The sequence below is a fragment of the Mauremys mutica genome, unplaced genomic scaffold (assembly GCF_020497125.1).
Source record: "Mauremys mutica isolate MM-2020 ecotype Southern unplaced genomic scaffold, ASM2049712v1 Super-Scaffold_100099, whole genome shotgun sequence".
NCBI lineage: Eukaryota > Metazoa > Chordata > Testudines > Geoemydidae > Mauremys > Mauremys mutica.
Genome location: NW_025423266.1, coordinates 59,340 through 116,319, shown reverse-complemented (window position 1 = coordinate 116,319; position 56,980 = coordinate 59,340). Strand labels below are relative to the sequence as shown.

At 52.9% G+C, this 56,980-nt stretch overlaps 11 non-coding genes across 11 annotated transcripts; 4 read left to right on the top strand and 7 right to left on the bottom strand.

Moving 5' to 3' along the window:
* Positions 1 to 3,668: 3,668 nt before the first annotated feature.
* Positions 3,669 to 3,855, bottom strand: LOC123358888. Its single transcript, XR_006575792.1, has one exon. It is a non-coding gene; the product is annotated as a U2 spliceosomal RNA (small nuclear RNA).
* A 9,504-nt stretch (positions 3,856 to 13,359) lies between these two features.
* TRNAK-CUU lies at positions 13,360 to 13,432 on the bottom strand. Its single transcript has one exon. It is a non-coding gene; the product is annotated as a tRNA-Lys (tRNA).
* A 2,423-nt stretch (positions 13,433 to 15,855) lies between these two features.
* On the bottom strand, positions 15,856 to 15,937 carry TRNAS-UGA. The gene has a single exon. It is a non-coding gene; the product is annotated as a tRNA-Ser (tRNA).
* A 7,753-nt stretch (positions 15,938 to 23,690) lies between these two features.
* TRNAS-GCU lies at positions 23,691 to 23,772 on the bottom strand. Its single transcript has one exon. It is a non-coding gene; the product is annotated as a tRNA-Ser (tRNA).
* A 5,102-nt stretch (positions 23,773 to 28,874) lies between these two features.
* TRNAQ-CUG lies at positions 28,875 to 28,946 on the top strand. The gene has a single exon. It is a non-coding gene; the product is annotated as a tRNA-Gln (tRNA).
* A 3,694-nt stretch (positions 28,947 to 32,640) lies between these two features.
* Positions 32,641 to 32,780, top strand: LOC123358893. The gene has a single exon (XR_006575796.1). It is a non-coding gene; the product is annotated as a U4 spliceosomal RNA (small nuclear RNA).
* Positions 32,781 to 40,709: 7,929 nt separating this feature from the next.
* Positions 40,710 to 40,783, bottom strand: TRNAN-GUU. The gene has a single exon. It is a non-coding gene; the product is annotated as a tRNA-Asn (tRNA).
* Positions 40,784 to 41,684: 901 nt separating this feature from the next.
* Positions 41,685 to 41,800, top strand: LOC123358905. Its single transcript, XR_006575804.1, has one exon. It is a non-coding gene; the product is annotated as a U5 spliceosomal RNA (small nuclear RNA).
* A 1,802-nt stretch (positions 41,801 to 43,602) lies between these two features.
* On the bottom strand, positions 43,603 to 43,766 carry LOC123358904. Its single transcript, XR_006575803.1, has one exon. It is a non-coding gene; the product is annotated as a U1 spliceosomal RNA (small nuclear RNA).
* A 3,724-nt stretch (positions 43,767 to 47,490) lies between these two features.
* On the top strand, positions 47,491 to 47,606 carry LOC123358899. Its single transcript, XR_006575799.1, has one exon. It is a non-coding gene; the product is annotated as a U5 spliceosomal RNA (small nuclear RNA).
* A 2,133-nt stretch (positions 47,607 to 49,739) lies between these two features.
* LOC123358883 lies at positions 49,740 to 49,901 on the bottom strand. The gene has a single exon (XR_006575788.1). It is a non-coding gene; the product is annotated as a U1 spliceosomal RNA (small nuclear RNA).
* Between the last annotated feature and the right edge of the window lie 7,079 nt (positions 49,902 to 56,980).

The window sequence follows — 56,980 nt, the reverse complement described above, 5'->3', positions numbered from 1 at the left end:
GGGAGGGGCGAAGCGGCGCAGCACGTTCCTGCGCGGGGCAGCGTCACACCTGACTCTCTGGGGGGCGGGGCCGGGCTCTCTGGTGGGCGGGGCGGGATGAGGAGTTGCGCTGGGGCAGGGGAGGTGTCAGGTTGACCCAGGGACCCGCCCTCACCTGGGCTGGAGAGGACGGAGGCGCCCCGGGGCAGGCTGGGAGTTGTAGTTCCTGGCTCGTCTCAGAGCGGAAGTGACGGCGGTTGCTCAGGCAACGCGCCCCCTCCCGGTGCACACTGGGAAGCGTAGTTCTCTCTCTCTCTCTCTCTCGCTCTCTCTCTCACACGGGCAGAAGCAGCGCGGAGTGAAAGGGCTTCACCCCTTCCCCCCCGTGACCCTCCCGCCAGCCCCGCCTCCAGCGTCCCCTCCCCCACCCTGTCCGCTCTGCCCGGCCTTTCCCTTCGCCCCCCCCCGCCACCCTGCCCCCTTCCTCCTCCTCCTCCCTCTCCCCCCTCAGCGCCCCGCCCCTAATTGCCTCCAGCCCATTTCTCCATGGCTGGGCCCCACGTTCCCATCCCCCCACTGCCCCAGTCCATCCCCAGGGTGGGGGGTTCCTCATCTCCAATCTCTGCTGCCCCCCAACCTGCCGGGTTCCCCTTTTCAGCCACTGTGGGGTCCTCCAACCCGCCCCCACCCATCCACTCTGGGCTCTCTAAATCCCACATTCCCACAATGCACCTTGGTAACCCCACCCTCCTCTATCCCTAATCCCCCTAGTCCCTTCCCTTGGGTCCCCCTGGACACCCCAACCCACAGTCCGGCCCCCACATACACCCCAGTCCCTCATTCACACGCTGAGCTAGTCCTTCAGGGGCCCCCACAGCCCGCCAAACTCCTCCATCCATGAGCCCTGTGGGCCTGTGGCCGGGAAGTGGGGGAAGCTCCCACTCTGGCTGGGCTGGGTGTGGGTGTTAATCTTTTCCTGGCTTGTGTGTGCTGAGCTTAGGGTGACCAGATGTCCCGATTTTATAGGGACAGTCCTGATATTTGGGGCTTTTTTTTTATATGGGCTCCTATTACCCCCCAACCCCTGTCGCGATTTTTCACACTTGCTGTCTGGTCACCCTAGCTGAGCTCACAAAGGCTTTTTGCTTCCTCTGTCCTCCCCTTATGCAGCCCAGGTGGGGAAGGTGACCTGGATGCAGGGAGCCCTGATGTCGCTCCTTGCTCACCACTCACAGCCCCCTAGGGGGGCACAGAGGAACATTGGGGGGAGCAGTATCCGCTCATCACCGCTCTCTCCCCCTTCTCTTCTCTTCCCCTCCCTCCCCCCATGTTCCTATGCCGGGAGGGAGCAGGGAGAAATCTGGGCACCACCCCAAGCAGCCCTCCCCTGCCAGCCGGGAGCAGTTTCTGACTTTACACCAGCAGCACACACCTCTCTGCCACCGTACAGCACCGCCCTTGACCACGGTACCCCTGGGCAATTCCCTGGTGGCCCCCACCCCTAAGGCTGGCCCTGGCTATGGGCTTCAGAGGGAGTGACCAGACCAGGCGGCCATGGAGAGCTCCAGCCCCTGTTCTCCCCTCCCAGCTTCTAGCAATCAGAGGCCAGGGACATGCTTCCATGCTGATGACAGGTACTGCTCGATAACGAGCCAAAGTACCTTCATATTCCTCATCTGAGTCAGATGCCACCCACCGAAGATTGATTGTCCTGTCTAGTGGTTCAGGTTCTGCAGTGTCTGCATCAGAGTGTTGCTCTTTGAGGACTTCTGACAACATGTTTCACATCTCATCCCTCTTGGGTTTTGGAAGGCTCTTCAGATTCTTAAACCTTGGCTCGAGCGCTGTAGCTGTCTCTAGAAATCTCACATTATACCTTCTTTGTGTTTTTGGTCAAATTTGCAGTGAAAGTGTTCTTAAAGTGAACAACATGTGCTGGGGCATCACCCAAGACTGCCATAAAACGAAATATATGGCAGAATGCGGATAAAACCATGGAGCAGGGGACATACAGTTCTTCATCAAGGTCTTCAGTCACAAATTAACACATTATTTTCTTAACGAGCGTTATCAGCATGGAAGCATGTCCTCTGGAATGGTGGTTGAAGTATGAAGGCATATGGATGTTAGCATATCTGGCACGTTAATACCTTGCAACGCTGGCTACAAAAGTGCCATGAGAGAGCCTGTTCTCACTTTTAGGTGACGTATACAAGACACGGGCAGCATTATCTCCAGTAAATGTAAAGAAACTTGTTTGTCTCAGCAATTGGCTGAACAAGAAGTAGGACTGACTGGACTCTAAAGTTTTACATTGTTTTCTTTTTGAGTGCACTTATGCAACAACAACAAAAATCTACATATGCAAGTTGTACTTTAATGATAAAGAGATTGCACTACAGTACTTTATATTTTACAGTGTAAATATTTGTAATAAAACTATATATAGTGAGCACTGTACACTTCGTATTCTGTGTTGTAATTGAAATCAATATATTTGAAAATGTAGAAAAAAAAATTAAATTAGTATTCTATTGTTTAACGGTGCGATTAAAACAGATTAATCATGATTTTTTTAAAGTTAATTGTGTAAGTTAACTGCGATTAATTGACAGCCCTAGATTTGAATGTTTCTGTCCCATGCAGGACGAGCTGGAATATCCGTGTGCAGGGAAAGAGCCTGGGGGGAATTGTGCTGGGAAATTATTTCCTGTTCTGACATGTCCCCAGTTGCCCTTTTTGCCCTAACAGGCTGCAGCGCAACATCCATGTTTTGCTCCAGCTCATTTGGTCCTCCCAGGGGCCAGGGAAGGGAAATGGCTGCAGTGGAGCCAGTTGAGGTAGGGATGATCAGGGAGTTGCTGGCGGGTTCCCTTGGCGGGGAGAAAGGGCCGTAAATACATAGAGGGTGGGAACTTCCAGGAAGGTTGGTCTGGGTGGGAGAGGGCAGGAAATCCCCAGGGTAGGGGACAGGGTGTGACAAACCTGCTGGGATTTGTTTACTGTGAGGCTCCAGCATTTCTCAAATGTGGCCACCAGGGGCTTTAATTGTGGCCACAGCGTCCTGGGCTGTAATTGAGGGAGAGTCGGGGGCAGCAAAGCAGCGGCTCTTCCCCCGGGCTGCCTGCAGGGGCTGGTCCCTACCCCCTTCTGGAGTCATAAACACTGCAGGAGCAGGCAACCAGTGGGAGTTCCCCCCTTCCCACGTGCGGTGGGGCTCAGGCTTCAGGCTTCTGCTCTGGGATGGTGGGTGGCAGGCTCAGTCAAGATACATGGAACGTAGGCTGGGTGGAGAGAAGTCTGTGTAACTCATCCAGATATTGATATACATGTGACCTCGAATATTACCAATCTGTGTGTCCACCCCCCCCCACACACACACAACCCCCCCCTCCCAACCAACCATCTCCCAAACAGACCCTCAGTCCGGAAAACATTCATCCCTCGTGTTGTTGAAAAGACTCACAGCAAATAGAAGAATTTCAGTTTTTAAAACAATCCTCTAGCAAGACAAAGAAACTCACAGCTGTAGACTCAGAAAACACTCCCAAGAAATTTTAACAATATGTTGTTATGAAGAAAGTGCTAAAGATACCTGATTTTTCAACTACTTTAAAAAAAATCTTCTCAAATCAGCATCTTTAGAGTGAAACTTTTTCTGCTTTTCTAACCAGACAATTCTCCCCAGAAGGAGAAGCACTGGTCCTGGAGACACTGCAATACCAGGTCAATGCATGGGGTGGACAGAGCAAGCTCCTATTCCAACCCCTTGTTTCAAAAATCAAAAATAATATACAGTCCTCAAATAAAGGACCTATCAGATATTAAACTGATAAGAACAGATTTAAATTTTATTAGAGAATATTTAAAATAAATGTTACAAAGTGTTTGAAGCGTCAGTTATTTTGTCATTGGGGGTAACATACAGGTTGTGGGGGGATGTTAGCATTTTGGTATTGGATGGCATATACATATACACAGTCTGTCATGTCCCCAATGCGGGGTATACGGTGAGAGAGTTCAAGGTACAGCCAGCAAGCAGTGAGGGCACATCACTCATACAAACAGGTTATGGATAGTCGTGGGCGTGAGTAAATGAGCGGACTGGGTAATGGTGATAGGATGACCCTCACAGGGCAGAGTTCAGTTTGGTTGGTTCAGGGCTCAGGGGATAAAGTCCAATAGAGGAAGTTTACAGGTCTCTTCCCCCTTGCGGGTGCGTGGAGTCACGCCGGCTCACTCTTGGTATTGACGGTGGCCGGTGACGTGCTCTGTGTAAATGTCTCTGGACCACCGAATAGCGTCCGAGACCATTAGGCATCTCATGAGCCGCGCGTAGCGACGGCCCACCCCACAGGTCCGCAGCACGCGCTCATTAAGGGGGTCCCAGGCGCCCAAGGCCCCAATGATCAGAGCATCGGTGTAGACCTCGTAGCCCTTTGCTCGCAGGGTGTCAGCCAGGGGAGCGTACTTTTCGAGTTTGCGGGCTCGGGCTTGGCGGAAGGCCGTGGTCCTATTCTCAAACGGGATCGTCACGTCGACGAGGAGGATCTTTTTCCGGTCCTCATCCGTGATGACGATGTCCGGGCGCAGCGGGCTGTCGGTGCCGGGGATGGCGCGATTGACAGCGATCTCTCCCAGGTGCGGGGCGATGGCCTTCACCAGGCGGTCCTGGACGGCGTTGTGGCGCAGCTGCCAGGCTCTGCCGTGGGGTCTGCAGCTGCACAGGACGTGGGGCAAGGTCTCCATGGCATACCCGCACCTCCGGCAGCGTTTGTCCGGGTTCCCGTGGCGGATGGCTCCGTTGAGGGGGACACAGTTCAGCCGGGCGCGGTGTATGAACCACCAGTCGGCGAAACGGATGAAGCTGCCTGAGGGGAGGAAGTGGTTGCTGGAGTCCCACTTGCTGGTGACCTCAAAAGCCTTGCCCTGGTCCGGCTTTTTCTTCAGGGTGTCCACGTAGAGCGCGTGGGTGGCAGCCTTCAGCGACCTCTCCATCATGCCTCTGGCTCCGGGGCTGATGATGGTGTTGCCCTCCGTCCCGATATGTGGCACCAGGACTCCTAGCTCCTGCCGTCCCTCGCTCCACACCTATCGGCAGCCCAGTCGCTTTCCCAGTCGGCAGACTATGCTTGATCTTAGCTCCAAGGAGCTGAGAAGCGATGCTCAGAGTCTCGGATGCTAGGCAGCCGCTCTTCCCCCACTGTTTTTTACTTCAGCACGAGGAGCTCCCGGACACACACCAAATACCATTCACAAGGCTTTGATAACTAGGTAACTCAAAGTGATGATCACTTCCCCGAAATGACTCCACTGGAAGAATTCAAAGCAAGAGCCCTTAACACACAATTCTGTTCAAAGACAGAGAAGTCTTTCAGCCTCCTTCCTCTTGCTGGTTTCCCTGTATGCTCCTAATTTGCATAAACCCACCCACTGACCTGTGACTAACAATCTCTCACTGTTAACTCTTACAGCAAAACAGGCCACAGAAAGCCTATGCAAGCGCTATCCCGCAGCCCCAATGCTCTTTTCTGCTCCTTCTCAAACGTACAGTCATCAGGCACAGATAAGATAGTTTTGCTCCATATCAGTCCAGTTTCTTGTCCAACCACTGCACACATATGGTATAACCCTACCCTGAGCTGATTCCCGACTTTTGCGCTCAATACAGGAAAACGAGAATTGAGAGAGAAGCTGTGCAGGGAAGTCTTCCTCAACTTGCACTCCACTCCCCAAGGGCCTTTCGGGTTCTTCTGTGGACTTCAGGTTCCATTTGATTGCCAAGGTTTATGGTCTTATTAATTAGCCATCTCCTAATGCAAGGATGCTACATGACAGACTAAAGATCGATTTTCCAAAAGAGCTGAGAAACAGAACTAAAGCTGAGCCTGAGGTGTTACATTTCCATGAACATCCAGAATCTGACTATGCCCTGGCAAGTTCAATGCTTCCGAAAGAAATCAGAAAATAAGGAGCCCGTCAGGTCCCCCTGCTAGCACCCAGATCTAGACAATCTGCTGGGAAATAAGGAAAAGGTGATGAATAAAGAAGTCAGGAAATAACAAGGAAATGAAGAGGTTTGTCGAACGGGTTTCTGTCCGATATACCATCTTCTCAGCTACCAATCAAAGTTAAAGACCTAAAGTCGACCTATCGGCATAAGTACAGATGGTTGGATGGAAGTTAAAAGGAGCTGCTGTGGCAAGTGTTAGGAGCCTGCAAGCAACATGCAGACCGTTTAAAAACACTGCAATTAGAGGCTGCGACAAAGTTCCTCCTCTACCTTGGTGGGTCCTGCGCTTATTGGCAGATTTGCTCACCTCAGTGATCTTCCCCTCTGGTGGAACCCACAGTCTGGGTCAACTCCTCCTGGGTCTGATCAGGAGTTGGGAGGTTTGGGGGAACCCAGGCCTGCCCTCTACTCCGGGTTCCAGCCCAGGGCCCTGTGGATCGCAGCTCTCTATAGTGCCTCCTGTAACAGCTGCATGACAGCTACACCTCCCTGGGCTACTTCCCCATGGCCTCCTCCAAACACCTTCTTTATCCTCACCACAGGACCTTCCTCCTGGTGTCTGATAACGCTTGTACTCCTCAGTCCTCCAGCAGCTACACCCTCTCCCTCTCAGCTCCTTGCACCTCTTGCTCCCAGCTCCTCACATGCACACCACAAACTGAAGTGACTCCTTTTTAAATCCAAGTGCCCTGAGTAGCCTGCCTTGATTGGCTGCAGGTGTTCTAATCAGCCTGTCAGGGGTGCGGAAAGCCCTAGGTCGGGTGCAAGGAAGTTTTGGGCCCTAGGTGAAACTTCCACCTTGCACCCTCCCACCCAGCTAACCGCGTCTGTCCGTTCCCCCCACCCCCCGCAGCTAACTCAGCCCCCCACCTGGGGAGCCCCCCTGCAGCAACTACTCCCCCCATCCCCCCGTGGCAGCTAACCCTGCCTGGGAAGACTTTCTCCCCACCCCACCCCCTGCCATGGCAGCTAACCCTGCCTGGGGAGACCTCCTGCGGACATGGATGGCAAGTTTGTAGAAATTTTGGTGGTGCCCAGAACCCGCCCCCCAACTCTGCCCCCCCAACTCTGCTCCCACCTGCCTAATGCTCTGGGAGGGGGCTCGGGAGGGGGAGGTCTGGGGTGCAGATCCTGGGCTGGGGATTAGGGTGCAGGAGGGGTGCAGGCTTTGGGATGGAGTTTGGGTGCTGGGTGCAGGCTCTGGGCTGGGGCAGGGGTGGGTGAGCAGGAGGGGGTGAAGGGTGCAGGCTTTGGGATGGAGTTTGGGGTTAGGAAGGGGTATGTGGGAAGGGGGAGGGGGTGCACCTTGTGGGGAGGGAGTTTGGGGATAGGAGGGAATACAGGGGTGAGGGCTGTGGGGCTGAGGATGAGGGATTCATGATGGAGGAGGGGACTCAGGGCTGGGGCAGAGGATTAGGGTGCGGGGGATGAGGGCTCTGGCTGGGTCTGAGGATTAGGTTGCAGGGGGATGAGGGGTTCATGCTGCGCAGGGGGGCTCAGGGCTGGGGCAGAGGATTAGGGTGCAGGGGGATGAGGGCTCTGGCTGGGGATGACGGTTTGGGGCATTGGGGAGGCTCAGGGCCGGGGGAGAGACCCAGCTCCAAATATTGCTGGAGCAGGGCCCCCAGCCCTGAATATTCCTGGAGCCCGGGCACCGCACACAGATATGACCTGCCGCCTATGCCTGCGGAAGCTAAGCCTGCCTGGGGAGCGCCGGCATCGCTCTAATTCTCCTCCCCGCCCAGGCTTGCGACGCCGATTGGAGGAGAATTAGAGCTGGGCTGTGTGCTCGGCGGAGGAGGCAGAGTGGAGGTGAGCTGGGATGGGGAGCTGTTTCCCTGTGCGCCCCCATTGCCCCGTTACTGCGGACAGCCCTCCCCGCGCGCCCCCCCACCCAGCTCACCTCCGCTCCACCTCCTCGCCTGAGGGGGCTTTTAGACGCCTCCAACCACTAGGCGCCCTAGGTGGCCGCCTAGTTTGCCTAAATGGTTGCACGGGCCCTGGTGTTCACAAGCAGTGTGAAAACGTGCAATTCCCGCTCACACTGCAAGGGGCAGCACAGCTCCGGGGTTCTCTGGAATCACACAATAATGCCGGCTTTGTTCCCACAGCACCTGGAGCTTTGCACAGTGAGACATGGGGGTGCTGCAGCACCCGCCACAGCCCTCGGTCCCGCACCTCTGCTTCTCTGCAGGGAACTTGTTATGCCACGAGGGGGTGCAGGGAGACTGTGCAGGAGACCCAGGCCCACGCGCTGAGCACTGCAGCTCCAGTGCTGTGTGCGGGATTCATTTCCGCTCTCTGATAAAACTGCTCCAGGCTCCTCTGTCCAACTAATATTTGTCCAGGCTCCCCGGCGCTGTTAGTATCTGTCCAGAGCTCTCGCCAGCCCTGCCCCAGGAGAGCTGGGCGCTCGCCCTGCTCTAGGAGAGCCAGGCAGGCCCTGAGCACTAGACGGTGACCCTAGGCCAGTGGTGCCAGAACAATCTGTATAGTGGGGGGGGGGGCTGAGCCACTGAACCAACTGTAACCCCTGGGTGTGATGGAAACCACGTCAAGCCAGGGGCTGCTGCAGCCCCCCCAGTTCCAGCCCCTCTGCCCAGGCAGCTCCCCCAGCCTGACACACACACACAGCCCCTGCACCTGCCCCACCCCAGGGCTCCTCAGCCCAGAGGGGAGCCCCCCGGCTGAGTGGGGAATCAGAACCCCCTGAAATTACCCTGGGACCAGCATGATCTGCCTCCGCCCTGCCCTGCTCCGCATGTATTCGGAGTGAGTCAGTTTCCCTGTCCCAACATGTGTCCTGCCATGTGTCTCTTCTCCTCCCCAGTTCCCTCCAAACCACCCCATTTCCCTGCACCCCAGGCTGGGTCTCTGCCAACCCCCCTTCTCCCCTCCTGCCCCCAATAGCTCCCTGCCCCTACAGGTCTATAGGGCTGGATCCCTCCCTCCCCCTTTCTCCCCTCATTTCATGCCTCTGGGGGTCTATGGAGATGGGTGTCTCCTCTGCCATGCCCTCTCCTGCCCCCCCATATCCTGCTGACTCTAGGGGTGTATGAGGCTGGGTCTCTCCTCCCTCCATCCCCTCCCCTGCCCCCAATATCCCTCTGGGGCTCTGTAGGGCTGGGGCTGGGGCTCTCTCCCTGCCCCTGTGCTCCCCCCTGCACAGCATGTCCTGGGAGTGACTCAGTTTCCCTGGACCAACATTTCACACACCCCCACCTCCACCCCACATGTCTCCCTCCACCCCACCCCATTTCTCCTGCACCCCAGGCTGGGTCTCTGCCAATCCCCCTTCTCTTGTGGGGCGGGGCTTCTACTGTCTGCGGGGGGAGGGGAAGGTTCTATGATGGCACAGCCCAGGGGGGTGGGGTTTGAATCATGTTTCTGAAGTGGGAGAGCAACTTCCCCCGCTGCCACTCACTCTCCACTAGGGGGCTGGGCTGGGATCTCTAGGGAGGGGAGCACAGGAAAAAAGTCTCCCCTATGGAACCCGGGAGTCCTGGCTCCCAGTCCCCCTGCTCTAGACGCCCTCCACTCCCAGAGCCAGGGATAGAACCCAGGGGTCCTGGTGCCCAGCCCCCTTCCTGCTCTGACCACTAGACCCCACTCCCCTCTCAGGGTGGTGCAGGGTTCACTGGGTCTGTGTCCCAGCTCTGCTAAGGGCCTTGGCTGATTTTCCCAAAGTGCTTCCTTCTGAATCCAGCACATCTGCCCCGCCCCCCACCCGGTCGCTGCCCACCCCCGTGTGGGGGCACCAGCACTGTGCCGGGTCGTGATGGGAAATTGTCCAAGCTGGCCCAGGAGAGACGTGTGTGTCCCTGCTGCCCCCTGCTGGTGGGGCTGAGCCCCGCTCTGTGTGTGTGTGTGTGTGGTGGCTTTGCAGGATTTTGTATCCTGCAGCAAGTGACACACACACACATTGACGCACAAGGGACTCACACAATCCCAAGACCACTCACACACAACACACCCAGAGGGGCATGCTAGCCCAACCCCCAAAGAGAGAAACAATCACACCCCCAGCCACACTCACAATCACACACACACCAGAATATTCGCAATTGTGCTCAGAGACACAACCGCACACAGTTCACTCCCACTGCTCCCAACACAAGGACCTCCTGCCCCACACAGCGTGTGCCAAGGCCTGTGGAACTCACTGCCACTGGACAGCTCCCAATGAGAATGGACCTTTCCAGGAGACCAATAGACATGGCCATGGCGACAGAGGGGGCTCGGCTCCCCGGGTCTGATCCGGGCTGAGACTGGTTCTGACCTAGAGGGGTCTATCCAGCCGGGGGCAGCGTGACCCACACACAAACCCACCAGAAGCGCCTTTCTTAGCGGGTCTCCCAGGCCATCCCCCACCCTGCCCCGGTTGGGTAACAAAGGGGCAGTACGGGACTCTGGGCCATGTCGCAACCTGGCCCCAGCCCCTCGCTCCCACAAGCTGGCGAGTTGGGTAACTGCCGAGGGATTGCACAAGAGAGAGTCAGAGCCAGGGAGAGAACCCAGGAGTCCTGGCTCCCCCCCCCCCAACACACACCCTAACCACTGGCTCCCACTCCCCTCCCAGGGCTGGAGATAGAACCCAGGAATTCTGACCACCAAACCCGCCCCCACCCGCTCTGACCACTAGACCCCACACTCCTCTTTTAGATTTTAGTCCCGCTGCCTCTTCTATCCACCCACCCCACCTGTCCATCCCTTTGCTGCAGGTTTCTGGGGTGTCACCCCTGCTCTGCACTCCCCCAGTGCAGCCCAAGGCTTTTCCTCCCCCCAACCACACATCCTCTCCCCCCTCGTGCTGGATCGTCTGCTTGGCCCCCTGTCCCCTCTCGGGGCGCGCTCTGCGGCGTGGCTGGGGATTGTGCAATGGCCCAGCACCAGGCAACGCAGAACGGACACCACATGCCCTGCCCCACCTCACCTGAGCTGCTCTCCAGGTGCATCGGAGCCCAGTGCCCCACAGCTGGGCCCTCCTGCCCCACAGGGGGTGAGCTGCAGCTCCCGCCACACTCCGCAGAGGGGAGAAGGGTCAGGCCAGCCAGCCCTTGTAAGATGGGGAAATCACCACCGGGGTCGACGGTATGGGGGCTCTGACATACAGAGAAATGGTTGTTGCGCCGAAAGAGGGCAGCAGAGCATGCACACACACACGCTTGCTAATATATGCAAACACATGCACAAATCCAGCCACATGAACACACACACTTGCACAGCCACAAACACAACACCCACAGCTGTAATAACACCCCCTCCACACACACAAAACCCTTACAGAAAACCACACATACACAAACACATGCAGAAATCAATCCATCCACCCACACACACACACACACACTCCATCCCCATTCTGTGCACACACCTTGGGTCACTGCAACACTGAATACTTCAATTGGATGGGGGGCCCAGCACCATGGCTATTCCCTGCCCCCCAGGGCTCACAGGGGGGGTGGATTGGGGGGGCACTGGGGGCATGATCCAGTGCCAGCCAAGGGGGGGTTAGAGATGGGATGGGGGCCGTGGTTTCTGCACCACCCGGTTCCTGGCACAGGCTCCTTCCAGGATTTGCATTTCTTGGTAGTTTTCACCCCATCATCACTTCCTGCCCAGCCCCCTCCTGCTGTGCAAGATGGTTCGGGGGGGGATGGGAAAAACCCAGGAGTCCTGGCTCCCAGCCCCACCTGTGCTAACGTATGAGACTCCACTCTAACCCCAGCGCTGGGACTGGAACCTAGGAGTCCTGACACCCATCTTCCTGTCCTCTAACCACTAGACCCCACTCCCACCCTTTTGGGGATCCAGGTCTCCTGGGTTCTGTCCCCAACTCTGGGAGCAGAGTGGGGTCTAGTGGTTAGAGCAGGAGGAGCCAGGAGTCCTGGGTTTTACTTTCACTGCTGCTGTTAGACCCTGGGACTCTGTTTCTTCTCCCACTTTTTGGGTGTGGAGCCTGTAAACTCTCTGGGGCATGGCCTGTCTCTCGCTGTGTCTGGGCAGCACCTGGCCCAATGGGACACTGATCTCAGCTGGGGCAGGGACTGACAGTCCCCAGGGGCAATGGGGAGAGGCCAAAGCTCCAAGCACTGAGAGGCCAGGCAGTGTAATGAGGGAATCACCAGGCCAGGGGGTCCCATCCTCCGTGGGAGCTGGAACTGCCTGGGCCAGAGTGGGGCGGAGCTAAGGAGAGAGCAGGAGCCCGAGAAGAGCCGGGGAGCAGAGCTGCACCAGCCGGGGAGAACCAGAGCAGATCTGTGCTAGGAGCCGAGCCGCAGCAGCACAAGCCGTAGAAGCTGCCCAGGGAGCAGATCTGTGCTGGGAGAAGAGCTGCAGCAAGCGGAGCCAGAGGAGCAGCCCAGAGAGCTGGAGGCAGAGCTGCAGCAGCACTGGGGCTGGAGGTGGGTGCAGTGAGCAGCGTGGGAGAGGGAAGGGGACCCTGGGCAGAAGGCCCAGTGCAAGGAGATGCCACCCGTCAAGAGATCTTGCAGGCCAGACTTTTGGGGGTGGGGGGATCATATCCCCTACATGGGGGCTGACACTGGGAACAAGGGGCCTGTCACCTAGAGCACATGGCCACTGCCAGAGCAAGTGTCCAGCCCGTGGTGTCCCTGCAGCACAGCCAGGGCCTGGGGAGGAGGCCTGGGACATGTGAGGGAGAGACTGTGACCTGCCCTGACCCTCCAGAGACGCTGGTTGTGATCTCCCTGCGCCACAGAACAGGGTGACGTGTTTTCCTTTCCCATCTTTCCTTGTGTTTTACATTGATTGCTGGGTAATTAATGGTGTTTGCTTGAAGCACATGCAGTGAGGAGTGGCTCAGGGAAGTGCCCAGAGTGGGGACACTGTAGCCCTGTTCAAGTGATCATGACAAGATTGGGGGTCATCAAACCCCCCCAGGATTCCTGGGCCCAGCCTTGTTGGGGTTACGAGGTCTCTGCCACACAGGAGAGTAGAAAGAGCGCCCTTGGGGTCAGGCAGCCTCTGGGTAAGGGGGTGGGGACTCAGATCCTTCCACCTGCCAATTGCCCCAGGGTCGTGTATAAACCAGGGAAGTTCCCCCCAATAGCCGGACCTGAACCCCCTGTACACTTGTGCTCTGTCCTCATTGCTTCTCTGCCTCTCTTCCCCCCATCTCTGCTGCTCCCCCTCTGGGCTTTCTCAGCACCTGGCCCCACAGCACTTCCTGCCAGCCAGAGACTGCGTGTTCTAGGCCTGCTCCTGTGGATGTGGCCTCTCTCCTGATTGCTGAGGAAAGGAATCTTTCCAGGAAATGGCCACAGCTTGTGGGAATCTGCATGTGGCTGGTAGACAGCACCAGGAATCATTTGGCTCCTGGCACACAAGGCAACTTAAAAGCTGAGTGCTCAGACAGGGGCTTGAACCCTGGACCCTCAGATTAAGAGCCTGATGCTCTACCAACTGAACTACCTGAGCTTGTTGAGACCATCTTCACCGTTCAGCACAAGAGCGAGCAGGCAGGCAAAAGAGAGGCAAAAAAAGTCCCAGGAACCCCTCCTCTTTTTCTGCACAGCCACTGCCTGTCAGCAGGATTCCTCCTCCTCCTCCCTCCTGTGCCTCAATCTGACTACATCTCCACACCTAGACAGCTGGTCCGTCCGCTGCACCCCAATCCCCCATGCCTGAGCCTCCCTGTCAAAACCCTTCACCTAGACCCATAGAATTAAGTCTCACGTGTCACTGGGAACTCGACTTCTTGTGCCCAGAGAGTCTCGGCCCCCCTCAGCAGATGACCTGAGAAACACAATGTCGCCTTTTCCAAAGAAGTGCTTGGAGTGGTTTTAGTCATGTTACCATGTGGCCTAATGGATAAGGCATCTGAGTGTGGATCAGAAGATTGAGGGTTTAAATCCTTTTGTGGTTGTGTTTCTGCAGTTTTACCGTTGTGCTGAACGTCCTGCTCCCTTCAGGTCTGGAACCTCTTCTTGGCCGCTCCGGCCAATGCTCTGGCTTCAGCTAGAGCCCCGGGAAGGAGTTGGGGGGTAAGGCGTCACAAAGGCTGGGGCATGAGCCCCAGGTGCTTCCAGTCTCGCCTTTGCCCTTCCTGACTTGCCAAAGAAAGTGGGTGTTTGGCATGGCAGGGAGCAGCCTGGCTGGGAGTTTTTGTGCCTGTCTGAAGGCCACACATAGGCATGGTCCTGCCCTCCTCTAGCCCTGACCTCAGTTGCTCTGTGGCTTTTAAGCCTTCCCTTCCCAGACGCCTCTGCTCTAGGTGCCCAGAGGAGGAGAGGTGTTGCTGGGTCACTTTTACAGATGCCCCTTCCCTGGTACTGCCCTTGCTCAGCTGCGCAGAGGAGCTTCCATCCCCAATCCCTGCCTGTCACTGCCCAGCAGCCCTCTGGCACCATTCCTGAGGGTCACCCTTTCTCACTCTCTTCCTGCCGTGTTGGGAAAGGCAGCTCCCATCTCTCCTTGTTAAAGGTCAGGTGGGCCAACTAGGGGCAGAAGCCCATTCTATGTTTTCCTACTGCAGAGCCCAAGCTCAGGGACTCTCCTTGGGTGCAGGCACTGCTGTGCTCCCAGAAAACAAGCCACCCCTGCACAAAGAGAGATGAAAGGGTCTGCCAAAGCCTGGGATTGAGCCAAGGACTTCTAGATCTTCAGTCTAACACTCTCCCAACTGAAATACTTTGGCAGATACATGGTAGTATTTTGGCCTGTTGCTTCTCTGTCTGGGATGTTTTTGTCAGCAGTTGCACAGGAAAAGGACAGGAAAACGAATGGCTGCTCCACACCCCCACCGGAGGAACCCGGCGCCCTTAGCTGTGGGGAGTAAGAAGTGGCTGTTGGCTGACAGGGCCTGTCCCCGAGGAGCTGGAACAGCAGCTGCCGCCTCCCCCTCTGCTCCAGGCTGTGGGAAATGCTCATTGCCTGGCTGCATGGGCGGAGAGCGTCTGTATTGCTGTGTCAACCCCCACGTCTTCACTGAGCCAGTCTGGTAAGGTCCCACGTGCCCCCTCCGGCCTGGCAGCTGAGAGTCTGTGCAGACATCAGCCCCCCTGCCAGCCCCACAGGCAGCAGCAGCGCCAGCCCCCCAGCACCACAGGGGCACTCAATGCACTTCCTGTGGGGAAATGGCTCCTTGGCGTCCAGCTGCTAGAGTGAGAGCCAGGAGAGAGCAGTGTCTGGCTCACCGTGGGGGAGAAAAGAGACCTGGTGAGTGCGGATCTCCCTCAGCCTCCCCCGCAATGCTGGTCAGTTGTAGTGTCACTGTGATAGTCAGTGCGTCCCTTCAGGGCCGGCCCTAGAGGGGTCTGTGACAAATCCCCCATTTCCTCCCCAGGCCCTGCCCCCACTCCAACCCTTCCCCCAAGCCCCAACCCCTGTCCCCTCCTGCCCCATTCCTCTCCCTCTCCCACCTCTTCCTGTCTCTTGCTCCTCCCTCTCCCCGCCCAGCGCCTCCTGCACCCCACTGAACAGCTGGTCACTGGCAAGTGGGAGTTGCTGAAGGGGAAGAGGAGGAGCTTGTCAGCAAGGCCTGTAGTGGCGGGGGGGGGGGGGGAAGCTGGCTGCCAGTGGGCACTGAGCACCTATTTTTTCTCTGTTGGTTCTGCAGCCCCGTAGCTCCCGTGGAGTCGCTGACTTGGCTCCTTTTGCACTCTAGAGAGAGGAGCAGAACCAGGGCTATGGCTGATCTATGGGGCACCAGGTGAGTGGCAGAGGCTTCAGGCGCTGAGAGTGTGCCTGACCCCTCAGGGACACAGTGTGAGGTGGTGTTGCAGGGATCTCTATGAAAGGAGCAGAACAGGATTTACTTGGGTTGTGGAGAGAACTGAGAGTGTTTCAGGGAGTTGTACAGAGGTATTGCCCGGGTGAGGGACTGGCTAAAACACAGGCCTTGCTGTAAGCAGGATTCAAACCTGCACAGGGGAACCCAATTGGATTTCAAGTCCAACACCTTAACCACTCGGCCATCACAGCTGTAAGCACAAAACTGCCCCAATGCCAGAGAAACTGGTAAATAATCCCAATGCCCAGGCGTGAAGTCATCTGAACTACAGGATTCTCACAGCAAACCTGGCTCCCAAAGCACAGGGGGGATTTGGGGTTTGTTCTGTTTGCTTAGCCAGGTGCCACAGGAGTCTTTGCTGCTTTTACAGAGCCAGACTAACACGGCTACCCCTCTGATACTCTTAGTGACACTCTCCGATGGATCCCCATCCTCCACTCACCATGAGGTAGGTAGGAGCGGATCATTATTATCCCTACTTGAAAGAGGGAGAAGTTAAGGCTGAGAAAGGAGAATTGACTTGTCTTAGGTCACACAGCCAGCCAGTGGCAGAGTTGGGAATAGGACCTAAGAGCCCTGATTTTCAAACTAACCATCAGAACTTGAATTTCACACATTGAATGACCTGAATAAAGTGCTCTCAGATGAGCTCCAGACCAACAACAGTGCACAGTAATTATTCAGCAAGTATTTGAGGAGAACTGCAATGTTAGAGAGAATCATGAACTGCTCAGAGACCATTAATGCAGCGAAGCAGCAAAATTTGTCAAACATATAACACGTTATGACTTATTTCCTTGGGCTTAAAAGAGAACAGCAAGGACCTGAGTCTCCTCCCTGTCAATAACCCCCTGCTCAGCCAATCAGGGTAGAGACAGGACGGGAGGCTAAGGGTTCTCACCAGAGAGCCCAAAGGATGGCCCAGGTCACTGATGGGGATCACTGCCCGAGCACTATTTCAGCCCCACATTTTGGGTGGACCTCCCACAGTGGGAGCTGCAGAGCACTCCCCCGCAACACACACACACGCACACACACACAGCTCCTGGTGTTGGGAGGAGAACAGGTGAAAGGACAAAAGAAGCAAGAGACGAAGAGAAAGGAGGGAGGGATGGATGGAGGAAAAGGTGAAACAAAAAGGACAAACCCTAATGACCCCAGTGGTTCTAAGGGACAAAATCCCAGGTGCGGAATAAAATTCTGCCTCTTAAGCTAGTGTTTTCCATGCCTAAAATTCAACTGTCACCAGATGGACCAGACTGAACAGGTTTCAAACCTTGAGGAGGCTCTTACCTTCTAAACAGGGATGGTTGTTTTCTAGTAAAATCAGGAAAAGGGAAGGAGAAAACCTCCTGGCGCTCACGTACGTGAACCCGAATACTCTCTCAGTTCTCAAAGAGAGACCTGGAGAAGGAGACTTGCTGAAGCAAAACAACAGGGGTCTCTGAGGGTTCCCTGGCCCCTGGCCCCTGTCCTGCCTGGCTGATGTCAGCATCTCTCTGTGAGGTCACCACCTCCCCACCACCTTTGACCAATAGCCTGAGGTCCTGCAAAAGTCCTTTGTGATGTCACTGCCACACCCCTCCCTTGCTGTGCTAATGTCCTGCTGCTGGCCAGGCACTTTGGAGGCTTGAGCTACTCCCTGTGGATCACCCCATTCAAGGAGCGTTCATTCTAGGAAGCAAGCCGGCTAGACAGGAAAACATCAGACGCTGCTCCCAATGCTACACTCAGTTTTACAGAAATTAGTTGACTTTATGGCTAGAAGAGACCATTAGAGCATCTAATCTGACCCCCTGCATATCACAGGCCTCCTGTATGACACAATAGCTACTTTTGGGGCAAACACATTCCAGAAAGGCATCTAGTCTTCATTAAATGACATCAGGAGATGATGAATCCACCACTTTCCTTGGTAGCTTCTTCCTGTGGTGAATCATCCTCGCTGTTGAATATTTGCGTCTTATTTGTAATATGAATTTGTCTTTTTTCACCTTCCAGCCACTGGGTCTTGTTATGCCTTTCTCTACTAGATTCAAGAGCCCTTTCATACCCAATCTTTTCTCTCCATTAAGGCCCTTCAACACTTCAATGAAGTCACCTTTCAATCTTCTTTTGATAAGCTAAACAGGTTGAGCTCGTTCAATAGCTCACTAGAAGGCATTTTTCTCCAGCCCTCAGAACATTTATTGGCTCTTTGGTTATCAGACTCCTGAACTGCAGCTGGATGTGGTTCTTGTTCATCTGCACAGCACAGCCCCTGGAGAAGAGGGATCTGCAAATGTACATTCCTATGATACCTTTGTTTAATTGATGAAAACATAAATTGACACTTAGAGGATTGGAACTGATTTCAGCTGATGGACAGCTTTGCTAGGTTTTTATGCATTTGGACAGTGAAATGTTGAGTGTTTACATACATATCAAGGACCCCCGTATAGCGGAGCTCCTGAACATGTCTACACTACAAGACTATTTCAAATCAACTTAATTCGAATTTGTGGAATCGACCTTATGAAGTCGAAGTTGTGTATCCACACTAAATACACTAGTTCGACTGTGTGAGTCCACAGTAACGGAGCCAGTGTCGACTTTGGAAGCGGTGCACTGTGGGAAGCTATCCCACAGTTCCTGCACTCCCCGCTGCCCATTTGAATTCTGGGATTTCCCCCCAATGCATGCTGGGGGGAAAATGTGTCGAGGGTGGTTTTGGGTAACTGTCATCATTGAACCATCAATCATGCCCTCCCTCCCTGAAAGCGCCTGCGGGCACTCTGTTAGTGCATTTTTCTGCTCAGTGACAGCGCGGGCGCCACAGCACTTTGAGCACGGATCCCGCTGCAGTTATGGCCGTTGTCAACTCCTCGCACCTTATCGTCCACCTCTTCCACAGTCAGCTGCTGAGAAATTGGGCTACTTTTCAATGGTGCTGCGAGCACTGGTGGACCATGGGGGACGTTTTACCAACATCAACGTCGGGTGGCCAGGCAAAGTTCATGACGTGCGTGTTTTCAGGAACTCTGGTCTGTTTAGACGCCTGCAGGAAGGTAGTTTCTTCCCGGACCACAAAATAAGTCTTGGGGATGTGCAGATGCCTATAGTGATCGTCGGGGACCCAGCCTACCCGCTAATGCCCTGGCTCGTGAAGCTCTGTGCAGGCGCCTTGCACAGCGACAAGGAACTCTTCAAGTACCAGCGAGCAGTGAGCAGCGTGACCTGTGACAGTTTCTTTACAGAGAAGCTGAACCTTCCCCTGTTTCTTTACCAAGTTACTGTTGACTAGCATCTGCAGTTACATACCCCGCCCACCCCGCTTCCCCAACTTCCAACACACGTTTAAAAATAAAAATAAAATACATGTTCCACTGTAACTTTACAAAGGTTTCTTTATTGATGACTTTGCGTTACAGGGTTGAAACTGGGACACGGACTGTGCTGGGTAGGGTGTGCAGTGATGTAAAGACTGCCTGTAAACTCAAGGAATGACAGGCTCCTGCTCCCAGAGCGGTCTGCAGTGCCAGACTGGATGTTTCAACGGAGCCTGCCATCCCTCCTTTTTGGGACTCTGTGTGCGGGGGCTATGTGGCCTTTTGGCGGGGGAGGACGGATACAGATTCCTCTGCTGCGTGGCTCTGTGGTCCAGGACAGGGACCGTTGCATGAGATCTATAACCCCCCTCCCCCGCTACAAAGTCACATACCCCCCCACCCACACAGAACCTGCAAACCACCTCCCATACCGACCAGGGTGCCTACTGACTGCAGTGTGTGTGTGACCTGCTGCTGATCCTGCCCCCATGTCTGTACCCTGGTAAAGGTGATTGTCCTGTCACATTGCCAACCCCCTTCCCCCCCTTCAAACACAGTCTCCTCTAAAAGAACATGACGGAAACAGTAATTAACAGAAAAGTATTTTTTATTATCAACTAGACAGTTAGGGGATGAAACTGGGATGGGGGCTTGGGTGAGGCGGGAAGGAAAGGACTTCTCAAAATTTAGGCTATGAGAGCTTGTCGGTACTTGAGCACTCTGCTGGGGTGCAGTGACAGATTACACGGCCTCTGGCACCCCTCCTTCTGGTTATTTTGGGTGAGGGGGGTATGGGACTTTTTTGGCGGGGGAGGGCGGTTGCAGATACACTGCAGGGGGGCTCTGTCCTCCTGCCGGAGGTCCTGCAGAACATGCACAAGGCGCAGGAGCATGTCCGTTTGCTCCCTCATTAGTCCAAGCAGCGTTTGAGTCGCCTGCTTGTCTTCCTCACGCCACCTCTCCTCCCGTTCGCTGTGTGAGCGCTGGTACAGAGACAGGGTCTCCCTCCACTGGCTCTGCTGGTCCGCGTCGTCTCGGGAGCACCCCATAAGTTCTGCGAACATCTCGTCCCGTGTCTTTTTATTTCGCCGCCTAATCTTTGCCAGCCTCTGTGAGGGGGATGCTGTGACGGGTCTGGAGACAGTCCAAGCTGTGTGATGGGAAAAAGGGAGTGAATTCCTTGCCAAGATAAATGTTTGCGAACAATGAACACAGTCTAGTCTGTCTCTGTGAATTCTGGGTTGAGATCCCAGTGCCTGATGGGGCAAAAACCATTTTTGCGGGTGGTTCTGGGTAAATGTCGTCAGCCATCCCTTCCTCCGGGAAAGCTACAGCAGACAATCATTTCAAGCCCGTTTTCCCTGGATTGCACCGGCAGACGCCACAGCGTGGAAACCATGGATCCTGTTTTGCCTTTTGTGCCTGTCACCGTATGTGTATCAGATGCCGCTGATAGAGGCGGTCCAGCAGCGCTACACAGCAGCATGCTTTTGCATGACAGCAGAGATATTTACCAGCCATATTGTACTATCTACCACACCATAAATTGGTAATAAGATGGGCATGGCTACCAGTCCTTTTGCGCTACACCATTTGCTGCTGTCGTAAGTGCCCCTGACTGCTCTTAACCAGGGGTGCAAAAGCCAAAATTGGGAATGACTCCCTGAGTCAGTTCCTTCTTTTTGGTATCTAAAAATAGAATCAGTCCTGCCTAGCATATGAGCAAGTGTACTAGAGAACCACTGTATCAGAGAACCAGAGAGCACAGCTGCTCTGTGTCAGATCCTGCATAGATTATGAGCTGTATGCTATTCACAGGGGGTGCTCCTGCAACAACCCCACCTGTTCATTTCATTCTTTCCCCAGCCTTCATGGGCTACCGTAGCATTGTCCCCCCACTTGTGTGATGAAGTAATAAAGAATGCAGGAATAAGACACAGTGACTTGTTAATGAGAAATGAGTGGAAGGCAGCCTCCAGCTGCTATGATAGTCCAGATAGGACATTAAGGAGTGTGGAGAAGAGGAGCCCAGCATCCTGCTGCTAGTCCAGGGGCAATTGAATCTTTTCTTTACACATGAAGGGTGGGGGCTGATGAAGCTCAGCCCCCTGTTGCTATAATGATGATGGTTATCAGCCATATTGTACCATCTACCAGGAAAAATTAGGGCCAGGCACCCTTGATTGACCTAACGGATGGTAGTCTGTATGGTTACCAGTCCTTTTGCACTGCCCCATATGCCAATAGGCTGATGATGATGGATATCAATCCGATTGTACCACCAACCATCTATAGCATGGGGGGAGCAAGGATGTTGGTGTTGAGAGCTGCACCATTGCGTCTATCTGCAGCATTCAGTAAAGATACGGTGACATGTAAAAGAGTCAAGAGAGGATTGTTTTCCCTTTCACTTCTGGGGGTGGGGGGGGTGCGTAAATTGCCGAGCTATGCCCTGACCCACCGCGGACACTGTTTTTGACCCTAGAAGCATTTGGAGCTCAGCCAGGAATGCAAATGCTTTTCGGAGACAGCAGGAACTGTGGGATACCTTGCGTCCTCAGTCCCCCCTCCCTCCATGAGCGTCCATTTGATTCTTTGGGTTTCCGTTACGCTCGTCACGCAGCAGAGTGCTGAGTCTCTGCTATGCCGTCTGTCTGGAGCTTTTTTAAAAATACTTAGGACCAGGTGTAACATTACAGTACTTCCCCTAATTAGATGCAGGAGTCTCCGAGCTAGATCACCCTGAGGACGGTCACTGAGGAGTTAGAGAGCGCATGCTGCGTGAAAGCCAGCACAAACCAGGGGACTATGCAGCCGTGCTCGGGGAGGCAATGCTCCCTGAGTAGCTCATGAAAGCCTCGTGCGGAAAAGTGTGCTACCACAGAGCACCCAATAAGGCAGCTCTCCCCAGGAGCCTCCTGCGGAGGCTTTTAGATTACCTCCAGGAGAGCTTCGTGGAGATCTCCCAGGAGGATTTCTGTTCTAGCCCCATATATAGAGAGACCTTGTTTTCACATACTTCAGATTCCTGTTATATTAAGAATAAAAGTTTACATGGTTAAAGCACTTACCGAGTGATCCTTCCCCTGATTCAGGGTCCGGGTTAATGGCCGGGGACGGTTGGTAGGGGATCTCCGTGACGGTGATGAAGAGATCCTGGCTGTCGGGGAAACCAGCATTGTAAGCGCTGTCGCCTGCCTCGTCCTCCACAAACCCTTCCTCATCTTCCCCGTCCGCGAACATCGCCGAGGAACTGTCCGTCGACACTGTCCCATCGTCAGAGTCCATGGTCACTGGTGGGGCAGTGGTGGCAGGCTCCGTAGCGTCCATTTGCCGCTTTGATTTGTTGGTAGCCTTGTCTGGGGTCCTTGATTTTCCCGCGGCGCTGCGTTGCATCCCAGCTGTATCCTCTGTCTCTCATGGCTTTGGAGACCTTCTCGTAGGTCTTTGCATTCCGTTTTTTGGAGCGCAGCTCTGAAAGCACAGACTCCTCGCCCCACACACCGATCAGATCCAAGAGTTCCCGGTCAGTCTATGCTGGGTCCCTCTTTCTATTCAGAGATTACATGAACTCCTCTGCTGGAGAGCTCTGCATCACTGCCGGTGCTGCTGAGCTCGCCCCGATGTCCACCCACGAAATGAGATTCTAACTGTCCAGACAGGAAAAGGAATTCAAATTTTCCCGGGACTTTTCCTGTGTGGCTGGTCAGAGCATCCGAGCTCGGACTGCTGTCCAGAGCGTCAACAGAGTGGTGCAGTGTGGGATAGCTCCCGGAGCTAGTAAGTTCGATTTGCATCCACACCTAGCCTAATTCGACATAGCCATGTCGAATTTAGCGCTACTCCCCTCGTCGGGGTGGAGTACCGAAGTCGAACTAAAGAGCCCTCTAGGTCGAATTAAATGGCTTCCTGGTGTGGACGGGTGCACGGTTAATTCGAATTAACGCTGCTAAATTCGAATTAAAGTCCTAGTGTAGACCAGGCCCAAGATAGCACAGAGACAATGGACGCTGCTTAACTCACATGGTAACAAAGGAGCTTCCTAGCAAGTTGGAAGAAACTATGAAAGAGGGGAAGAGACATCATGACTTGGCCTCTCTCCCCCACAACTCAGCTGGTGGAAACACACCTGGAGGACAAAGACTGAACTGATTCAGAAATCAGAAGAGAATAATAACAATAATACTTGCAAACCAAAGTCCCCAAACAGACTAGTATTAGTTTTTCAGCAGAAAATTTTCAGTTTGGGGAATTTTGTTTTCTCAGTCAGACCTTGCCAAGGGAAGCAGGGAGAAAATGTTTGAGTTGCCTCCTTCAGAACAGCTTGGTCTAGACACTAGCTCTGGTTCACTGCTCTGGCCTTGCTCGGGTTGAGGGTATTTTAATAATTTGGCCAGGTCCCAGGGTGTTTGGGGGAGAAGATGAGGATGTTACCTCTTGAGATAAAAACTAAGAAATACAGCACCAGAGAATTTCTTTTTTAAAGAAATCTGGGATTTAGACATTTTATGTAAAGCAAGGGAGTTCTGAGTTTCTGAGAATGTTTTGGTTTGCAAGAAGCAACATTGTTTGATCTGTCATTGTTCCAAAGGGGGAGATGGTTGTCTACAAAGGAGGGGTGAAAACTAAACGCACCCGATGAGGATGGGATTCGAACCCATGCATGCAGAGCACAATGGATTAGCAGTCCATCACCTTAACCACTCGGCCACCTCATCTGAGCTGTTAAAAAAAGGACAGAAGAAGAAATCTAAGGCCAGCAGAGCTAGGGACAATAAGGCCTTTTTAAATACTAAGCGGAAGCAGGGGCTGAATGAGCTCCCCCCTCACATCCAGTGAGGAGCTGGGGGAAAGACTTCAGGAACAGACCGTGTTTGCACAGACACACCTACTCTGCCTAGCTATGCAGCATGATGGGGCCGCTTTCCCAAAATGACCAGTTTCGGCTGGTGGTGGGTTACAAATCACTTTAGGATTGAATGGAATGAAATGTTATTATCCTTCCTGCATGAGTGAAGGGCAGCAGAACATACCTAGACCGTCCTGATGGAGGGGTCGGTGGGTGAGAAATAGCTTTTATTGGACTTCATAGAAGTGATTGAGAACATCACCCTAAACCAGTGGTCCCCAAACATTTCACTCTGTGACCTCTTAGCCATGGCTGTGGCCCCTCGGAAGTCACAGTTGAGAACATGGGCTGGGAGTGGGGCTGTTGCTTGCTGGGGAGAGGGGTGCAGACAGGGGTAAGGGGGTCGAGGCTGAGCTGGGAGCCAGAGGACCAGGCTGAGGGTGGGGTTGGGGAAGAGCTGGGGCAGAGTGGGGCTGAGCACTGCTCCCTCCATGGGGGCTGGCTCAGGCCCTGAGGTGCCTCCATGAATGTTCCTCTGTGTCCCCCTAGGAATCATGCCCCACATTTTGGGGACCACTGAACCCTACTCACTAATCAGCGGCTAGTGATGCCAAAGCCCAGGGAAAGGGAGAACAAGTGTGGGGCCCCCAGCTCTGGAGCCATGTGAAGGGGCTGCAGGAGAGGGGCAATGGCTGGTGGCCCAGGGAGTTAAGGGCAAAGGGGGCACAGGAGGGGGCAGGAGTTAGGGGTGAAGGAGGTGCAAGGGTTGGGAGTGCAGGAGCTAGCGGTAAAGGGGGAGGGGGATCGTCCAGGGGCAATGGGGAAGTGCCAAAGTACAAGCTTTGCCAAGGGCACCATTTTCCCTAATGCTGGTCTGAGCAAACAATTGGAAATGACCCTTCAGTGAGACCAGAACCATCGTGTAGAAAAGCCCCTTTGTTAAGTGGTGGTGGCTGAGGGTTTAGGGAGATGGGTTAGAAAGCAACGGGCATCTTTCTGTGGAGGTTTGATTCTTGCCTGCTAGGCAAGGCTGGGGTGTGGTGTCTCCATGGCTGTACTTTCAGTGTCTGATCTGCCACAGGGAGCCAAGTCTAGACATACTCAGAGGCTCTGTGCCAGGGTTCCTCAAACTTCCTTTCACTACAACCCCCTTCTGCCAAAAAAAACTTACTACATGGCCCTGGAAAGAGGGACCAAGCCCCTCCACACTGGGCAGAGGCAGGGGAGACAAAGCCTGAGCCCTGCCCCAGTTAGGGGAGGGCAAAACCAGAGCTTGAGGGATTCAGCCCTGGGTGGTGGGGCTCAGACATTTGGCTTCAGCCCCAGGCCCAAACAAGTCTAATGCCAGCCCTGGCGACCCCATTAAAACAGGGTTATAACCCACTTTGGGGTCTTGACTCACAGTTTGAGAACCACTGCTCTATGCTGATGGGAGAGAGTTTTCCTGTGGGTGTAGTTAATTCACTTCCCAAGAGGTGGCAGCTGTGTCAGTGGGAGAAGCTATATCGGTGGGTGTGCAAGCTGTGGTGTTTACCACATTTAAGAAGTTTAATCAAACCCCATTTTTAAAACTTCCTGTGGTCTGGGAATGGCAAAGGAGCTCGAGGAAGCAGGGTCCGTCCTGAAAAGTCCTGGAGATCACAATTCGATACTCTTGTTGTCATGGGGGCATAGCTCAGTGGTAGAGTACCTGACTGCTGGTCAAGTGGTCCTTAGTTCAAACCCCTGTGTTGTTTTATAACCTTCTTTCCTTTTTCAAAAAAAAGGAAAACATTTTCATTTCCATTCTCCATTCTGTTCAGGGGCTCCACTATACGGGGGTGCTTGATATGAATGTAAAACTCAACATTTTGCTGTCCAAATGCATAAAAACCTAGCAAAGCTGTCCATCAGCTGAAATCAGTTCCAATCCTCTAAGTGTCTAGTTTATGTTTTCATCAATTAAACAAAGCTGTCATATGAATGTACATTTGCAGATCCCTCTTCTCCAGGAGCTATGCTGTGCAGAAGAACAAGAGCCACATCCAGCTGCAGTTCAGGAATCTGATGACCAAAGAGCCACCAAATGTTCTGAGGGCTGGAGAAAAATGCCTTCTAGTGAGCTATTGAACGAGCTCAACCTGTTTCACTTATCAAAAGAAGATTGAAAGGTGACTTCATTGAAGTGTTGAAGGGCCTTAATGGAGAGAAAATATTGGATATTAAAGGGCTCTTTAATCAAGCAGAGAAAGGCATAACAAGACCCAATGGCTGGAAGGTGAAAAGAGACAAATTCATATTACAAATAAGACACAAATATTCAACAGCCAGGATGATTCACCACAGGATCAAGCTACCAAGGAAAGTGGTGGATTCACCATCTCCTGATGTCATTCAATGAAGACTAGATGCCTTTCTGGAATGTGTTTGCCCCAAAAGTAGCTCTTGTGTCATACAGGAGGCCTGTGATATGCAGGGGGTCAGATTAGATGCTCTAATGGTCTCTTCTGGCCCTAAAGTTGACTAATTTCTGAAAAACTGAGTGTAGCATTGGGAGCAGCGTCTGATGTTTTCCTGTCTAGCCGGCTTGCTTCCTAGAACGAACGCTCCTTGAGTGGGGTGATCCACAGGGAGTAGCTCAAACCTCCAAAGTGCCTGGCCAGGGGCAGGACATTAGCACAGCAAGGGAGGGGTGTGGCAGTGACATCACAAAGACTTTTGCAGGACCTCAGACTATTGGTCGAAGGTGGTGGGGAGGTGGTGACCTCACAGAGAGATGCTGACATCAGCCAGGCAGCATGGGTGGCAAGTTTGTAGAAATTTTGGTGGTGCCCAGAACCCGTGCCCCCCCAAACTCTGCCCCCACCCTAAGGCTCTGGGTGGGGTTTCGGGGGGAAGTATGAGGTGCAGGTCCTGGGCTGGGGGTAGGGGCATAGGAAGAGGTGAGGGGTGCAGGCTCTGGGAGGGAGTTTGGGTGCTGGGTGCAGGCTCCGGGCTGGGGCAGGGGGTGGGTGTGCAGGAGGGGATGAGGGGTGCAGGCCTTGGGACGGAGTTTGGGTGCAGGCTCTGGTCTGGGGGTGGGGGAGTAGGAAGGGGGAGGTGGTGCATGCTCTGGGAGGGAGTTTGGGGATAGGAGGGAATGCAGGGGTGAGGGCTGTGGGGTTGAGGATGAGGGGTTCATGCTGTGGGGGGTCTCAGGGCTGGGGCAGAGCATCAGGGTGCAGGGGGATGAGGGCTCTGGCTGGGGCTGAGGATTAGGTTGTGGGGGGATGAGGGCTCTGGCTGGGGCTGAGGATTAGGGTGTGGAGGGGATGAGGGCTCTGGCTGGGGTGAGGATTAGGGTGCGGGGGGATGAGGGCTCTGGCTGGGGCTGAGGATTAGGTTGTGGGGGGATGAGGGCTCTGGCTGGGGCTGAGGATTAGGGTGTGGAGGGGATGAGGGCTCTGGCTGGGGTGAGGATTAGGGTGTGGAGGGGATGAGGGCTCTGGCTGGGGTGAGGATTAGGGTGCGGGGGGATGAGGGCTCTGGCTGGGGCTGAGGGTACGGAGGGGATGAGGACTCTGGCTGGGGCAGAGGATTAGGGTGCAGGGGGGATGAGGGCTCTGGCTGGGGCTGAGGGTTTGGGGTGTTGGAGAGGCTCAGGGTAAGGGCAGCCTGCCTCGCCATTTGTGCGGGCAGGCACTAGGACCCTGGGGCAGCAGACAGCAGTTCTCTGGCAGCACAGAGCAGGCAGGGGAGGGGGGCTCGCTGCTTTCTGTCAGGCAGGGACGTGATGCTGAGCGGCGGGGGGAATACGTGCGAGGGGGTGGCAGGTGGGGGCTGGGACCTGCTCCAGGCAGGGTCGCGGCAGCGGGGGGAGACGTGGGGGGGCCGGGGCCTGATCCAGGCAGGGCCGGGGGAGAGACCCAGCTCCAACTGTTGCTGGAGCAGGGCACCCGGCCCTGAATATTCCTGGAGCCCGGGCACCGCACACAGATATAACCTGCTGCCCATGTGCGGAGCGGGCAGGACCCATGTGGGCAGGGGGTGGAGACACACGTGGGGCAGACACGCTCCTGCCGGGAGGGCCCGGGCCCGGCTGCCTGGTTCGCCCCTTGCCCGGGAGCTGCAGGAGGGACCTGGAGCGCGGCTCGGCTGCAGAGCTCAGAGCCCAGGCTGGGCCCAGGAGCGAGGGGATGGGGGAGCTGGGGGTGTATCGGGGGTCGGAGCCAAGAGTTGGGTGGAAATGGGGCTGTGCCACTGCCGCCTGGTGGGGGGGAGCCGCCGGCTTTTTTTTTTGGCTCCGCCCTCCGCGTCCCGATATTTCATCTTTGACATCTGGTCACCCCAGCCTGGTGTGAATGAGGACGTCTGGGTTTGTTCTCTTTGCTTAGCCATGTGCAGTTGCACAGAGAGCGCGATTAAAAGTCTTCCCTCCCACAGAGCGGGAAGGGGAAATGATTCTCAACTTGAAGTCTGATGTGAATGAGGACGTCTGGACCAAGGGGGCAGGGACTGGCCTTTGCTAGAGAAACCACTGTCAAGTTTGAGCCAATTAGGACAAGTCAGCAAATAAGAACAACCTCAGGTCTCAGTAACTACTGCAGGTAGCAAAATCCTACAAGGAGCAGTTTCTGGCACTACACCTACACAGCTCTGCTCCCCGGCTCTTCTCGGGCTCCTGCTCTCTCCTTAGCTCCGCCCCACTCTGGCCCAGGCAGTTCCAGCTCCCACGGAGGATGGGACCCCCTGGCCTGGTGACTCCCTCATTACACTGCCTGGCCTGTCAGTGTGGCTAACTTGGAGCTTTGGCCTCTCCCCATTGCCCAGGGGCCTGTCAGTCTCAGGGGCCTGATTTCCCATTGGCCCTTCCCCCTTCTATTGGTGCTGGGAACTAGCCAACCAAACCCCCCCCCACACACACACACACTAAGTTTTAGTAAAGGGCCAAGAGCCCCTTACACAAACCAGCCCCATGAGGGTCACCACTGTGCAAAGACGGCAGTATGAGCTGGTCCCATGGTGTAATGGGCAGCACTCAGGACTCTGAATCTTGCAGTCTGAGTTCAAATCTCAGTGGGACCTTGTGTTGGCTTGTGGTAAAGCCCTGGAGCTCCCAGTGCTCAACTTCCCTGTCTCCAACTGTGCAAGAGCAAATCTTTCCCCTCCTGCTGGGTGACTCACCCCTCCTAGAGCCAGGTCTGTGGCTGGGGTGGCCACAATGGGTTGGGGCTCTAGAACTTGCTACCCTGATGGTTGGGATTCTTGCTGCTTCACCTGGTGCCCACAAGTTTGGGCCTGGTGCTTCCTGCCACACTTTTCCTGGGGCCCACATGGTGCTTGAAGAAAGAAGGGCCAGGGCGGGGATTGATAGTCAGGGCTTGGCAGGAGGGAGGAAGAGCCCCAGGCTGGAGCCCCACACACCTTCCCTCCTCCTCTGGGCACCTAGTGCAGAGGCGGCTCAGCTCTGTCTGCTGGACACCTCGGCAGAGTAGGTGAGTTCATGTAAATACAGTCTGGTCCCAAAGCCTCCCCCAACCCTGGCTCATCACTAGCTGTCAGGGGAGAGCTCATTCACACCTTGCTTCCAAATCATCATTTGAAATTCTGAGGTTGGCCAACATTGCTGAAGCCAATGCACCGACATTGTCAGCAAACACAACAGCAAACACAACCAGGCTTTGTCCAGACTTTTCAATCCTATTTTACTTTCTCAGGTACAGGTATTTTTCATACGTTGGATCTGCTTTTAAAGTGTGTGTTAATGTTTCAATTTCCATTCAAATTTGCAACCAATGACAACATTGGCAGCGCTGCATGTAACTACCTGACCACTGGTGGGAGGTGTTGGGGAAATTCGGGGGAGGGGGTGCACAGCCCCCTGGCTGGGGGGCATATAGGGAATGCCCGGTTTCACTGAACTGAGTCTCCTAATGCAGCACCTCAGTAGGTCACATCAGAGAGGAGCTGCAGTGTCTAGGCAGTGGGATGCCTGTGCCTTTAAGAGCCCAGCCCTGGGAAGCCCATGCTGAGAGGTGCTGCCTGTGGGAGGGGAAATAGAAAAGCCCCTCTGCTCCCCACACCCTGTTTTTGCAAACACTGGAGTCTCAGCTCCCCAGGGTAACTGTTACCCCTCTGCCCCTGCCTGTGCCGGGGTTTAACCCTCTGGCAGCGCCTCCCCCTGGGCTTAACTCCGGCTCCTTCCCCCCTCCCTGACTTTGCCCTTCAGCCCCTCTCCTAACTCTACCTCCAGCTGCTTGACCCCCCGACGAGTCAATTTCCACCCCCTGCTCAGACCCTGGCCACCCCCCTCCTCTGATTTGTCCCCCTTTGCCCCTCTTTAATCCCTGTAAAAAGTAAGGGGGGGCTGGGTCCCATTCTCGGGGCGGGGGGGCTGGGATCCTGGCTCCTGCCTGCCCAATGCTCAAAGCGCCCCCCACGATCTTGCGGATGTTTGCCGAGTGCTGCAGGGTCACCTGCAGGGAGAGAGACATGCGGTTAGGAGGTGATGCAGCCAAGGGTGCCTCACCCAACACTGAGATGCAGCCACCTCTGGGGTGGGTTGCACAAGTCAGCAAATGAATTTGGAACAGGAAACGCACTGAAAGGACTGAGGCAGTTGCAGGAGATGGAGAAAACCAGAAAAAGCAGGAGCCCTGGATCCCAGCCCTGCCCCTCCCCCACTCTACCCCCTAACCCCGACTCCCCTCCCACATTTGATGGGAGAACCCCGGAGTCCTGGTCCCCAGCCTTGCCCACCCCCATATTTCAATATGGCTCCATCCAACAGCTGCCCCCACAATTGCAGGGCAGCGCCATGGGATACACCAGGGCCTGCCTGTTTGCACAGGACGGGTGATGCCAGTGACCCAGGGTGGGGAGTGATGATGCTAAGGGAGAAGCAGGCAGCAGACACCCCCACGACAGAGTAAGAAGTGCTAGGGGGCGCCGTGCTGCAAGGAGTGATGGGGGCTGGCAGGGAATGGGAGGATCTCCCCTCACAGCGGGTGCATCTGTCCCCCCCGCAATTCCTCCCCAGCCCTACCCCGGCCCAGGCTAATCCCGGCCCAGCTACCAGGGTTACATTTGGCCTGGATTCCCCAGCTGCTGGGGGAGGGGTGTGGGGCTGGGGGGCATGAGCCTCTACTCCCCCTTCCCCCGACACAGTTGCATGGACACTAACCAAAGGAGCCTGCAGCACTGCTGCCTAGAGGAAAGTGAGGCACCAGCTAGTGACAGACACGTCATGGCTCTTCTCATCCTCATCCTCTTTTCCAGATACAACCCGGGGTGGGTGGGGGGAAACTCAGGGCAGTTGCATAGTTAACCTGTGGAACTCCTTGCCAGAGGATGTTGTGAAGGCCAAGACTATAACAGGGTTCAAAAAAGAACTAGATAAATGAACAGAGGACGGGTCCATCAGTGGCTATTAGCCAGGCTGGGCAGGGATGGTGCCTGTAGCCTCTGTTTGCCAGAAGCTGGGAATGGGTGGCAGGGGATGGATCACTGGATGATTCCCTGCTCTGCTCATTCCCTCTGGGGCCCCTGGCACTGGCCGCTGGCAGAAGACAGGAGGATACTGGGCGAGATGGACTTTGCGGCTGAACCAGTCTGGCCGTTCTTATGTCTGCCTTGGCGCAGCAGTGACACCCAGTGGCCAATCAGGGTAATGCACAGAAGGTGTCTCCGTTGGTGCAGCAGTGACACCTCGTGGTCATTGAGGGTAATGCACAGAAGGTGTTTCCCTTGATATAGCAGTGACACCCAGTGGCCAGGTGGCATAATGCACAGCGTGTGTCTGCCTTCTAGGAGCAGTGACCCCCAGGGACCGCTCACGGTAATGCACAGAGTGTGTTTCCCACCAATCTGGGTAATGCACAGAGCATGCTTCCCATGGAGCAGCTGTGACACCCAGTGACCAGCAGGGGTGGCATCAGACTCTTCTCGTTTGGCGGGGGACTGAGATGGGCTAGACAAAAAAAATTGGGGGGCTGTGCCCCCCATCACCTGGCCCCACCCTTTATGGGAGCAATACAACCTTTATTAAAATAAAATAGTACACGTTTTACTTTAATAATCTAAATCTGTCCAAATTTTAATACTATGAGCTCAGATCAAGTGTGAGTAGTCTCTTGGTCTATCCAAGGATATGATCAAGTGTCTTGATGTTTTTGGTCTTTTGGCCTCGAGATGAAAACCTTGTCTGAGTCTTTGGAACCTTGAGATAAAAATATTATTTAAATCCAAAGTTCTTAAAGATCCCATCAACAACAAAAACCTAAATGAAAAATTGAAACAAAAAACAATGCTTAATTTAAAACCCAAACATTAAGAAAAACTTTGTTTTTAAAAATAAAAACTAACAAATGCCATAAATTAATAATTTCAACATTTTATCAAAAAGGTGTGCTACAGTAGGATGAGAAAATAACATAAAATAAATAAGCCTGACCACTAAAACCTCCCATAAAGGAATCACATCCTTGAATACTGGCCAAATCTGTATAAAATATGCAGAACTATGTCAAAACTGGTGTTGCAGGTCAGCCATTCGAATCCAGCAAATGTCAATTAAAAGCTCCATTCCAATTAAAAAAAACAAAACAACCCAATAAACCAAAACAGTCACAGCCTGAAACAAACCTACACAGAAGCAAAATTAAACCTGTGCCAACACTGGAACAAACTATGTAAATTTCTAATTCTAACTTCTTGTTTCTCCCAGGAGGAAAGTGTTTTGCATCTCAGTAACCAGGCTGTCACTGCAGCTTTCCTTTCACTAAATAAGAAGTGGCAGTATCATAGCCAATGAGGTTAATCCGAGGCGTGATTATTGCTAGTTGAAAACTTTTCCCAATGCCCTCAGTTTTCTCTATGAGAAATTGAAATTGTATCTTTGCACTAATATCCCAAATGTGCAAGTCCATCCCCTCAGAGCAGCCCCACACCCTGAGCCCAGGGGAGAATCTCAACTGGTTTGTGCATTTGTAACCCTGGGGCCTGAAGCTGATGAGAGAAAGGGAAGTGAGCGATCTTGGAGGTTTCCGATACCACCTGCTGGGAGCAGAGGGAATTGACTGAGCAACGTCCTGGTTAATTTTCACCTTGTTCTCTGCCAGCAGGCTCCACTGGAGAGCTCGGGAGTGACTTGACAATGGTAGCACCCTATGTACATTTTGGAGCCATTGGGTGAAATGTGAGTACTTTTGGGGTTGGGACCCACATGAGAATGGATGTGCACAAACTGGAGAGAGTCCAGCAGAGGGCAATAAAAATGATTAGGGGGCTGGGGCACATGACTTAAGAGAACCTACAGGCCATATCCTGTATGTTAAGCTAAGGCAAAGTTAGCATCTCTATAGTGTGACCTTTTACACTATAGAGATGCTATAGAGAAAGGAAAATTGACCTTTATCTTGTTAAATAAAGAGAGAAGTACCCATGCTTGTCTAAGACCTTTACCTAGACCAATCGACAATGGAGAATGGCATAAGGGGTTTTTCAGTGTTGTACCCACAGAATTAACACGTACACCACAAGGGAACTTATGTGCATATGTACATGTCATCAACACGCACAAACATACTAGCCTATGAAGTAAGCGTACCCTAACGTTTTGTGGGTAAGGAATGAAATTTGGGCATAGGAGGAAGGATTTCAGGCGCTTGTGCCCTATAAAAGAGGTAACCCACCTCGCTAGAGCACGTCGCTCTATCAGTCTGACTTACTTCCTCCACTCTCTCTCTATCTACTATCAGTAGGCTGTACTTGTTCTTAAACTTTGAGTTTCAAAGTAACTCGGCTAAGCTCGGTTTCCCTAAGTTTTTATTCTTTGTTTATTAGGATTTGATTTTAAGTTTAACTTATTCAAGTAAACCCAAAGTAAAATTAGCTTTTTCTAAGCACTGCATCTTTCACTCAAGAACTGAGAAACCTGAACTGCAAGGCTGGTCCTGTGTCTCTTACCACCAGGTTATCAAGCAAGGGTGTGAGTATATTAACCAAAACTTTGTTGCATATAATGCCATATGTATCTTTTGAATAGCAGTAATGCAATTGTAACTTTATAACTCAATTAAATTAAATTAAATGTAAGCTAATAAATTAAATTTTCATCATATTTTCCAAATTAATATTATTAGTACACCCTAAATCAGGCATGGGACAGAGAGTTGGAGTGCAGGGGGATGAGAGCACTGGCTCTGGGGGTGCAGGCTTTGGGGTGGGGTTGGAATGAGAGGTTCAGGGGGCAGTAGAGGGCTCAACGTTAGGGCAGAGAATTGGGCTGTGAGGGCTCTGGAACAAGGCCAGGAAAAAGAGACTTGAGGCATGCAGGGCCGTCCTTAGGATTTATGGTGCCCTAGGCGAGATTATTAAACTGGTGCCCCTGTGCCTGATCTGCTCTTAGCAACACAAATATAAGCATACAGTATTGGAAAACTTGCCACATTCACGTTATTAAACCAGTTTAACTTAATGAAGCACACTGTAATGCTGATGCACTAGCACTAAAGAAGTGGCACTATAGAAAAAATTCTGGTTTGACAGAATGATGCAAATAATATAATTTTTTTAATTTGTCTAATTTTTATTGGAAATTTCTATGAAGAGGTATTGAAACAAAGATTTGTTTTTAATTAAAAGCAATCTTTCTGGCTTTTTTGGCTGCAAAATCAGTTTAATAAGCTGGGTTTCCAAACAGTGGGACAATATAACCCTAGTTTTACTGCTAGGTAAAGCACAAAGTGACCAAAATGAAGTCAGCACAGCATCATCTCATCTAGATTAAGGTAGCACAGAAATGTTACAGAAGTCCTATTGTGCCTTATTTTGTTTGGAAAGACATTAGCAATAGCAGCACATTCACATGATAAAATAAATGATAAATCACTGCCTCTAAAGTTCCATCAAAAACTGACATTTTCACAGCTCTAGCATGATCTGCTGTACAGATTCTTCACAAGGAAGTGTCCCTGGCCTTTTTAACTCATAGTAACTATGTATTTACTTTATGAAAGTTGGAGAAAACATTGTGAAAACGTAAAACATTGGCTGCCCAACTTCTGGGCTGGCAAAAGCTATACTGACTCACAGGAAAAAAAAAAGCAGGAGAATCTTAGTACAACATATGGTCAGTCTATACCAGGGGTCAGCAACCTTTCAGAAGTGGTGTGCCAAGTTCACTGTAATTTAAGGTTTCTCGTGCCAGTAATACACTTTAACGTTTGTAGACGGTCTCTCTCTATCTCTATATTATATAAATAAACTATTGTTATTATCTGAGGTCCCGGCCACCAGTCCTGCTCAGCCCACTGCCAGCTGAGTAAATGGAACCCCAGACCGGCAGCGGGGTGAGCGGGACTGGTGGCTGGAACCCTAGACAAGGATCCCAGGCCCTGCTCAGCCCGTTGCTGGTCTGGGGTTCTGACCACCAACTCCTGCCAGCCAGGATCCCGGCCGCCAACCCCCCTCAGCCCACTACCAGCCTGGGATTCTGCTCACCCAGGCTGGCAGGAGGCAGAGTGGGGCCGGCGGCTGGGCTCCTGACTGGCAAGGGGCCGGCAGCCGGAACCCCGGAGTAGCAGTAGGCTGAGTGCTGCCGGCACCCCAGACTGGCAGCAGACTGAGCCACTCAACCCCCCCACCGGCCCTGCTCAGCCCGCCACCAGCCCACTCAGCCCGCTGCCGGCTGAGTGAATGGAACCCCAGGCTGACAGCAGGTTGAGTGGTTCAGCCGGCCTGCTCAGCCCGCTGCCAGCCTGGGGTTCCTTGGGGGTCCCCAGGTCAGCAGCAGGTGCTGAGTGGGGCCGACGGCCGGTATCCCAGCTGGCAATAGGGCAGCAGCCGGTACCCCAGAGCAGTGATGGGCTGAGCCGCTCAGCCTGCCGCTGCGTACCATCAAAAATCAGCTCACCTGCCACCTTTGGCGCGTGTGCCGTAGGTTGCCGACCCCTGCTTTATACGCTAGTAAGGAGATGAGCATATTACAGCTGCTGGAGGGCTCTTATCAGGAGTAACAGGCTATGGGAAAGTCAGTCAACATTTTTTGTTTCTCTGATGAAAACTGGCCCACTCCCTGCCTCAAACCAAACCTGTCACTAATAATTGTCAACAACTTAATTTTCTGTTTTTGGCTAAGATATTGATTTTTTTTCTTTAAATACTGAAATTGGATTCAGGATTGTTAGCAAGAATTTTTGGCAAACTAAGTTGTTAAATGACAATCTAAATGGCAACACAGCACTGCTTTCATGCTTGGCTCACCCCCAAGCCTGCTGGTCCAACAGCTGCAGTAGACCCCAAAATCCACCTCTTGGGGTGCAAAGTGGCAACAGCAGCAGCAAACCCTCAGGTCCAATCACACGCCAATGGGCACTACCACCAGCCTTATGGACCATGGTGAAGTTAGCACAGCATCTGATCTCAGGGACAGGTCACCCATGGAGCCACAGCAGCTCATCCTGCCCTGTGCAGCTCCCCCCGGATGAGATGGATCACTGGCAGCTGCCAGCCCGGGGGAGAGGCGCTCCCCAGCTAGGGTGACCAGATCCAGATGTCCTGATTTTATAGGGCCAGTCCCGATATTTGGGGCTTTGTCTTATATAGGCACCAATTACCCCCACCTAGAGTGACCAGACAGCAAGTGTGAAAAATCAGGACGGGGTGGGGGTGGGGGGTAAAAGGAGCCTATATAAGAAAAAGACCCCAAAATTGGGCCTGGCCCTATAAAATAGGAATATCTGCTCACCCTACCCCAACCCCCTGTCCTGATTTTTCACACATCTGGCTAACCCCAGCCCAGCCCTGTGTGACATTCCAATCCTGGCCGAGGAAGTGAGTTACTTTCACTTTCATTCCTCAGCAGGTAGCCAGCCTCCCCCCACCTACCCCCCAGCACCTCACCCAACCCAGCCCTGATGGAGGGGAGGGAGAAGAGAGAGAGGGATGCTCCTGGGGACAGAGGAAAAAGGAGGGGGTGCTCCATGGGGCAGGGCGGGAGAAGAATGGATGTTATGGGGGACAAGGATACTGGTTCCAGAGCTGCAGAGCCTGCCTCACCTCACCTCAGCCAGAGGGAAAAGAGTCACAATCACAGGTGAGCTCCTTCCTCAACCCCTCCCCCCTTACCTTCCCAGAGACCCCAGCAGCCAATCCCCTCCCTCAGACTGTGCTGCATTCAGCTTTCTCTAGGATCCAGCAGCCTGCTCCACTACTTCCCATCTGTCCAGGCTCCCCGGAGAGCTGTGCCCCATGGGGCTGCCTATGGCTAAGGACAGCCCAGGAGACGTGAGAGAGAGATCAGGCTAGAACAGAAAATGGCTGGGGGCGGGGTGAAGGGTTTGAAATGCAAGGAGAAGAAAAATCTTCCTCCTGCTCCCTCTCATCAGAGCATCTAAAAACCAGGTGAGAGATACCTCTCCCCCACTGAAACATCAACTCTGGTGGGCTCGGGCTGAGGAAGGAACTTCTCTCTCCAGCAGCTCCAGCACACCTAGGCTGGGACATGGACACCTCCCCCCCAAAGATCTGGTGTGCCTGGCCTGGGACAGGGGAGGGGCTCCTCTCCTCTCCATTGGGGACATGGCGGGATGAGAGATGTGACAGGGCTTTATGGGAAATCATTATTTGCCTGATTTATGTGCCAGTCCTAGTCCTTGCTGACCCAACAGACTGTTTATCCTGCATGCTGATGCCAGTTTGGAGGGTCTGGGAGCAGTCTCCTACCAGGAAGTGGAAGGTAAATGTAAATCTGTAGCCTTTGCCAGCTGAGGACTGTCTGATAGCGAAACTCGCTATCCCATCCACCAGCTGCAGTTCTTGGCCTTGAAATGGGCCATCACTGAGAAATTTCCAGACTACTTGTCCAGTGCTCAGTTTCAGGTATGGACAGAGAACAATCCACTGACTTCTGTGTTAACAAGGGCTAAGCTGGATGCTACAGGGCAGAGATGGGTGGCTACTTTTGCTAGCAATAACATCAGCATTCAATACCAGTCAGTTGGTATAATAGGGAGTGTGATTTATCAGGATCACCAATTCTTGGCTGGGGGGAGGATGTAAGCAGGGTCAGAATGAACTCTACCCTGCCATCTGTTGGTGATGTGTTGTAAAGGCCTTTTGTTGCTGATGTGCATGGTCACACCCACCCCACATTGCATGATGGGGGTGCTTGTCCAAATGGTGATTTTGGCTGCTGTGGGATCCCCAAACTCTTTCTTAATAGGGCAGGAGTAATAAAATGTAGTAATCCTGGTCATATGAATCAAAAACAGTAGAACGGTACTTAGCAGTTCATGATTTCAGGACTCACCCGAACCTACATAAAAATCATTAGACAAGGGACATGGGTTCCAAAGAATAGCAATTTAAGACAGATTCAAAAAAAAATATATGTTTAACATCATGCGATTCTTCTGAACTCTCTAAATGCACATTTTATGGTTTTTTTCTCTCTTTAGTTAAAAAATAGAATTAATTACTATCCTATTACAAATAATGTGTTAAAGCATACACTTAAAATCTTAGACAGATAAGTGAAAAATTGAGTTATACTGAAGGAGGTGGACTCTGATGCTATTTAAAAGCTTAAATTCATAGGAATATAGTTTGGAACGAGAACCTGGCAGAAAAGTTTTTCTGGAAGAGTTAGCAGAGCGAGATTGTTAGTCACAGGTCAGTGGGTGGGTTTATGTAAATACTGGACTCTTGAACGGGGGTGGGGGCAGGACCAAGACTTCTTTGGCACATGCACCACCTCTGCAACTAACGTTTGCTACCTCACTCCCTAACAAAACACCTTTTACCTCTCAGGGCCAAAATACACCGTGAAAGAGATCTAACGGCATAAGCTTAGGGTGAGCAACTGCAGCACTCACAACAATTTGAAGAGATTCAAAACCGCCTCTGCCTCTGTCTTTCCACACCAGGGACAGCAGAAAGGACATCAGCAGCACCCGCAAGACACCAACAAACATCCATTTCTACCTCCCTCCACGCGCTGCTGTTAGGAACCCATACCCCTTAATGGTGAGTACTTTTCAGGCGAGGGTGACGCTCTCAGGCCTCAAATGCCAGGTACAGTTACTCTGTCCTTGATCCAAAATCAACAGGAAAATACACTGGATTACTCCTGCCCCAATAACAAAGAGACTGGGGAACCCGCAGCAGCTGAAATGACCGTTTGGACAAGCACTCCCATCATGCAATCCGGGGTGGGTGTAACCATGCAAATGACATCAGCCCCAAAAGGCCTTGATGACAGATCACCAACAGATGGCAGGGTAGACTTCATACTGACCCTGCTTCAACTAGATTGTGGCAAAGATTCCCAAACACCGAACGTTAAAACTCACCTAACGCGGGTCAATCCATCCTCATCGTCGTAGCCGCTCGTTATACTCCACACCCGAACGTAGCCCTCATATGGACAACATACCCTCCTAACTCAGTGTCTGTACGTTAACCTTTTACCCCCAGTCCGGGCTATTGCAGATTATGTATTCCTTACGCCACCCCATTTTAAACCAAACTTCGCACCCCTTGGGTAAGCTGTACGTTGTTCCATGAGCACCAGAAACTTCTACGCCGAAACTCTGAACCGCACACTTTTTTTTTCTTTGAACCTCATCTTAATAAAATGCTGACTTTTGTTCGAGATCCCGGCTCCTCTTTGCAAGGCATGTGCATTCGCGCCGCGTTTTAGTCTGCTAATACGGCGGGGGGCGATTGAGCCAGAGGTGCTTGCTTGCTGCAGACACGGATCCAAGGCTGAACCTCGTCCCCCACAAGCGTAACTGAAAACAGTTTAGAAGTGCTCCCGTCTCTGGCACTCAGCTACCCAGCTCCCAGTGGGGTCCAAACCCCAACTAGATCCTTTTTACCCTGTAGAAGCTAGCTGTAAAATCCTGTGACCAGGGCAGCTGCCTAGCAGCCTGCACATCTGCCTGCCAGAGCGAGGGCGCGTAAGGCACTAATCCGGATAGTGGCAGCTAGGTGGCAGGGGGAGAGTGTGAAGAACCAGCAGAGTGGCACAGCGGGAGTGTGCTGGGCCCATAACCCAGAAGTCAATGGATCGAAACCATCCTCTGCTACACGTGCGCTTGTTTCTTTTCCCTCTGGGCCTTCAAGCGAGCCGGTGACCAGCAGAGCCCCAAGAGCCTAGGCCATGAGGCAAGAGGTGGCTGAGGCAAAGCGGCGGCCTGCCAGGGAGCTCTCTGGCTGCCTGGGCTGAAGGCAAGAGGCAGGCCTGGGCGTGGCGAGGGCCTCCTGTCCTGGAATGAGGCTGCAGTGCTTCCTGGTCCCCTTTTCCCACCCACACCGGCAGGCGGCTGCTGCGGGAGAACACGAGGGAGGCTCTCGGGGCGCTAGGCAGCGCTATGTGTGTGGCTGTCAGGGGAAAGAGCCCAGGCTCCTGACTCGACCTGCCATTGACTCGTGTGGCTCTGCGCGCTGTCAGCCGGGGCGGGGCGGGCCAGGCCGCGGACGTGACTCAGGCTTGGGCCGCATGGCCGCGCTTTCCTGACGAGGCATGAGGCAGGCCAAGAGCTTTGCACAGCGTACAGGGAAGTGGGAGGGAGGCGTCTTTGAGCCGGCCTGTCTCCTCCGCTTCTCCCTTGCCGCTTGGGCAGAGGCGGGAAGGGAGCAAAACGTTCCCGGCTGAAAGTTTTTGTGCTCGGCTTTGAGGATTAAGCCTGAGCCTCCGGCACGGCTGCTGGCAGATGGGTTTCTGAATGGCATCCAGCCTGCTCTTTGGACCACCGGCTGAAAGCACTGAGGCAGCAAAATGGGACCTTTGAGGCTTCCCCCCACAGGCCTCAGGGAAGCAAGGAAGTAGCACGGGCTCAGCGTCGTCCCTGGGTGGGTTTGAACCACCATCCTTTCGGTTAACAGCTGAACGCGCTGACCCATTGCGCCACAGAGACATGGAGGGGCAAGGCTGTATTGAGCACAAAAGCTGGGAATAAGCTCAGGGCATACGGTATAGCACATGCATGCAGTGGTTAGCCAAGCAACAGCAAGGAACTGGACTGCTATGGAGGGAAAGTTCTGTGGGAAGGAACCGAAAAGAGCACCGGGGCTGTGGTACAGTGCTCGCATACACTTTCTTTAGCCTGTTTTGCTGGAAGAGTTAGCAGAGCGAGATTGTTAGTCACAGGCCAGTGGGTGGGTTTATGCAAATACTGGACTCTTGAACAGGAGCAGGGGCAGGGGCAGACACAAGATTTCTGTGGCACATGTACCACCTCTGCAACTAACGTTTGCTACCTCACTCACTAACAACACATCTTTTACCTCTCAGGGCCAAAATACACCGTGAAAGAGATCTAACAGCATAAGCTTAGGATGAGCAACTGCAGCACTCACAACAATTTGAAGAGATTCAAAACCGCCTTTGCCTCTGCCTTTCCACACCAGGGACAGCAAAAAGGACATCAGCAGCACCTGCAAGAGACCAACAAACATCCACTTCTACCACCCACCATGTGCTGCCGTTAGGAACCCCTACCCCTTAATGGTGAGTACTTTTCAGGCGAGGGTGACGCTCTCAGGCCTCAAATGCCAGGTACAGTTACTCTGCCCTTGATCCAAAATCAACAGGAAAATACACTGGATTACTCCTGCCCCAATAACAAAGAGACTGGGGAACCCGCAGCAACTGAAATGACCGTTTGGACAAGCATTCCCATCATGCAATCCGGTGTGGGTGTAACCATGCAAATGACATCAGCCCCAAAAGGCCTTGACACGGGCTGGGAGAGTAGTCACCCTGACTTTTGGGAGCGTAGGCGGTTGCCCCGGCAGCGCCTCTGCCGTGTGTTCTACATACTCTGCTTTCTCTTCAGTTCGTATAAATCTTTTGCCTTTTACTAAAGATTTCCGTGGAGAGGAATGTTGATGAGTTTGTACCCAATTTTTTAAGGCTTTGCTTTGGTAAGGCTGTTGCCTGCTGTGAGAAAAACAGAAGAGTGCTCCCTGAGCTGGTGTCACTGGCTGAAGCTTTTCTGTAGTATGAAAAAAGTATAGTAGGGGGCACCTGGCATTGGCTGCTGTCAGCAGACAGGATACTGGGCTAGGTCTTTAACTTGGACGGGTAGCTGGGAAGACAGTCAATCAGACAGAACCCGTTCAACAAACCTTTTCATTTCCTTGTTATTGCCTGACTCCTTTAATTCTTTTCCCCTTTTCCTTATTTCCCAGCAGACCGACTAGCCACCAGATTTGGGTGCTAGCAGAGGGACCTGACGAGCTCCTTCTTTTCGGCAGCGTTGAACATGCCAGGGCACAGCCAGATTCTGGTTTCTCATCTGAATGTAACGCCTAGCTCTCACCTTTATTTCTGTTTCTTAGCTCTTTTGGGCCATCGATCTTTGGTCTGACCCGTAGGATCCCTGCATTAGGAGAGATGGCTAATTAATGAGCCCATAAACCTTGGAAATCAAATGAAACCTGAAGTCCGTAGAAGACCTCGAAAGGCCCTTGGGGGTGGAGTGCGAGCTGAGGAAGAGTTCCCTGCACAGCTTACCTCTCCATTCTCGTTTTCCTGTCCTGAGCGGAAAAGCCAGGACAGGAAAAGCCAGGCTTTCGGTGGGCTTTCAGAGGAAATGTAATGGAAAGGCAGCCGAAAGTGGAATCCCAGGTTTTTAAACAATCCTCCACTAACACGCCAAACAGCTCAGGTCTAGTTACTCATTGAAAATTAGAATCAAGTTACAGCAAGATTTCATCATAAATGAAGTCAAACCCTAAAGATTTCAGAACACAACTGCTGTAAGGAGCCACGAGGGAAGCAATACAAAGTCAACCTTGCCTCAGAGAAAGGCAGTTAAACAATTTCTCTTTTTTAAAGCAGCATAATCTCCCCAAACGGAAGGGCACTGTTCCCGGAGAAGGGTCCTGGAGAGGGTTTTCCTCGTTGGTGCCGGCCATCCACCTCCCCGAAAGGCGGGAGCTAGGTCGACGGAAGAATTCTTCCGACCAAGGCGCGGACTGATGTAGCCGCGCCGATTTACGTTCCCCGTGCAGCCCAGGCCCGAGGGTCGGTGCGTGCTGAACAGTTAAGTCAAAACAGCTCCGTCCGTCAGAGGTGTGCAAAAGGGAAAACCCGCTCCTGGGCGACACGGCCACGCCGCCCTAACCCGCAGCGTAGCTAAAGGGCATTCGGGCAGGCGGTGGGTGGGCCTCAAGCGACGGAAAGCCCTCCTCCAGCATGGGGTTGTGACAGCCTAGTCTCCGTAGCACAGACAGGGTGGCCACCAAGAGACAGGAACAGACAGCGAAAGCCAAAGCGGCCCCAGGGCAGGGGGCGAAGCTGCCTGTTGGACGAGGAGACCAGGTGGGACAGGCGTTTTGGACAGGCCGTCCTCCCGTCAAAGGAGGAAGAGCCCGAGAAGAAGGGCCGGGCAAGAAGCTACAAGCAGGGAAAGAAGCAGAGTAGGCAGGCAGGCAGGTCCCCATAGAGCCAAGGAAGGCACCAGTCCAAGCCCCCCAAAAGCAGACTAGAGAGCAGATCAGCTGCAAAAGACCAGGGAAAGCCAAGAACACAGAGAGACCCAAGTAAAGTTTCAGAGCTGAGCTTTGCTTACAAGGAGGAACGTGTGACAAAGATACCTAGAAATACAGGGCCTGTGGAAAAGAGCACTCCCAAAGGCCCAGAACAGCAACTGCTTTCCTAAGAATCTGCTTTGCAGTGCACTAAGCCTAAACAGCCCACTGTCAGTTGTCTGTTGTTCAAAGCAATCAGCAGAGGAGAGCGTGAACGCAGTCCCCCACTACCACAAATTATGCAGTCGAGTTTTCCGCATTTGGGGAAATCGCAGGGGTCAGCACACCCGTAGTGCAATGGATGAGCCTCACCCTAGGAAAACCATCTTCGTGATCATGGTATTTCCCCTGCCAGGTAAGTATGAGTTCCTGCTGCCTGGCCGCCGCCCGCCCTCGCTCGCCCCACACTTATAACACACGGGGCGGACCGCCGCGCCCCCACCGACGGCCTCGCCCACACCGGTCCCCACTGCCAACAGCTGCCCCGACGCGGCCCCCGGAGACCGTCCCTTCCCCACCCCGAGCTCCCGGTGCCAAAGTCGGGCCCTGCCTGGCAGCCTGCGTCCGCTCCCACGATTCTCTGCTCGCACACAGATCTGCATACCCGCTCCCGCGGCTCTACCCCTCCGCTCGGGCCCCTCCCCCTGCCTGCCCGGGGCGCCGCTCTTGCGTGCTCAGCTCTTTGAGCTCAGATGGGGTGTAGTGCTTAGATCGAGTGCGACAGACCTTAACTTTGCCATGTGAGGGTCATTCTATCCCCATTACCTGGCTTGCTTATTTATACCTATGACTGTCTTTAACTGTTGTATGCGTGATGTACCCTCACTGCTTGCTGACTGTATCTTGAACTCACCCACAGTATACCCCACATTGGGGACATTGCACACTGTATAAAAGTTATGTGCTGTCCAATACCCTAAAGTACTAGCATCCCCCTATACTCTGTATGTCACCCCTGATGACCAGTAACTGATGTTACAAACTCTCTGTACGCCTTCTGGCTGGGAAAGCATTATCTAAAGTTGTATCTATTCTTAAACATTTTCTAATAAACATTTAAAACTAAAATTGCCCTATACTCTGTATGTCACCCCCGATGACCAATATCTGACGTTTCAACTCTCTGTATCGTTCATTTTCAAATATTTTCTAATAAACTTTTAAATCTTGGCCTATCCAAGTGCTTGGCCGTGATCAAGTGTCTTGATGTTTTTGGTCTTTTGGCCTCGAGATGAAAACCTTGTCTGTGTCTTGGGAACCTTGAGGTAAAAAATTATCTAAGTTGTAGCGGGTCCCGTCCCGGGAAGCCAGGCCATCAGAGAGACGACGTGGCCCACCTGCTGCTAGGGAAAGAGTGCAGCTTGCATTTCGCTTCTCTCTCGCTCTCTCCCCACCGGAAGTTGGTCCAATACAAGAATGACCTCCCCTGCCTTGTCTCACGTCAGTTTCTCCTCAGGGCAGAAGGTCGGGTGTTGTCAGCCACTCTCCAGAAACTGGACGGCCACTCGATCCCTTTTGTTACCTGCCAAGTGAGGCTGAGTGCACTGGCAGGCAGCGCCGTTTGAAGAAGTGGAAGATTGGACAAATGACCAGGGAGGAGTATAAAAATATTGCTCAGGCACGCAGGAGTGAAATCAGGAAGGGCAACTCACGCTTGGAGTTGCAGCTAGCAAGAGATGTTAAGAGTAACAACAAGAAGGGTTTCTTCAGGGAGGTTAGCAACAAGAAGAAAGTCAAGGAAAGTGTGGGCCCCTTACAGAATGAGGGAGGCGACCTTGTGACAGAGGATGTGGAAAAAGCTAATGTACTCAATGCTTCCCCACCCTCCCCCTTCGTGATTTTGTCTTCACGAACAAAATCAGCTCCCAGACTGCTGCTCTGGGCAGCACAGCATGGAGAGGAGGTGACCAGCCCTCTGTGGAGAAAGAAGTGCTTCGGGACTATTTAGAAAAGCTGGATGAGCACAAATCCATGGGGCCGGATGCGCTGCATCCGAGGGTGCTAAAGGAGTTGGCGGGTGTGATTGCAGAGCCACTGGTCATTATCTTTGAAAATTCATGGCCATTGGGGGAGGTCCCAAATGACTGGGAAAAGGCTAATGTAGTGCCCATCTTTAAAAGAGGGAAGAAAGAAGGAGGATCCGGGGAACTACAGGCCAGTCAGCCTCACCTCAGTCCCTGGAAAAATCATGGAGCAGGTCCTCAAGGAATCAATTCTGAAGCACTTAGAGGAGAGGCAAGTGATCAGGAGCGGTCAGCATGGATTCAGCAAGGGCAAGTCACGCCTGACTAACCTAATTGCCTTCTGTGAGGAGAGAACTGGGTCTGTGGATGAGGGAAAAGCAATGGATGTGTTCTTCCTTGACTTTAGCAAAGTTTTTGATACGGTCTCCCACAGTATTCTTGTCGGCAAGTTCAAGAAGTTTGGGCTGGATGAATGGACTATAAGGTGGACTATAAGCTGGCTAGGTCCTCGGGCTCAACGGGTAGTGATCAATGGCTCCACGTCTAATTGGCAGCCGGTCTCAAGCGGCGTGCCCCAAGGCTCGGTCCTGGGGCCGGTTGTGTACAATATCTTCGTTAAGGATCTGGAGGATGGTGTGGACTGCACTCTCAGCAAGTTTGCAGATGACGCTAAACTGGGAGGAGCGGTCGATACGCTGGAGGGTACGGATAGGCTACAGAGGGACCTAGACAAATTGGAGGATTGGGCTGAAAGAAACCTGATGAGGTTCAACAAGGACAAGTGCCCAGTCCTGCACTTAGGACGGAAGAATCCCGTGCACTGCTCCAGACTAGGGACCGAATGGCTAGGCAGCAGTTCTGCAGAAAAGGACCTAGAGGTTACAGTGGAAGAGAAGCTGGATATGAGTCGACAGCGTGCCCTTGTTGCCAAGAAGGCTAACGGCATTTTGGACTGTATACATAGGGGCATTGCCAGCAGATCGAGGGATGTGGTCGTTCCCTTCTCTTCGACGTTGGTGAGGCCTCATCTGGAGTACCGTGTCCGGTTTTGGGCCCCACACTGCAAGAAGGATGTGGAAAAACTGAAAAGAGTCCAGCATAGGGCAACAAAAGTGATTAGGGGGCTGGAAGACATGATTTATGAGGAGAGGCTGAGGGAACTGGGATTGTTTAGTCTGCAGAAGAGAAGAATGAGGGGGGAGTTGATCGCTGCTTTCAACTACCTGAAAGGGGGTTCCAAAGAGGATGGATCTAGACTGTTCTCAGTGGCACCAGATGACAGAACGAGGAGCAATGGTCCCAAGTTGCGGTGGGGAAGGTTTAGGTTGGATCTTAGGAAAACCCTTTTTCACTAGGAGGGTGGTGAAGCACTGGAATGGGTTCCTAGGGAGGTGGTGGAATCTCCTTCCTGAGAGGTTTTTAAGGTCAGCCTTGACAAAGCCCTGGCTGGGATGATTTAGTTGGGGATTGGGTTGGACTAGATGACCTCCTGAGGTCCCTTCCAACCCTGATATTCCATGATTTGAAGCTGTTCCCGTGTATCAAGGTGAGCTGCAGCTCAGCGAACCCCAAGGATCTGAGCGAGGCGAGCTACTTTGCAGCAGAGGCAGACCAAGCAGCAGGTACAACGCGGGGTCGCACCCCGGCCGGCAGATAGAATCTCATGTGCGAGATCCCGGCTCCCGTTACTTTGCAACGTGTGTGCGTTTGCTCCGGGTTTTAGCTGTGGGCCAAGTGCCCTCTGCCTTCTCGTCCGGGCTCCGTCCTCCATGCGCCTGGGCATCAGCGAGACTGTCTCAGGAGAGCAGCTGCCCCATCCCAATCTCCGCCCAGCCGGGGAAGGAGCAGAGGCAGCCCGGAGAAAAGACTCCTTTGAGCGCCGGAGACGGCCGGAGCATCTTATTTGCATAGCCACAGTGCATTGCGTGCAGCGAAGCGAGTCCCTGGTCGAGGGGCTGGTTTTGCTCCCTGTGTCCCCGGTTTCGATGATCCAACTCGGGCTGCCAATCGGTTCAATTCCATTTCCTCTGAAAGCTAGCGGTGTAGCGGGCTGGGAGAGTAGTCACCCTGACTTTTGGGAGCGTAGGCGGTTGCCCCGGCAGCGCCTCTGCCACGAGTTCTACATACTCTGCTTTCTCTTCAGTTCGTATAAATCTTTCGCCTTTTACTAAAGATTTCCGTGGAGAGGAATGTTGATGAGTTTGTACCCAATTTTTTAAGGCTTTGCTTTGGCAAGGCTGTTGTCTGCTGTGAGAAAAACAGAAGAGTGCTCCCTGAGCTGGTGTCACTGGCTGAAGCTTTTCTATAGTATGAAAAAAGTATAGTAGGGGGCACCTGGCATTGGCCGCTGTCAGCAGACAGGATACTGGGCTAGGTCTTTAACTTGGACGGGTAGCTGGGAAGACGGTCAATCAGACAGAACCCGTTCGACAAACCTTTTCATTTCCTTGTTATTGCCTGACTCCTTTAATTCTTTTCCTTTTCCTTATTTCCCAGCAGCCCGACTAGCCACCAGATTTGGGTGCTAGCAGAGGGACCTGACGAGCTCCTTCTTTTGGGCAGCGTTGAACATGCCAGGGCACAGTCAGCTTCTGGATGCTCATCTGAATGTAACGCCTAGCTCTCACCTTTATTTCTGTTTCTTAGCTCTTTTGGGCCATCCATCTTTGGTCTGACCCGTAGGATCCCTGCATTAGGAGAGATGGCTAATTAATGAGCCCATAAACCTTGGAAATCAAATGAAACCTGAAGTCCGTAGAAGACCTCGAAAGGCCCTTGGGGGTGGAGTGCGAGCTGAGGAAGAGTTCCCTGCACAGCTTACCTCTCCATTCTCGTTTTCCTGTCCTGAGCGCAAAAGCCAGGAAGCAGCTCCGGGTAGGGAGGGGATACCATATGTGTGCAGTGGTTAGACAGGAAACAGCAAGGAACTGGACTCGTATGGAGTGAAACTGTAAGCATCTTCTGTATGCCTGATGACTGCAGGTTTGAGAGAGTTATGTGGGAAGTGGAGGCTTTCGGTGGGCTTTCAGAGGAAATGTAATGGAAAGGCAGCCGAAAGTGGAATCCCAGGTTTTTAAACAATCCTCCACTAACACACCAAACAGCTCAGGTCTAGTTACTCATTGAAAATTAGAATAAAGTTACAGCAAGATTTCATCATAAATGAAGTCAAAGCCTAAAGATTTCAGAACACAACTGCTATAAGGAGCCACGAGGGAAGCAATACAAAGTCAACCTTGCCTCAGAGAAAGGCAGTTAAACAATTTCTCTTTTTTAAAGCAGCATAATCTCCCCAAACGGAAGGGCACTGTTCCCGGAGAAGGGTCCTGGAGAGGGTTTTCCTCGTTGGTGCCGGCCATCCACCTCCCCGAAAGGCGGGAGCTAGGTCGACGGAAGAATTCTTCCGACCAAGGCGCGGACTGATGTAGCCGCGCCGATTTACGTTCCCCGTGCAGCCCAGGCCCGAGGGTCGGTGCGTGCTGAACAGTTAAGTCAAAACAGCTCCGTCCGTCAGAGGTGTGCAAAAGGGAAAACCCGCTGCTGGGCGACACGGCCACACCACCCTAACCCGCAGCGTAGCTAAAGGGCATTCGGGGAGGCGGTGGGTGGGCCTCAAGCGACGGAAAGCCCTTCTCCAGCATGGGGTTGTTACAGCCTAGTCTCCATTGCACAGACAGGGTGGCCACCAAGAGACAGGAACAGACAGCGAAAGCCAAAGCGGCCCCAGGGCAGGGGGCGAGGCTGCCTGTTGGACGAGGAGACCGGGTGGGACAGGTGTTTTGGACAGGCCATCTTCCCATCAAAGGAGGAAGATCCTGAGAAGGAGGGCCGGGCAAGAAGGTACAAGCAGGCAAAGAAGCAGAGCAGGCAGGCAGCTCCGCTTAGAGCCAAAGAAGGCACCGGTCCAAGCCCCCCATAAACCAGACTAGAGAGCAGGCCAGCTGCAAAAGACCAGGGAAAGCCAAGAACACAGAGAGCCTTATAAGGCCCGAGTAATGTTTCAGAGCTGAGCTTTGCTTACGAGTAGGAACCACAAAGGTGCCCAAAAGTACAGGGTCTGTGGAAAGAGAGCACTCCCAAAGGTACAGAAAAAAACCCTGCTTTCCTTAGGCTGTGGCTACACTTAGCACTTCAAAGCGCTAAGTGTAGTCAAAGCAGCAGCGCTGGGGGAAAGCTCTCCCAGCACTGTCTGTACTCCACCTCCCTGTGGGGAATAACGTACAGCACTAGGAGCCCCATTCCCAGCGCTGGTGCTTTGACCACACTGGTGCTTTGCGAATTTGTAAGTGTAGCCAAGCCCTTAGAGTCTGCTTTACAGTGCACTAAGCCTAAGAACCCACTTTTGGTTTTCTGTTGTCCCAACCAATCACCAGGGGAGAGTGCAAATGCAGTCCCCCACTATCACAAATTATGCAGTTGAGTTTCCTCCTTTTGGGGAAATCACAGGGGTCAGCACACCCCCAGTGCAATGGATGAGCCTTATTCTGGAAAAACCACCTTTGTTATTATGGTATCTCCCCTGCCAGGTAAGTATGAGTTCCTGCTGCCCGGCCGCCGCCCGCCCTCGCTCGCCCCGCACTTATAACACACGGGGCAGACCGACCGCCGGCCTCGCCTACACCAGCCCCCACTGCCGACAGCTGCCCCGACGCGTCCCCCGGAGCCCCTCCCTTCTCCACGCCGAGCTCCCGGTGCCAAAGTCGGGCCCTGCCTGGCAGCCTGCGTCCGCTCCCACAATGCTCTGCTCGCACACAGATCTGCATACCCGCTCACGCAGCTTGCCCCCCTGTTCGGGCCCCTCCCCCTGCCCGCCCGGACCGCCGCTCTTGCATGCCCTGTAGTGGTAGCCGGTCCCGTCCCGGGCAGCCAGGGCAGCAGAGAGACTACGTGGCCCACCTGCTGCTGGGGAAAGAGCGCAGCTTGCGTGTCGCTTCTCTCTCGCTCTCTCCCTCTCCCCACCGGAAGCTGGTCCAATACAAGACTGACCTCCCCTGCCCTCGCAAAAACCCACCTTTCCAAACAGTCCTTTCCCAGCCCCCTAATTCTGCTTTCACACCCTGGGACCATCTCCTCTCTTTGTCTCTCCCCCCCCCCAGGTAAAGCAGAGATGGAGGCAACTTCAGCCACTGGAGACAGCCCCAGCGAGCGCTGCAGCCCGCCCCGGGTGCGGGGGGGGGTGTTTGCAGACACAGGAAGGGAGCAGCTGGGAGCGGTGGGTGCTGGGAAGAAGGAGGCAGGAGAACAAAGCCCAGAGATGGGACATGGGGCAGCTCCTGGGGGCGGGGCTCTGGCACAGCCCGGGGGCGGGGCAGCTCCTGGGGGCGGGGCTCTGGCACAGCCCGGGGGCGGGGCAGCTCCTGGGGGCGGGGCTCTGGCACAGCCTGGGGGCGGGGCACTTCCTGGGGGCGGGGCTCTGGCACATTGTGATGCGGGAACCCGGGCTCAGCAGCTGGTCTCTGGTGGCCACGTGCTGCCAGCAGCGCTGGAGCCGCCGGGGCCGGAACGGAGCCGCTGTTCTCAGCTGCAGCCGGGATCTGCCCCCGGCCCCGCTGGGATCCAGGTGGGGACAGAGCCTGGGTCCCGGGGGTTCCCCGTTGTGTGACTGGCGGGGGCGGAGGGAGAAGCCGGAGCTGCAGGCGGCTGAAGGGCAGTGGGGCAGGTGGGGGGTTGAACGGTCTCTGTGCAGCCGGGAAAGTCCAGGGGGAGAGTGTGTGTGAGTCGGGGTGGGGGGTGGAGATACCTGCATCCTTCTCCTGTTTGTGCCACTTCCCTCCCCAGTACTGGTAACAAGTCTCTCTGGTTCTCCCCCTTTTCTCTCCACTCACCACACAGGACTGTCAAACCCAAGGAGATTCCCTCGTTTTTCCTAAAATTATTGACTCTCTAGTCTCTTCTTTTCCCCAATTTTCTCCATAATTCTCAAATGTCAATTTAAATTCTCCTCATATTTTGGGGGGGCTTCCCCCCACCCCCCATTTCATCTGCAGCAATTCGTCCTTGTTTGGGTGGGAAATTGTTGCCCTGAGTCATTCCCCAAAAGGGATGGGGGTTCCTGGGTGCTGTTTGGGGGAGCCCTGAGACACAGCTCCCTCTGGGGTGGAGATGGGGTGGCCGTTCTCTGCCAGCCACAGGGCATGGCTGGGGCACCGGTGAGGAAGGAGGAACCAGTGTCCCCTATGGAGCCTGCCCAGCCCCTTTGGTTCTGCTCCTTTCTAGCATTTTGTTCAGAGACTTTATTACGGCGGAGGCTGAAAAATGTCTGTGGATTTAGCCCTGGCAGGAGGGGTCAGGTCTACACTGTAATAAAGAGATTGAGCATTTCCCAGCATGGCAGAGTCTCGGATGTCTGTCTGCAGGGAAAGGGCCTGGGGGAATTGTGATGTGAAATGAACTAAAGCCTGTTCTGAAACCCCCACAGCTGCCCTTCTCGCCCTGCCAGGCTGCTGAATGACGCCCACATCTCGCTCCGGTTCATCCCATCCTCCCGTGGGACAGGGGAGAGAAATGGCTGCAGTGGAGCCAGCTCAGGTAGGGGTTATTGGGGGGCTGCTGGTGGGTTCCTACTGGAGGGAGAGGGGCTGTAAATACTGAAGAGGTGGCAACTTCAGGAGACTTACGTCTGGAGGGGGCAGGGAATACCCTGGGTGAAGAAAGGGAGGGGGACAGAGTGTGACAAACCTGCTGGGACTTGTTTAACGTGGGCCTAGATCCTCAGAACAAAGGCTTGGATGTTGGGGGAGAAAATTCCCTAATTTTAAAACAGGAAACAAACCCCCTGGGCAGGGCGGGGAAAACTGACCACACTTCTGGTGCTGAACCCTCAACCTGCTAGCCAGGGACTAGTGTGACATGGAAAGGTAGGAAGGTGTAGGGAAGATGTCTCAGCCCCTCATATCCAGCTGCTGGCAGTGGAGAGGGTGTTAGGTTCCCTACATGGGGTTGTATCAGCCTCTGGCTCGTAGCCATGTGATGGATCTGCTGGCAGAGACAAGGGGTCTCTCTTTGTTCTTTTACCATGATGCCCCCTGGCTGCTCTCAGCAGTGTGGGGATAGGACTCCGCCGACTGTCTCTGTCTCAGAGCTTCCATTTGATTGGTTCCTCTCCCCCATGAATAGTGGGGCTGTGAGTGGGGCAGCAGGTACTGAGTGTTGGACTCTTGCTCTTTCAGGGGCCGGTGACCTTCGAGGAGGTGGCTGTGCATTTCACCAGGGAAGAGGGGGCTCTGCTGGACCCCGCTCAGAGAGCCCTCTGCAGAGACGTCATGCAGGAGAACTATGAGAATGTGACCTCGCTGGGTAAGGAGTCCTGTCCCCTCAGTTATTAGAAGCTGTGGGGTCTCTGAAGAACCTGAGCAGTAATAACTTTATTTGTCATACAAGTGTTGACAAGTTTCCTTGCCCCCATATTTTTGCCTTATCTCCCACCCACTACAATAATTTTTGGACATGTGCCTTTTTGGTGCTGTCAGTCATTTTAAAATTGCATTTAATGTATCCTTATAGGATACCTTAATAACTACATTAATAACTGTAGCTTTCATGCCGTTTCCTCATTTTAGGAGGAAAATATGCCTCCTGTAGAATTCTAAATTGAGTAAATAGGTGTATGACTCATGCATGGCTTGTGTGACAGTCAGATGAGCTCCTCTTTTAATAGGAGAGTGTATAATGTTGCCATTCAGGAGCCCATGGGTGAAGGAAGAACAGAGCCATGTGAGAGGAGGAGAAGGGGGGAGTAAATAATTCTGGGGTGGCAGGACATGGGGAGGGTGCGTGCAGGATTAGTGCTAAGAAGCAGCAATAAGGAAACAGATCAACAGGGCCAGACGTGTACACAGAAGCCTCCTACTGCAAGAGAAGCCCAAGAAAGAAACCAACAGAACTCCATTGGCCATCACATACAGTCCCCAGCTAAAACCTCTCCAGTGCATCATCAGTGATCTACAACCCATCCTGGACAATGATCCCTCGCTTTCACAGGCCTTGGGAGGCAGGCCAGTCCTCACCCATAGACAACCCGCCAACCTTAAGCATATTCTCACCAGCAACCACACATCACACCTTAGTAACTCTAACTCAGGAAACAATCCATGCAACAAACCTCGATGCCAACTCTGCCCACATATCTACACCAGCAACACCATCACAGGACCTAACCAGATCAGCCACACCATCACCAGTTCATTCACCTGCACGTCCACCAATGTAATATACGCCATCATATGCCAGCAATGCCCTTCTGTTATGTACATCGGCCAAACTGGACCGTCCCTACCTAAAAGGATAAATGGACACAAGTCAGATATTAGGAATGGCAATATACAAAAACCTATAGGAGAACACTTCAAGCTCCCTGGACACACAATAGGAGATTTAAAGGTAGCCATCCTGCAGCAAAAAAACTTCAGGACCAGACTTCAAAGAGAAACTGCTGAGCTTCAGTTCATCTGCAAATTTGACACCATCAGCTCAGGATTAAACAAAGACTGTGACTGGCTTGCCAACTACAGAACCAGTTTCTCCTCCCTTGCTGTTCACACCTCAACTGCTAGAACAGGGCCTCATCCTCCCTGATTGAACTAACCTTGTTATCTCTAGACTGATTCTTGCCTGCATATTTATACCTGCCCCTGCAAATTTCCGCCACATGTGTATGACCAAGTGGGGATTCACCCATGAAAGCTCATGCTCCAATATGTCTGTTAGTCTATATGGTGCCACAGGACACTCTGCTGCTTTTACAAATCCAGACTAACACGGCTCCCCTCTGATATATTCTAACAGTGGGTTCTACCCTTTCCCCCATTCTGTGTCTGTCTTGTCTATATAGATTGTAAATTTTTCAGGGCCTATTCTCATTTGTACTTTGCCTAGCACAATGGGGACCCACTGTTAGTCCTTAGACACTAAGGTAATGAATCTGATTTATAATAATAACTCTCCTGCCACTTTAAGCCAAGGAAGCTGATCTTGGGATGTTACTGCTTAAAAATGAGCTGGGGTTAAAATCATGGACTATTCTTTGTGACAAGTATCCCACAAATTGCACTGACCTCCCTTGTTTTCTTTTCCTGTAGTAAGGTTTCCAGTTTCCAAACCTGATGTGAGCTTCCAGCTGTGTAGATAAATCTCTGCAGTAAGCGTCTTTGCATAACTTTCATATGACTTTGTATTATGCCTCTTCATATAACCTTGTATTGGGGCTACCCATGTGTGACCTCTGTTTTCATGCAACTTTGTGTCAAGTCCTTTGATATGGGAACTTTGTATCAAATTGTTATATAGAAACTTTGTATTGAGCCTTGGTATAATGTTATAGCTCGTAAGGATAGTTAAGGTAGAAGAAAAATATCTTTTTGCTAGGAGTAGAATAAGACCTCCCCCTCCCCTTTAATCAAGTGCCCCGTTGAATGAATGAGGTGTGAATGAGCAAGGCATGGAAGGCAGCACCTCCAGACAGCTGCAACAGTTGGAGGGGGATGGAAGCCAGACTCAAGAGCAATAAAACTTGTCAAGTGGGCTCATTAAAGAACATCAGACATAGTGATGGCCTTGGGAGTTAGAACCGAGCACCTTCTTTTGAAAACACCTTCTTTGAAAATAAATGTGGCAGCATTAAGTTAACCCCCAGAAGGAGGTGCCACAGACTTTGAATCTGGTACAGATTTGCATGAGAAGGAAGCTGCTATAAATGTGAAGTGTCTTGTAGAGGACTCCAGGTCTTGTCAACATAGAATCATAGGGTTGGAAGAGACCTCAAGAGATCATCTAGTCCAACCCCCTGCTCAAAGCAGGACCAATCCCCAAATGGTCCCCTCAAGGATTGAATCATAACCCTGGGTTTAGTAGGCCAGTGCTCAAACCACTGAGCTAGCCTTCCCCCACATGGGCACATTGATCTGGATCAACAGAAGCCCGGCTCCACCCCTCCCCCATCTAACTCACCTGGCCAGTGAAGTTAAGGAGAGCAACTAGTTGGTAACAACAACAAGATGGATTGTGCTTGTGGGTGTGTGTGAGCGCATGAGTGTAATATATATCACATGCATGTGATACAGTGTTAATCGATGCATGTATTGCCAAGAAATGTGGCACTTTGCCTTGTCCACCCTGAAAAGATCCTGTGCTGTACTTTAAGTACAACAGTTGGAACGAGGGGAAGAGCCGTGGGTCCCAGACCACCAGGGCTCTGAGAAAGAAGTGCTCCTGAGAGCTGCCTGCACAGGTGAGGGATTGGTTAAACCAACTCAGAAACTGTCTGTGAACACAGGAAACATTTGGGATGCCCTACAAAGACCCTGTGAACTCTCCAAGTTCAGGATTGTTCCCTGCAGATGTGGAATCATTAGGCAGATGTCACTCATGGCTTCCCTCCTATTCTGACTGACAACTGGCAGCAGGTCGCTCCCCGATCTCAATTTCCCCTGAGTGTTCTCATGAGATGCAGACCAAAACTGATCCTTTCCTCTCTCCTCTGGGGAAGGGTTTGGGGAAAATCAGTTCCTCATAGGTTTGATGTCTCCTGCACATATCTTGGTTTGTTCATCTCTTTTTTGATTCCTGTCTCTGATATTTCCTTTCTCTCTGGCACAGGGAGTGACCTGTGTCTGGATTCTCTCTCTCTCCCATCAGGTGATGGAATGGTGAGTGAGAATAAGGAGGAGACACCCCAGCAGGAAGATGCTGAGCAAGTAGAACCACATGGGACGTTATCAGAAAGATCCAAAGGGAATGTTTCCGGGAGTTGTGCACTCCCAGAAAAAGCAAACGCCTGTGAGACTCAGCAGAGGCCAGAGGAAAACGTGAGGAGCCACTTAGACCTTATTACAAGTGAGAGAATCAACTTGGAAGAGACACGCTACACATGCCATGAGTGTGGGAAAACCTTCAGTGGCAGCTCAGACCTTTTCACACATCAAATAATCCACAGAGGAGAGAGACCCTACACATGCTCTGAGTGCGGGAAAAGCTTCAATCAGAGCTATACCCTTATCAGACATTGGAGAACCCACACTGGAGAGAAACCCTACACATGCGCTGAGTGTGGGAAAAGTTTCAATCAGAGCTCAAATCTTATCAGACATAGGGAAATCCACACAGGTGAGAAACCTTATGGATGCTCTGAGTGTGGGAAATGCTTCATTCATACTTCAGCCCTCATCTCACATCAGAAAATCCACACAGGAGTGAGACCGTACACATGCTCTGAGTGTGGGAACAGCTTCTATCAGAGCTCTGACCTGATCAAACATCGTAGAATCCACACAAGAGAGAAACCCTACACATGCGCTGAGTGCGGGAAAAGTTTCAGTCAGAGCTCAATCCTTACTAGACATCAGAAAATCCACACAAGAGAGAACTGTAAGAAATGCCTTGATTAGGGCTGGCCAAAGATTTGTTTTTTAAAAAATCACATTTGCTAATTCTAATATAGTGATCTTTGCACCATCTTCACCGTGTTCTCTCAGCTCCCCTAGATGAGTTGCCTGCTTCTGCCTTTTGCAGCTCACACCACTTTGGGGTCAGTCCTGTGATCTTTTCTATCAACTCCTTTCCTTTTGACTCGTAGGAGTGTGTCTCCCTCCAGCCAGGAATGTTCATCAGCTCCAGGTG